A 72,089-nucleotide genomic window follows, 5' to 3' on the forward strand; every position below is an offset into this window, starting at 1 on the left:
AGACTCAGAATGATAACGACTTCGGAAGAATTGATAAGGGATTTTGAGAGAATGGAAATAGAAGTAAAGGTAACCGGAACCGGAACTGAAAAGCTTTTTGAGATCTCAATGCAGCCAGAGTTATTGGAAAAGATCCGATTGTGCCAAGAGAAAATAATGAATGAAGGCAGAAAGTCAATGACTGGAGAGGAGATCCATACTGAGAAAGATGATAAAGGGATAATGAGGTACTCCTACCGGATTTGGGTTCCGAACGTTCAAGAGCTTAAAGATGAGATTTTGGATGAAAGCCATAGTTCAAGGTATTCTATTCACCCGAGAAGTACCAAGATGTATAGGGATTTGAAGGAATATTACTGGTGGCCCAACATGAAGAGGGACGTAGCAGAATGGGTAAATAAATGTTTGGCTTGCCAAAGAGTAAAGGCAGAGCACCAGAGATCCAGTGGACTTTTACGACCCCTGGAGATTCCCGAGTGGAAATGGGAACAGATAGCGATGGATTTTGTTGTAGGCTTGCCAAGGACGAAAGCCAATCATGACGCCATATGGGTAATTATAGACCGACTGACAAAGTCAGCCCATTTCATTCCTATCAATGAAAGATACACAGTTGATAGACTGGTGGACATTTACCTTAAGGAAATAGTGACGCGACATGGAGTCCCAGCGTCCATTGTCTCAGACCGAGACCCCAGGTTCAACTCCAGATTTTGGAGGAGCTTTCAAGAATGTGCGGGGACCAAGTTAAATATGAGTATCGCGTACCATCCCCAGACGGATGGGCAGAGTGAAAGGACCATCCAGACACTAGAGGATATGTTGAGAGTCTGTGCAATAGACCTTAAAGGAAGTTGGGATGACCACTTGCCATTGATCGAGTTTTCTTATAACAATAGCTTTCATGCTAGCATCGGAATGCCGCCTTATGAGGCCCTGTACGGAAGAAGGTGTCGATCTCCCTTATACTGGGATGAAGTAGGAGAGCGGAAGATGCTCAGACCCGAAATGGTCCAAAGAACCAAAGACATAGTGGATCTTATCAGAGGACGGCTTGTAGCAGCCCAAGACAGACAGAAGAAATATGCAGACCTAGCCCGAAAGGACAAGGAATATGAAGTCGGGGACTTAGTACTGCTAAAGGTATCCCCTTGGAAGGGATTAATGAGGTTCGGAAAGAAAGGAAAACTAAGCCCAAGGTACATTGGACCTTTTGAGATATTAAGACGGATTGGAAAGTTAGCTTACGAGCTAGCCTTACCCCCTAACTTGCAATAAGTTCATAATGTGTTCCATGTGTTAATGCTAAGGAAGTATCATCGGGATGCCAGACACATAGTGGAGTACGAGATAGTGGATATGCAACCAGATCTGACTTACGTGGAGAAGCCAGTAAGGATTATAGATAAGAAGGAGCAGGTGCTTCGGAATAAAGTGATCAAGCTAGTCAGAGTACTATGGCAGAATCATAATGTAGAAGAATCAACTTGGGAACTAGAGAGCACAATGCTAGAAAAGTACCCCCATTTGTTTTCTATTTGATTCCGGGACGGAATCCTTTTAAGGAGGGGAGACTGTAATAACCCCCAAAATTTTCAACTTTTTGTAACCCTTATGAATAGTGTTTTAGCTGAATGAGAAAACTTTTCATGCCACACTATGTAGGGGTTCTATTATGGATATTCTGAGATTTTATTAGTACTCTACATGGTATATAAGTGTATGTAAAGATCGTCAGAATCCAATACCGAACACTTTGATTTTTCCCGGAAATCCACTAGATACGGAAAGAATTGAGTATAAGGTAACAGGATAAAAAGGATTTAAATTAAAGGATTATAAGAGAGGATCATAAAAGGAATATAATATATTGAGAAAGGTTAAGGGAACCTAAGTAATAAGATCCCGGGTATGATCCCTCAAACGATAAACGAAAACAAAAGTTAAGCGAACCGTATAACAGATCAGCGGTCATTAGGCAAATAATTAGGAAGTTAATCAAAGGGATTAGAGAGGATGATGTCACCCAACCAATGAGAAGAGGACAAGGAGGGGAAGATGACATCATAGCATGACATAAGCATGACATGGGAAGGAAGGAGATGTGGTTGAAGTAGAACCACACAAAATTAAGGCTAAAAAGGTAATTAACCAAAACAAAAACAAAATTACATCCACCAAGCCAAACAAATCATTTCATCAAAACAAAAGAAATCTATTTCTCTTCAATAAAAGCTTGCTCTCGGCTTTTTACAATTTCAAAGGAAAGAATTTTCAAAATCCAAGATCCAAGACTCCTAAATTGGTAAGATAATTCCTTAGTGTTCCTTATGCATAGATATGGCTATATCATGAGTTTAAGCATCCCATTCATTCTCTATCTTCTCCAATAAATCAATGAAGAAGATAATGAATAGTGATTTCAAGGTTTTTAACTTGATTTTTCTTGCTTTTCCTTTAAGATCCAAGCTTTCCTAAGACTCCTCAAGGCTTCCTAAGGCTTCCTAGCTACTCACACCACTTCAAGGAAGGTATATCATCTCCAAACCCTAGCTTTAATTTTTATATTAGGTTGATTTTGGTTGTTAGAGTAAAGAGTAGCTTGAAACTTGTTTGTTTAAGAGTTTGGGTTGGAATGGTGGAGATTGGAATGTTGAAATCTTATGATTTGATTAAAGAATGTAGTATAGTTTAAATTCAAGTTTTAGGATTAAGTAAATTGATTATAATGAGTTGATTTGGGGCTATTGTAAAGTAATATGGATGGAGTTTTGATTGGATTGTGAATTGGGGTTGAATTGTGGTTGTTTTGAATTGGTTTAAATTTGGGAAATCGCGTAAACATAGCCGTCGTAATGTCCGATTTACTTTAAACTGCTTTTGTTCATAACATTTGGACCCGAGAACTCCCTGCTAGATTATGACCATTTCCATGTTTATATATTTCATGTTACGAGCTTCGTTTTGATATGTAGTTCGTTTGATTCCGATGTACGGTTTAGGAGAAACGACCGTTTTAAGTAACGGCGTTTCGCGAACGAAACTTTTCCCCTCGCCTTACTTTGAAACATAGGTTAAAGACCAAAAAGGGTTAATTAGTGTAAGAAACAATTATGGTAAGAGTGTTAGGCAGTTGGTAAGACACTCGCGAAGGAATCGCCTTAAAACTCGTAATGGTTAAATTATTAAAAATGGTGGAGCCGAGGGTACTCGAGTGACTTAAGAGAATCAGTAAGCGCAAAACAAGCGTTAGAGTCTAAGTTAGTTAAAGTATAGATTTACAAGTGACTTTGGTTTAATTCCAACTTTCTTTATTGTTTATAGGTTACCAGACTCGTCCCGAGCCTTTTATCACCCCCAGTCGCTCAGGCAAATTTTCTACCCGTTATACTGTTGTTGTGATGTATACACTTGTATATGCATTATCTTGTAATAGATGCATGATGGTTATATTAGCAAATTCTTGCGATATATTGTAGCATGTGATATGGTACATATGCATGCCTGTTTCGTATTCTTGCCATATATATCTATTGGTTCAGTTGATAATACCTATGCTAGAGAATAGCGGTAATTTACATATACCCTTAGTATAGGGACCCAAAGGTGAAAGCATTTTCTAAAACCGGGAGTCGAGGATCCCGAGTAGATTTTATATATATATATTTTTTATATATATATATATGGTAATAGTTTTCAAAACTATTAATCGAATAAGGTTTATTCGATAACTTTATTTTATTAATGAATATTATCTTGAATATTCATTCGAGGACTTATGACTCCTTTATATTATTTATTGAATATTACTTGGATATTCATTTGAGGATGTATGACTCCTTTATTTTATTTAATGAATATTATTTATAATATTCATTCGAGGTATTATGACTTCGCTTATTATTTATTAATATTCTTTATTTATTAAAGAATAATGTTCGATAATCAAACTTACTTTTGATATTCAAATAAAGATATTACTTTCGTATAAGTATATCTTTGATTATTTACTATTCATTTCAAGTATAAGTTTTCCAACTTCTACCTCAATTATTCTTTATGGGAATATTATTTAAATAATAATATTCAGATATTTCTTTATATTGAGACTGATTTACTTTATTAAATCAGCATTATTCCAAACACTCTTTATAGTGTTTTCAAGTCTTTAAAATAATTTTCAAAAGTTAGAGCGGATCCCAAAACTCATTTTTATATTTAAGATCTTCCTTTTAAAAAGGGGATTTAAATACTCGCTCAAAACCGGAGGGATCCGGCTCTGTGGTGTATTTTATATTTGCAACAAGGTTGTTGTCTTGATAAAAGATTTTTGATTACTTACCCAACACTCGGGAAGTAAAATTCTTGGAACATGTTAATCCATTAACAGGCATCGCCTGGGAAATATCGGTTAGTTTTCCTTTCCAACTAGATACGACTTCTTGGTGGAGCCGTATCAACAAGTTTCTACTTGGGGAAAGTGGGGACGAGCTTTACGTTTCAGAGTCATGGATTTCATCTGAACTAGGAGTGGCGTAAGTGGTCGAGTAGCGCCGGCCCAGCCTTATTATATTGGCTCAAATGGCCTGGAAGTTCCGCTAAGGCGGTCCAATCCTTAGGAGTTCAGTGTTCGGTTGACAAGTAAATCCGACAGGTTCTCCTCTACATGTAGAAAATGGTGGGGTTGTACTACTACGACTGATCATCGTAAGTGGTCTTCCTGGCGTGGCAAACTCCCGTAATGAGTTCATCATCCATTTGGATAATTCTGCAACACTACCCGTAGCATTTCGATCGAAAGGCTACGAATGGGTGGTTGCCGAAGCATTGACAGGGTCAAACAGTTTTATTGGTGTATCCATTGAATGAAGTATCTCGTAACTTCATTTCTTTTCAAAATATTTCAAAGATCAAATATTTTCAAGTTTTATTGTGGTCTCATCTATGGGATGACCTCTTGAATCTTATTATACTTGGAACAGTAGTAGTTCTAGTAGATTCTAAAATGGTATAAGTGTAGCGAAGTAATTGGTAACTTCATCTTCTTTTAAAACTTATACCCAGTAAGTAATTACCTTACACATGATAAAAGATTCTAGTAAGTATCCATTTAGATACTTGTATTATTGTTATCACTATATATTATCTTGCGAGCTGTAAGGCTCACTCTTGCTTTATTTCTTCATCACACAACAACAGTTAGGAAAGATGGCCAGACTCCAGCAGACCCAGCGCAAGCGCGTGGGAAGCGTCCCGCGTCTTCCCGTTGATGTTGTAGCTGCTATAGCTGCAGAGGTAGATCTATTGATAGATCAGGCATTCTACTTTTGAGAATCAATTATCTATAATTATAACTTGTGGCAGATAATGGCAATTAACTGTAAATTTATCAAGTAATCATTTTGGGTTGTAATAACTTTTAATTATGGATTCAAGGACTTGTACTTATTTCAATTTCATCTCTGAGACTATAACGGGTTGTGGTGTGTGTTAGTGTGGGGTCACAGCATAAGGTTATTTATTATTAACTAAGTGAAGTGATATTGTGGAAAGAAAGACCGTGACGACCCGGATCCCTGACCCCGGATCTGGGGGTGTTACACCTGCATCAGGATTTCCAATTATCAAATCAGGTGTATGTGATTTTGTCCACTTCCTTGCAGATGGAAGGTTTTCTCTAGAACTGGATGCTCCCCCATGATCCATGCTGTCTTCAATTTCATTTTCTGATGCTCCCCCTGAAACTATACTCTATGAGTTGGATTCTTCAGAATTTAGATTTTCAGCACTAGCAGAACTTGGCTTATCAGAACTTGACGAATCAGAACTTGAAGAGCCGGATGTATGTTCTGATGTTTCTTGAGATGTGGTAAGATCTTAAGTATGCTCCCCCTGCATAGGTGCATCTTCCTTTGACGTAGTCACCACAGTTTCAATAACATCAGAGTTTAATCCATCAGAGTTTACAGTATCAGGACTTAGACTGTCAGGATTTTCAGTATCAGAATTTGAGTCTTCATTTTCAAATCTCAGCTGATCATGGTCAATGAAATCTTCAAGACCAGTAATCTTCTTGTCATCAAAAGAGACATTGATAGATTCCATGACCACTTTTGTTCTCAAATTATAGACTCTGAAGGCTTTTGTGGAAAGTGGATATCCAACAAAGATTCCTTCATCAGCTTTTAGATCAAACTTGGATAGCTGTTCAGGATGAGTCTTGAGAACAAAACACTTGCATCCAAATACATGAAAGTACTTCAGATTTGGCTTCTTTTTCTTCACCATCTCATATGGTATTTTTCCATGCTTGGTAATGAGTGTTGCATTTTGAGTAAAACAAGCAGTCTGCACAGCTTCAGCCCAGAAATAGGTTGGAAGCTTTGCTTCTCCAAGCATTGTACGTGCAGCTTCAATGAGAGTTCTATTCTTCCTTTCAACCACTCCATTTTGCTGTGGAGTTCCAGGAGCAGAAAATTCCTGCTTTATTCCATAGTTTTTGCAGAACTCTTCCATTATCAAATTCTTGAACTCAGTGCCATTATCACTCCTTAAGATTTTCACAGAATCTTTGACCAATTTATCTAGATGTTTGACATGATCAATCAACATAGATGTAGTTTCACTTTTTGTGTGCAAGAAATACACCCATGTGTATCTGGTGAACTCATCCACTATGACCAACGCATATTTCTTCTTTGCAATAAACATGACATTCACTGGACCAAATAGATCAACATGTAGTAGATGATAAGGCTCAAGAATTGATGATTCAGTCTTGCTCTTAAATGAAGATTTTCTTTGTTTGGCTTTCTGACAGGAATCACAAAGGCCATCAGGAGCAAATACTGAGTTTGGCAGTCCTCTCACAAGATCTTTCTTGACCAGTTCATTTATATTGTTGAAATTTAAATGAGAGAGTTTCTTGTGCCAATTCCAGCTTTCTTCAATTGATGCTCTACTCATCAGACAAATTGCAGAACCATCAGTACTTGTTGAAAGCTTAGCTTCATAAATGTTACCACGCCTGTATCCTTTCAGAACAACTTTGCCTTTAGATTTACTCATGATTTCACAGTGTTCTTCAAAGAAATCAACATGATAACCTCTGTCACAGATTTGACTTATACTCAGCAGATTGTGTTTAACTCCTGAGACCAAAGCTACTTCTTTAATTATGACATTCCCAAGATTGATATTGCCATATCCCAATATTTTTCCAATGTTGCCATCTCCATAAGAAACACTTGGGTCAGCCTTCTCCACAAAGTCTGATAGCAGGGCCTTATTTCCAGTCATATGTCCTGAACATCCACTGTTCAGAACTAGAATATTTTTCCTGTTGCCCTGCAATCACAAAGACCACTAATTATTATTTTTAAGGACCCAGACTTGCTTGGATCCTTTGGTCTTATTAAGTTTGTTAACATTTGCAGCGGATTTAGCATCAGAGTTTATGTTAACATTTTTCTTATCAGAACTTACACTATCAAACTTTGAATCAGAATTTACACTAGAAGGAACAATGGAAACTTTCTTCAAAGAAGGTTTTATTTGATAATAATCATAGTACAAACTATGATATTCCTTACAAGTATAAATGGAATGCCATAAACTACCATAATGAAAACAAGGATTTTGTGGTTTGTATCTAACAGACTGACTCTTAACTCCTGATTTTGAAGGTAAGAAGTTAATATTCTTATTCTTCCTGCAAAAAGAAGCCAGATGGTTAGAACTTCCACAGTTATGACATGTTTTCCTAGGAGCATCAGGAACAGGTTTATAATCATTGCTTTTATTCACACCTTCCTTTCCATTCCTATTTTTCCTAGGTGATTTTACCTTGTTTGCATTCTTAACATCTTTCAGCTTATGCTTAAGCTGCTTCTTTGTCATTAAGCCTATGTTTACTTCAGCTGTCTTTTCCTGTTTTAATTTGTCAGAAGTAAATTCCTCTTTAACTTCTGATTTCTCATTTTCAGACTTTACAGTTACAAACTTAACAGGTTTTAACTTTGGCTTTTGCTTAACAACAGGCTTAATTTCTTCAGTTCCTTTATCATTCTTATCCTCTCCATAACCTAAGCCCTCTTTCCAGTTTCCACTACTTAGCAAATTTTGAGTTGTTTTTCCAGAGTTAGTCCAAGTCCTGATAATCTCTCTTTCCTTTTCTAACTCAGTTTTTAGAGATTCATTCATTTTTAGCACTTCATCCCTAACATAAAAAGCATCATCTCTATCCTTCTGAGTTTGATGGAACATGACTAACTCTTTTTCTAAGAAATCATTTCTTTTCTTAAAAGCAAGATTTTCAGAAGTTAATCTTTCACATGTTAAAGTTTGATCTCTATAACTAACAAACATGGTTTTAAGATATCTTCTCAACTCATTAATATCATCAGTATGAAAAGCATAAGTAGTCCGAGATACCTTTGTTTCAGCAGCTTCAGAACTGCTCTCAACACTTTCTTTATCAGCATTTGCCATCAATGCATAGTTCTCCTCACTTTCAGAGTCTGAGGTGTCTGTCCAGCTTTTCTGCTTTGTGACTAGAGTCTTGCCTTTGTCACCCTTTACCTTCTTGCAATCAGGAGATATGGGGCCTTTCTCACCACAGTTATAGCATTTAACATTGGTATAATCTCCTCTGTCAGACTTTCCTCCTCTGCCTTCAGATCTTCTGAAATTCTTCTTATCAGAACTTATGCCTTTCCTGGAAAACTTCTTTCCCTTCCTGAACTTCCTGTATGCAATCTTTGTGATTCCATTCACCATAAGAGCACACAGCTTCATCATCTCCTCATCAGCATCAATCTCAGGCAAGCTTTCATAATCTGAGTCATCATCACTTTCAGAACTTGATGACTCAGTTTCAGACTTTATGAAAAGAGCTTTACCCTTGTCTTTCCTTGAGGAAGCTGCTTTAGGGGATTCTTCTTCAGCCTTAAGAGCAACTGTCCTTGACTTTCCTCCTTTCCTCTTGCTTCTTTGTTCCATCTCAAGTTCATGAGTCTTGAGCATTCCATAGATTTCATCAAGAGTTGTTTCATCAAGATTGTAGTTGTCTCTTATTGTCGTTGCCTTCAAATCCCGGCATTCAGGAAGAGCTAACAGGAATTTAAGGTTTGAATCTTCAAGTTCATACTCTTTATCAACCAATGACAAATCATTCAAAAGTTTGACAAATCTATCATATAAATCATTCAATGACTCATTAGTCTTTGAGTCAAAATGTTCATACTCTTGAGTGAGTATTGTCTTCATGTTCTTCTTAATTGTGTCAGTTCCCTGACACCTTATTTCCAGAGCATCCCATATCTCCTTAGCAGTCTTGCAGTTGATTACCCTGTTTGACATTACATTATCAATGGCACTATGCAGTAAGAGTCGTACCTTAGCATCCTTAGCAATTGATGCTATATCTTCAGCAGTATAATCACTCTTCTCCTTTGGTACGGTTTTTGCTGCTATACCTGCAACTGCAACAGCGAGCTTGGTTGGTTTGTGAGGCCCTTCCTTGATTCTATCAAGGTATTCTGGATCTGTTGCTTCCAGGAACATGGTCATCCTTACCTTCCATATGGGATATTCAGATGGTCTCAGTATGGGAACTCTGATAGTCTCATACCGACTTTGGATTTGTGTCTTTGGAGGTTCTTCAGTTTTTGTAGGCTTAGTTGGAGTTTATGTGTCAGACATGATTGTGTTTGGATCTTTAATTGTATGTGTGTTAACAGATTAGCTCTGATACCACTTGTTAGGTCACACACACTGTAGAGGGGGTGAATACAGTGTATAATACAATCAAATCGAACTTTAATATCTTAAGTAACAGAAAACAAACTTTATTGAAACAATAAACTCTGTTACAGTATGGAACTGTTACCTCTCAGTGATGAACAAATATCACGAGAGCTGCTAGGGTTACAATGAATAATCTTCTTGAATATGATAACACTTATAGTGTAAACCCTATGTCTGTGTTTATATACTACACAGTTACAAGATAATCGCTAATTGATAAGGAATATAATTCTGCTTCCTAAAATATATCAATCAGATATCTTTTCTTCCAAGTATTCCATTCTTCACGGAACTCCTTCTTCATGCATATCTCTTCTTATGTTTATCTCGATCTTCTTTCCTTTAATCAGCTACTGTCCTTATCTGAACGTCCTTCAGCACTTAAGTTCTGATATCTAACTTTTGATGATTATCTCCTGATAATATAAGTACTGATATCCTTAAGTCCTGACTTCCAGTATAAGTACTGATTAATGGTTAAGTACTGACTTGTCCTGTTAAGTAAGATCTGAAATCTAAACATAAATCATATTAGCCATGACATTATCAAATATATCTAACAAAGAGCTTGCTCTGATACCAATTGTTATTCCCAAGGAACTAACAATGAGATTTACAGAAGGGGGTTGAATGTAAATCTCAAAACTTTTTCAAGTTTTGAGCAGTTTCAAAGGCTAAGTGTTTTGATGAACAGTTGTGTGTGAATTGCTTTGAGCAGGTGCAGACAGATATATATTCAAAACACAAATGTAAAGAACACAAAGGCTTTAAAAACTTTTCTGGTGGATTTGTTGTACCACCAGAGATGTGTATTTCAGAAAATCTGTGATTCAAAAGAATTGATCACAGTTGCGTCCTAGTACAAACTAGATGATTTTTTCTCTATGTTTTTCTAAACAGCTCTGGAAAATTCACCATCTAATTAGTAGCTGTAACTTGGTTTATATATCATCAAGATTACAAGTAAAGACAAAAGTACAAATACAATTAAAAAGGTTCTTCACATGTTTCTTCTTCATTTCTCTATCCAATGCAATCTAGGATAAACTGTGAATCTTTGAATACTTCCTTGTTTGCACCAGAATGGAAATGCTGCATTTTCTTGATTCCTCCAAGAGGCTACCACATTCCAATTATCTCTGTCAACCCATGTGCCTCTGTCAGCTTATGAATTGTCACTGTCAACTGCTATTGAACTTAGCATCCGTTAAAGCTTTCATCCGTTGATGGCTTTATCCGTTGATGCTTTATCAGTTGAAGTTTTATCCGTTGATGCACTAGCAGTTAAAGTTTTATCCATTGATGCACTCATCCATTGATGGATGTTATCCGTTGAAGCTTTAGAGACATCCGTTGAAGTTTTATTTCTCATCTGTTGAAGGCCTTTAATTTATCAGTTGATACTACTTCATTTAACAAAATTACAAGGCATGAAATATTTACAATTAGCCCTCCTATTTGCATATCCACTAGTAGTCAACATGACTTATAATTTCCCACAACATTTAAGAATTATAACTTAAATACAGAAACTGAAATGTGCTACAATACTAAACTTATTTCTAAGTAAAGCTACTCCATCAACGGATAGCTAGAATGGTCTTATCCGTTGAGGCTACAAACACTAGATTTCTACTTAAGTATTTTGTTTAACTTATCATCAAACTAATACACATATTCCTGAAAAATATGCCTTGTCAGACACAAGATTGAATTCTACAGCCTTATAACCCAGAAAGGTAGTTATAATCTTAGTAGAGTTAGGCTTCATCTCGACAATATCACCCTTGTGATCTCTGTACTTGGGATAGTATGTGTTGTTAGACTTCATAGAATAAAGCTTCTCCTGTCTCTGAATTTGAGTCTTCAAATAATTTGTAGCACTTTCTGTTAATCTATTCTTCACTTGAAGTAGAAATAAAACATGTTCTAGTTCCTCAAAATACTTCAGTGGTATAGCATTTTCCCTTATGTGGTAAACCCTTCCATCTGTCATGAAATATAACAAGATGTGTTCTTTCAAGAAGGTATGATAAACCATCTGTACAGATTCAAGCTGATTCAATCTTTCAGGAGTTGCTCCAACACCTGGTTCACTTAAGGAAGTTGGATCATTGGTTGTGCTCTGCACTCTTCTTTTATCAGCACTACCCAGACCAGATTTATCTCTTGCTTCCTTTCCTGTAACCACTCTTGCTTCAAAACCACTTGTTACGGTCTTCAAAGGTTGAGTCTGTTTAACTTTAGTGAATCCTGGTAGGAGTAACCTTGAGGATTTAACGTGAACAATGTCAGAGGTTTCCTTTAACTTATCTTCTGATATCAAGCCAACTTGGGCTATGTCAGAGGTTGCTTGCTTCAATGTCATATCAAAACTTACTATATCTTGACTCTGGACAACTTGAGCCATGTCAGAGGTTGTTTGAAAAATCTTCTTTGAAACCAAAGTAAGATTAGCATCTTCAAAAGATATTTCTTCATCCATAGGAGGCACATAAACCTTTACAAGTTCACCAACTTTTTCTTTGCCCTTGGACCTTGGATCTATCTGCATTTGTGATTTGGCCTTGGTTGCCTCAAGATTTACCCTTTCTTTTATCATAATGCCTTTAGCCTTAGGAATTTTCTTTTCAACAATAGAAGCTTCAGATTTGGAGTTGACTTTTTCTAACTTAAGTCTAGCTTCTTCTTCCTTTAGACTCTCAAAGTCCATTCTTGGATTTTCTTTCAGAAATAACTGTCTTGAAATCTCCTCATCAAGTTCCAGATGTTCATCAGAACTTATCCTTTTACCAGTATCAGAAGTTATTCTTCTCCCAGTATCAGAACTTGTTCTTTGACTTGTAGTTCCAGTTCTACTTGATGAAAGACCTTTACCTTGACCTTGACCTCCACCCATTCCAGAGTTTCCCGGATCATATTTTCCATCATCCTTTCCCTTCAGTGTCTTAATAGGTTTGCATTTGGACTTAATTACTTTCTCCCCCTTTTTTGGCATCAGCAGGTAATAAAAGAGAGACAAGCAATTCCACTGAGGATTGGATCTCATTGAGTTAATTTTGATGAGAAGCTTGATTCTTCAAAATTTCATGAATCTGAGACTGTTGCTTCTCTTGGGTTTTCTCAATGTAGGCAATTCTGTCAAAGGTAGGTTGGAAAAACCTTTTCTTTTCAAGTTTCAGATTCATATCTTGTTGGATCAAGTTTTCTTGAATTTTATTCACATTGTCATAAGTTATTGAGTGTTGACCTTGAAGGTGCCTTGTACTCAATGCAGTAACTCTCAGTTGTGTCTTGAAATCATCATTGATCAGCATTTCATCAGCTTTTGCAAGATGCTCAGCAAGAATCTTTTCAGAAGGAACAAAGGTAACTGTGTTCCACTCCTTAGTCCACTCCTGTCCTCTGGGAGTTTCACTCCAAGATACTGGTGCTTCTCCTGTAACAAACTTCTTAACTATCTCAGCTTTATGAACAGTTTGTTGAGGTGCATGTCCTGATGGACCAGCTGCATCAGCATCTACATTTGTAGCAGCAGCTTCACCAGTAACTTCATCATTAGCAGCATCAGAACTTATAGAATCAGCATCAGCAGCTTCTTCTGATAAAAGAATAGTATGAGAGGCTATTGAGGCTTCAACATCATCCTCTAAGGGCTGATCTCCAACTAAGTTCTGATCAACAACCATATTCTGATGCTCACCTAAAATCTGATCTTCAGTATCTAGATGCAGAGAAGGTGTTGTAGGTAATTCTGGATTAAAATCAGCATCAAGAAATGGTGTTGGTGGTGGAGTGATTGGAACTGGTGGAGCTTCTAGATGCAAAACCTGAGGCACTTCCAAGTTATGGATGTCAATTTCATCACTTGGCCCCTGGTTATCAGCATGTACTGGAGATTGATGAGTTGTATGAAGGTCTGGATCAGCACTAGGAGAATTGTGAGCTTCAACAGGGTCTTGTGAGATCAGAGATTCCTGACCCCCTTCCTTAGCTGCTGCTTCCATTCCTTTACCAGAATCTTCAGGCCTTTTTGCCAATGATTTGAATCTTTTAGCTTTTGAGGAGTCTTTAGGAGCTGTATCATCAGAATTACGCTTTCTAAGCCTTTTTAGGGGCCTGGAACTCCCAATATCAACATCCTTCTGAGAAGAGACCTTCTCAGCTTCTATAACAACAGGTTCTGATACTGGAACCTGTTCCTCAGCATCGGATTCATCTCACAGAATGAATCTCCTTCTCTTCTGTTGTGTCTGAGGTACTTTCTTAGTCCTCTTAGGTTTGGAAGATGAAGGCTGCACTATAAGATCTGAAGGTTGAGGTTGAGAAGTTTGAGGTGGTTGAGTAGAGGTGGTAGGTGCTGATGGATGAGGTTCAGATGGTTGTACATCAGGATATAGTTCGGTGTATTTAACTGGATCGTAGTTTATTAAGGCTTGTTTGACAGATAAAGGAATTAGGAGGGGTCTTAACACAGCCTTCTTATTATCAGTAGATAATAAGTCATTAAAAGCTCTTTTAGCTAGTCTGAATGATGAAATTAATTCACTAGCAGATTGGGGCTTATTATCACAACAGAAACTATAGATAAGCTGACAGAATCTAGAAAAATAAACAGTAGTTCTATCTTCTGTCATTCTATCCCCAATAAAACCTAAGACAGCACTTGCATAGTCAAAATCAGTTTGATTTATGAGAGCATACCCGATTTGTTAGCTGAATATAGGAATTGCATCGAAATTGGAACATTTTTTTGCAAAAGCCTTGGTTATGCAGTCAAAGAAGAAACTCCATTCCCTCCTTATAAAAGATCTCGTCAACTGGCCCAGCTTTGCCAATATCTTCTCATATCCCAGACTGGCCATCATGTTTTGAAGAACTGGCTATTCGACAGTAGAATAAACACAGTTCTCAGGTAGCTGTACTGCTTGTCGAACCGTAGATAATCACAACATACTCATCCTCCCCTGATGAAAAAATAATACTCGGGGACCCTTGAGCACCACCATCATCATATACACCGTTTCTCCAGAACTCCAGTACTTGAGTACCAGAGACTGCTTCAGGTTCGGTTAGAGCATATCCAATATCAGAACTAGCAAGAAAGTCCTGAATGAAGTGAAGTTCAGATGGGGCTTCTGACTTGCTAAGAATAGCAGAGAAGTTATTAGGAACAAACGTAGCTCCATCAAAAATTATGTCCTTGGGTGCCATGAGAAATACGTGAGAGAGAAATTGCCTGTAGGGTGTTTGATAAAATGTCTGTATGAAAAATCATCAGTAGATGTGAGAGAGAATAAAAGTAAAAAGAGAGAGATAAAATATGAAGGTAAATAAAAGATTTTACAATCTTTTCTCTCTTTTACTTATACACAAAAAAAACCGTTGAGACACCTGTCAGACATGCAGCAGTAAAAGATAATTAATGGGCATGGGTATTCAGTAATCATTACTTATCACATGCAGTTTTGCAAGGAGAAAAACCGTTCCAATTACCAAGTAATCCCATTAATCAAGGACGTTCAGTTTTATGTTCAATTTTAAAATTGTCCGCACTAAATAAATTATTATTACTGCTTTACCAATATTCTGTAAAAATATGACCAATGAGAGAATGACCATAAATAAACCAAGTAAATAAATACTGCCACGTCAGAATCAGAACTTGATTTGTATCAGAGCTAAAAAGGTCATCAAAATATGGTTAGTATCAGGTTGTTAAAATGTCATCAGAATATGAAACGACTCAGAGACTAAATCTTGCAAAAAGATAAAATTTCATTAATATATTAAGCAAATACATTTCATGAAATTTAAATTACATGCATAAAATTACAAGATTGTCCTAGTCTAAAATGTCTAATATCAACAGCTTTAGTCCTAAGCTAAGAAGCCTAACGACTAACTCCTTCTGCTGCTGACGAAGAGCACTGCAAGATGGATAATCCGTTCTTGCTGATGGAGAGCTTCTCTCCTTTCTTCTTCCAATCTATCAAGATGGAGATGATACTCCATTGATAAAAACAAGAGTTCGGTGTGAACCTCTTGTGGAACCGAATCCCAGAGTTCATCAGGAATGGCAGTGACATGCCACTCCTGCTGCCAGTAAGCACAACTCAACTCAATAGTGAAAGTTTTATAATTCAAGAATATGTTAAAACGAACAATTTTTGGTGATATGAATAAAAAAAGAGTGAGTTTGTGAGAAGGTGAAGGATGTTTTGGCTGGAATGAATCATTGGTTTAAATAACCAATAGAATACCAGGAGACGGGAGGACTAGGAAACAATTCCAAGTAAAAATGATGACCCCTCGACTCCCTAGATTGATGAGTAATAAGGACAGCCATTGGAAGCTTAAAATAGGAGTTAATGCGCACACGAAACAAGTAAAAATTACTGTGCATATACGAGTACCACTAACCCAAATTATGTTGACTGTTTATATCTCACCCAAACATATTCTGATTTTAAATATGACTGTGTCAGATTTTAACCATAAATAAGTCAAGTAAAGAATCAGGATTTAATATCAGAATTTAGACTTATATCAGAACTTAACAGTCATCAGAACATGACTCCTTAACTCGAAAAGAGAATGATTATTTCTGTAATTCTTCACACAAATTCTGATTTCATTTCTTCAGAACTTAATCATCAGAACTTTCATCATAACTTGTCCTCAGAATTTATACAAGTGACACTTAACATGTTCATCTAAAATCACATTTATCACCATAGTAATTTTCATCATTCATATGGAGTGTATGTGTGTGCAGTAAGCTAAATATCAGATAAAGATTAAAGTCTGATTCACTTCAGTACATCTTAGAAATAAGGCATAACTAAGAACTTTGCTCAAAATCTGTCATGATTCTGAAGTCTACTTTAGAATGAGTTCATGCATGAGTCCACCTCAACTGTTTTGTGCTCATTTTATGCATCTTTTGAAATTCCATTTTACAGTGGCTTCTCAGTGTAAGTGAGTCATGACTGCTTATCACAATTTATGCTATTATCAGAGTATTTCTCCAGTAATCAAAGAGTGTGAAAAGTCACCAAGAAAATATTTATTTTTGCTTTTCGGATGCATCTTACTTAATACCAGCAATGCACTTGGGTCTTTCCTTCCACATTTTTACTCTAGATCTCAAAGGAGTACCTGATTTTTTATTCCCTTTTTCTTTTCCTTTTTCTTTTGATAAGTGAGGTTTATCGGCACTTAGTACATCCATCAGATTTACTAACATCAGAACTTAACAGATAAGAATCACTATTCTAGTTTTTGACTTAGTAATAAGATACACAAAGTAAACTTAATTAAGCTCAATATTAGAATTTGCTTGTGTTAAAAGATTTCCACATAAACAATTACTTAAAACATGGGACTTTAATATATTAAAGACTACTAGGTCAGCATCTAGCACAGTTATCTTCATTGGGTTGAAGTCACAGAAATATTCATATCACTATCAGAGTTTAGAATTTCACATCAGACAACAATCAGCACTTAAACAATTTCCAATTTAAGCACAGAATACACAAAGATAGTAATATCTATAAATACTGATCATAAAATCTGATGTATCAGAACATAAACTAAGCAGATTTAGAGAAAGAACCTGAAACCATTCCAAGTTCATTTACCAATCTTGTAAAAGTAGCTTCACACAGTGGTTTTGTGAAGATATCTGCTAGTTGTTGATCTGTTGGAACAAAGTTGAATTCCACTGTACCTTCATCCACATGTTCCCTTATGAAGTGGTACCTAATGTTGATGTGCTTTGTCATTGAGTGTTGAACTGCATTACCTGTCATAGCAATAGCACTTTGATTATCACAGTAAATAGGGATTTTAAACTATGTTAACCCATAATCCAGTAACTGATTCTTCATCCAAAGAATCTGTGCACAACAGCTTCCTGCAGCAATGTACTCTGCTTCTGCAGTTGATGTGGAAATTGACTTTTGTTTCTTGCTAAACCAAGAAACTAATCTGCCTCCAAGAAATTGGCAGCTTCCACTTGTGCTTTTCCTATCAATTTTGCATCCTGTAAAATCTACATCTGAGTAACCTATTAGCTTAAAGTCTGATTCTCTGGGATACCACAATCCCAGATCAGCTGTACCCTTAAGGTACTTGAAAATTCTTTTCACAACAGTTAAGTGAGGTTCTCTTAGATCTGCTTGAAATCTTGCACAAAGACAGGTAGCATACATAATATCAGGTCTACTAGCAGTTAGATAGAGTAGTGAGCCAATCATACCTCTGTAATTATTAATATCTACTGATGTACCAGTATCCTTATCCAATTTTGTTGCAGTGGCCATGGGAGTGGATGTACTTGAACAATCTTGCATTCCAAATTTCTTCAGCAAATTTCTGGTGTACTTGGATTGACAAATAAAAGTGCCTTCTTCATTCTGCTTGACTTGAAGGCCCAGAAAATAGCTAAGTTCCCCCATCATACTCATTTGATATCTTGACTGCATCAGTTTGGCAAACTTCTTGCAAAGTCTGTCATTTGTAGAACCAAAAATGATATCATCAACATATATCTGCACCAAAAGTAAGTCCTTTCCATGGTTGAGGTAGAACAGTGTTTTGTCAATAGTTCCTCTGTTAAATCCATTTTGCAGAAAAAACTGAGCTAAAGTCTCATACCATGCTCTTGGAGCTTGCTTAAGGCCATAAAGTGCTTTATCAAGCCTGTAGACATAATTTGGAAGTTTTGAATCTACAAAGCCTGGAGGTTGTTCAACATATACTTCCTCTTCCAATTCTCCATTGAGAAAAGCACTTTTCACATCCATTTGAAAGACAGTAAACTTTTTGTGAGCAGCATAAGCCAAAAATATCCTTATGGCTTCCAATCTAGCAACTGGTGCAAATGTTTCATCATAATCAATTCCCTCCTGTTGAGAATATCATTTTGCAACCAGCCTTGCTTTATTCCTTGTTATTATGCCATCACTGTCAGTTTTGTTTCTGAACACCCACTTTGTACCAACAACAGATCTGTTCTTTGGTCTTGGCACTAGGTTCCAGATTTTGTTTCTTTCAAATTCATTTAACTCTTCCTGTATTGCTTGTACCCAATCAGCATCTTGAAGAGCTTCTTCCACTTTCTTTGGTTCAGTTTGAGAAAGAAAAGAATTATATAGACATTCATTTGATGTAGTTGTTCTAGTTCTGACACCTGCATCAGGATTTCCCATAATTAAGTCAGGTGTATGTGATTTAGTCCACTTCCTTGCAGATGGAAGGTTTTCTCTAGAACTGGATGCTCCCCCATGATCCATGTTGTCTTCATCAACATTTTCTGATGCTCCCCTGAAATTATGCTCTCTGAGTTGGATCCTTCAGAAATTGAGTTTCCAGAATTATCAGAACTTGGCTCATCAGAACTTGATGAATCAGAACTTGAAGAGCCAGTTGTAGGTTCTGATACTTCTTGAGATGTGGCTGTATCTTCAGTATGCTCCCCCTGCACAGGTGCATCTTCCTTTGGCGTAGTCACCACAGTTTCAATAACATCAGAGTTTAAACCATCAGAGTTTGTAGTATCAGGATTTAGACTGTCAGGATTTACAGTATCAGAAATTAAATCTTCATTTTCAAATCTCAGCTGATCATGATCATTGAAATCTTCAAGTCCAGTATTCTTCTTATCATCAAAGGAGACATTGATAGATTCCATGACAACCCTTGTTCTTAAATTGTAGACTCTGAAGGCTTTTGTGGAAAGTGGATATCCAACAAAAATTCATTCATCAGCTTTTAAATCAAATTTGGATAGCTGTTAAGGATGAGTCTTAAGAATAAAACACTTGCATCCAAATACATGAAAATACTTCAGATTTGGCTTCTTTTTCTTCACCATCTCATATGGTGTCTTTCCATGCTTGTTAATGAGTGTTGCATTCTGAGTAAAACAAGCAGTTTGCACAGCTTCAGAATCTTCAACAAGAGTTCTATTCTTTCTTTCAACAACTCTATTTTGTTGTGGAGTTCCAGGAGCAGAAAATTCCTGCTTGATTCCATGGTCTTTGCAGAACTCTTCCATGATCAAATTATTGAACTCAGTGCCATTATCACTTCTTATGATCTTCACAGAATCTTTGACCAATTTATCCAGTTGCTTGACATGATCAATCAAGATAGATGCAGTTTCACTTTTTGTGTGCAAGAAATACACCCATGTGTATCTGGTGAACTCATCACTATGACCATAGCATATTTCTTCTTTGCAATAGACATGACATTCACTAGACCAAATAGATCAACATGTAGTAGATGATAAGACTTAAGAATTAATGATTCAGTCTTGCTCTTGAATGAAGATTTTCTTTGTTTAGCCTTCTGACATGAATCACAAAGGCCATCAGGAGCAAATACTGATTTTGGCAGTCCTCTCACAAGATCTTTCTTGACTAGTTCATTTATATTGTTGAAATTTAAATGAGAGAGTTTCTTGTGCCAATTCCAACTTTCTTCAATTGATGCTCTACTTAACAGACAGATTGCAGAACCATCAATACTTGTTGAAAGCTTGGCTTCATAAATGTTACCATGCCTGTATCCTTTCAGAACAACTTTGCATGTAGATTTGCTTACAACTTCACAGTGTTTTTCAAAGAAATCCACATGATAACCTCTGTCACATATTTGACTAACACTCAGCAGATTATGTTTAAGTCCTGAGACCAGAGCTACTTTTTCAATGATGACATTCCCCAGATTGATATTGCCATATCCCAAGGTTTTGTCCAATGTTGCCATCTCCATAAGAAACACTTGGGCCAGTTTTCTCCACAAAGTCTGATAGCAGGGCTTTATTTCCAGTCATATGTCCTGAACATCCACTGTCCAGAACTAGGATGTTTTTCCTGTTGCCCTGCAATCATAAAGACCATTAATGATTAGTTTTAAGGACCGAGAATTGCTTAGATCCTTTGGCCTTATTAAGTTTGTTAACATTTGCAGCGGATTTAGCATCAGAGTTTATGTTAACATTTTTCTTATCAGCATTTACACTATCAGACTTTGTATCAGAACTTACACTAGAAGGAACAATGCTAACTTTCTTTAAAGAAGGTTTATTTGATAATAATCATAGTACAAACTATGATATTCCTTACAAGTATAAATGAAATGCCATAAACTACCACAATGAAAACAAGGATTTTGTGGTCTATATCTAACAAACTGACTCTTAACTCCTGACTTTGAAGGTAAGGAGTTTATATTCTTATTTTTCCTGCAAAAAGAAGCCAGATGGTTAGAATTTCCATAGTTATAACATGTTTTTCTAGGAGCATTAGGAACAGGCTTGTAATCATTACTTTTATTCACACCTTCCTTTCCATTCCTATTTTTCCTAGGTGACTTTACCTTGTTTACATTCTTAACATCTTTCAGCTTATGCTTAAGCTGCTTCTTTGTCATTAAGCATACGTTAACTTCAGTTGGCTTTTCCTTTTTTAGTTTGCTAGAAGTTAATTCCTCTTTAACTTCTGATTTATCAGTATCAGACTTTACAGCTACAAACTTAACAGGTTTCAACTTTGGCTTTTGTTTAACAACTATAGGCTCAATTTCTACAGTTCCTTTATCATTCTTATCATCTCCATAACCTAAGCCCTTTTTCCAGTTTCCACTACTTAACAAATTCTGAGTTGTTCTGCCAGAGTTAGTCCAAGTTCTGATAATCTCTCTTTCCTTTTCTAACTCAGTTTTTAGAGATTCATTCATTTTAAGTACTTCATCCCTAACATAAAAAGCATCATCTCTATCTTTCTGAGTTTGATGGAACATGACTAACTCTTTTTCTAATAATCATTCCTCTTTTTACAAGCAAGATTTTCAGAAGTTAATCTTTCACATGTTAAAGTTTGATCTCTATAACTAATGAACATGGTTTTAAGATATCTTCTCAACTCATTAATATCATCAGTATGAAAGGCATAAGTAGTTTGAGGTACCTTTAACTCAGCAGCATCAAAACTGCTATCAGCATTTGCCATCAAGGCATAGTTTTCCTCACTTTCAGAATCTGAAGTGTCTGTCCAGCTTTTCTTCTTTGTGACAAGAGCCTTGCCTTTGTCACTCTTCACTTTCTTGCAATCAGGAGATATGTGGCCTTTCTCACCACAGTTGTAGCATTTGACATTTGTGTAATCTCCTCTGTCAGACTTCCCTCCTTTGCCTTCAGATTTTCTGAAACTCTTCTTATCAGAACTTGCACCTTTCCTGGAAAATTTCTTTCCCTTCCTGAATTTTTTGTATGCAATTCTTATGATTCTTTTCACCATAAGAGCACACAGCTTCATCATCTCTTCACCACCATCCATCTCAGGCAAACTTTCAGTTTCTGAGTCATCATCACTATCAGAACTTGATGACTCAGTATCAGACTTTGTGATGAGAGCTTTTCCCTTGCCTTTCCTTGAGGTAGCTGCTTTGGAAGATTCCTCCTCAGCCTTAAGAGCAACTATCCTTGACTTTCCTCCTTTCCTCTTGCTTTTTTTGTTCCATCTCAAGTTTATGAGTCTTGAGCATCCCATAAATTTCATCAAGAGTTGTTTCTTCAAGATTATAGTTGTCTCTTATAGTGGTGGCCTTCGAATCCCATCTTTCAGGAAGTGCTAACAGAAATTTAAGATTTGAATCCTCAAGATCATATTCCTTGTCGACTAGTGATAAATTATTTAAGAGTTTGACAAATCTGTCATATAAACCGGTTATTGACTCATCAGGCTTTGAGTCAAAATGTTCATACTCTTGAGTAAGTATAGTTTTCTTGTTCTTCTTAATTGATTCGGTTCCCTGGCATCTTGTTTCCAAAGCATCTCATATCTCATTTGCAGTCTTGCAGTTGATTACCCTGTTTGACATTACATTATCAATAGCACTATGCAGTAAGTGTCGTACCTTAGCATCCTTAGCAATTGAAGAGATATCTTCAGCAGTGTAATCATTCTTCTCCTTTGGTACAGACTTTGCTGGTTGACATGCAACTACAACAGCGAATTTGGTTGGCTTGTGTGGTCCTTCATTGATTCTGTCAAGATAATCTGGATCAGTAGCTTCCAGAAACATAGACATCCTCACCTTCCATATGAAATATTCAGATGGTTTCAGAATGGGAACTCTAATAGTCTCATATCGACTATGGATTTGAGTCTTTGGAGGTTCTTCGGTTTTGGTGGGCTTGGTTGGAGTTTCTTCCTCAGACATGATTGTTTTTAGATCTTAAACTGTTTGTGTGTTAACAGATCTGCTCTGATACCATTTGTTAGGTCACACACACTGTAGAAGGGGGTTGAATACAGTGTTTATCACAATCAAATTGAATTAAAGAACTCAAGTAACAGAAAATAGACTTTATTCAATATAATAAACTCTGTTACAATATGGAATTGTCCTCTCTCGGTGATGAACAAATATCGCGAGAGCTGCTAGGGTTACAATGAATATTATTCTCGATAATGATAACACTTATAGTGTAAACCCTATGTCTGTGTTTATATACTACACAGTTACAAGATAATCGCTAATTGATATGGAATATAATTCTGCTTCCTAAAATATATCAATCAGATATCTTTTCTTCCAAGTATTATATTCTTCATAGAATTCCTTCTTCATGCATATCTCTTCTTGCGTTTGTCTTGATCTTCTTTCCTTTCAATCAGTTGCCTTCCTTATTTGAAAATCACATTTAAGTCCTAATATAATCTCCTGATAAATATCTCCTGATAACTTAAGTTCTGACCACTTAAGTTCTGACTTCAGTATAAGTATTGATTTATAGTTAAGTACTGATTTGTCCTGTTTAGGTAAAATCTGAAACTAAACACAAATCATATTAGACATGACATTATCAAATACATCTAACAATAAGATATCTTGAACCGCTAACTAGGGATATTTTTAGTGCTCGCTATGTTGATTGTCATTTTGATGAGTCAATATTTCCGGCATTAGAGGGAGATAAATTATTGCATAAGATAAACCCTGACTTGACATGGAATACATCAGGATTAAATGCTTTAGATCCGCGAACTAATCAATGCGAATCTGAAGTTTAAATAATTATTCATATGTAAAATATTTCTAATCAAATGCCATATATTTTTAGTGATTCTAGACATATTGTTAAATCACATATACTTGCCATTAATACCCCAGTAAGGGTTGAAATACCTAGTCATAATCAGTTCCCGAAGAATTGACTAGTAATTCAAAACCACGCCATAAGCGTGGTAGACTAGTTGGTGCAAAAGATGTTGTACCACGAAAACGGAAAACGATTGGACATGCCTCTGAAGTGGTAAGTATGCCATACAATATCCCAGAAGTGGTATCCCCTCCTGAAGAGGTTAAAACCCCTGAAGTGGCAGTGACAAAACCACCATAACAGGATATTACCCCTGAAGTGGCACATGCTTTCGTAAAAGCAAAGGTACCTGAAAGTTATGAGATCTCATTGAGTTATGTACATAACGGAAAATTATTGCATCGTGGGAGTATTGAAATTGATGATGTATATACTTTTTCCGTGGCATGTGATATTATTATGAACTTCGATCCAGAACCACAAAATATGAAAGAATGTCGACAAAGAGATGATTGGCCAAAATGGAAAAGTGCAATCCAGGAAGAATTACAATCATTGTGGAAGAGAAATGTATTTGGACCTGCAGTCCGAACATCAGCTGGTGTGGTCCCCGTTGGGAACAGATGGGTATTTGTATGAAAACGAAATGAGAGAAATGAAATTGTAAGATATAAAGCCCGACTCGTAGCCCAGGGATTCTCTCAAATGCCTGGATTTGATTGTCAGGAAATTTACTCTCCTGTGATGGATGGAATTACTTTTCATTTTCTTATGGGTATGGCTTGTATGGAAAAATTGAAAATACATTTGATGGACGTTGTGACATCCTACCTATATGGATCACTTGATAGTGATATCTATATGAAAATTCCTGAAAGATTAAAATTGGATGAGACTAAGACCCGTCATTTATTTACAGTTAAATTACAACGATCAATATATGGACTGAAATAATCTGGTCGTATGTAATACAACAGGCTTAGTGAATACCTATTGAATGATGGGTATGTTAATGACAAAGTATGTCCATGTGTGTTTATTAAAAGATCTCAAACTGGTTTTGTTATTATTGTTGCATATGTGGATGATTTGAATATTGTAGGTACTTCTAAAGATCTTACTAATGCTGCTAATTATTTGAAAAATGAGTTTGAGATGAAAGATCTTAGAAAGAAAAAGTTCTGTTTATGTTTACAGGTGGAACACTTATCTTCAGGAATATTTGTTCATCAATCAACCTACACGGAAAAAGTTCTTGATAGATTTTACATGGACAAATCTCATCCTCTGACTACACCAATGGTGGTTCGGTCACTTGAAGTTAAAAATGATCCATTTTGTCCCAGAAAAGAAGATGAAGATCCACTTGGACCAGAAGTTCCATATCTCAGTGCAATTGGCGCTCTTATGTACCTCGCAAACAACACACGACCTGATATTGCTTTTTATGTGAATCTATTAGTAAGATTCAGTTCAGATGCAACTAAAAGGCATTGGGATGGAATCAAGCATATATTGAGATATCTTCGCGGGACAATTGATCTTGGATTATTCTTTCCAAATAATTCGAAATCACAGCTGGTTAGATATGCAGATGTTGGATACTTGATATCCTCATAGTGGACGATCACAGACAGGTTACTTATTCACATATTGCGGTACTGCTATCTCTTGGAAATCTACAAAACAGACCATGGCTGTAACTTCATCAAATCACGCAGAATTACTAGCAATCCATGAAGCAAGTAGGGAATGTGTCTGGCTACGATCCATAATCCAACATATTCGGCATTCATGTGGATTATCAAATGTCACAGACGGCCCTGCTATTTTGTTTGAAGATAATTCGGCTTGCAACAGTTAAAGGAAGGATATATCAAGGGAGATCGAACAAAACACATCTTACCAAAATTCTTCTACACTCACGAATTACAAGAGAATGGAGATATTGAGGTACAACAAGTTCGATCATGTGATAATGTGGCGGATATAGTTACAAAGTCACTACCGACATCAACATTTGAAAAGTTACGAAATAACATCGGAATGCGAAGATTAAAGAACATATTACATGAAGATGTCAATATGGGAGATATTTTATTCAGGGGGAGACTGTACTCTTTTTCCTTCGTCAAGGTTTTTATCCCACCGGGTTTTTTCTTGCAAGGTTTTAACGAGTCAACCAATCTTTGAGAGACTCACATTTGACAATCAAGGGGGAGTGTTATAATAATGATTGTCAAATTTTACTAAGGAAGACTCGCAATACTTACTAAGGAAGACTCGTGATACTTATCAAGAAAGACTTAATTTAATATTAGAAATTTGTCACGAAAATTAAGATTTTGTTAACCTAACTAAGAAAACTTACCTATTAAGTTTTCTTAGTATAACTGATAAAACACTATTATAAATAGAATCTTTATCTAATTATTTGTACTTGAACAATCACAGAATAAATAATAATACTTTTACGATATTTCTCTTTCCTTCTCCATTTCTTACTCTACAGTTTATAGTTTATTTATAACACTAACCACTTTGTCCCATACTCTGCTGTGATCAAGTGTTTGTATTTTGTAGGCCGTTCAACAGTTGTTGATCTGTTGTGCTTGTGTTTAATTATAAAAAAAAATTATTGCTCATATTTTTAGACAGGATTGTTGTGGAGTTCTGCAACTGTGAAATATAATACTTATTTTATTTTATGTTTAAAAAGACTTCATATTTCAGCGATGTTAACAGTAGACACATTCAAGTTTTACTCGACAACAATAAGTTAAAAATAATTAACTTATTCTTTGTTATGCTTTCTTTTAATTTTAATATATTTTTATAAATATTACTATTATTGTTAAATAATAACACTTTATGCAAAAAATAGAGAAGAAAAGGTGTCGACGTTTCCCGGTATATACAAACATTCCAGATGATGAATTTAGACCTAGTTCCCGATTTACACTCCGCCTCTTATTTTTTTTCCGTCCTAAAATTAGACAACCGAACAAAAATACAAACATCTCACTCACGTGTCATCCTCTTGTTGTAGTGACCCCTCGTTTCGTTATTTCTCCCTGTTTCCGGTTCTGCCCGGCTCTATTGAATATGATACTGTTTTTTTTTTAAAATAAGTATTTTGTAATGGAAAATGAATATGTGATTTATAAGTAATAAATAAATTAGTATTTATAAGTTATATAAGTGTTAGGATAACTTTATTTACAAACTCGATTTTTTTACTTAAATAAATAAAAATAGATATTTTTTAAATATAATTATCTTAATCCGTAAATTTTAGATTAGATTAATATTTTAAAACATATATTTTAAAGTTAAAGTTAATTAAAAAAACAAAAAAATAAGATAAGTTGGGGAAAAAATACGTCATTATTAACATCCAACTTATCAACTTAAAATTTTTAAATTAGCCTAATAAATTAAGTCGACAAATATTCATCGATACATATCAAGAGTATTTATTAATTATAAATTAATAAGTCCCCTTATAAGAGAATGGACCCAATCAACAATATTTTTATTTTGAGTGAGTTGAACAAAAATTAAACTCATAATCCGTCAATTCACATCATCCATCCTAACAGGTCAACGATATTTTTATTTTGAATGAGATGTGCGAAAATCAAATTCAAAATTTATTAGTTAACGACATTCCCATGCTTCTCGCTGCGAACGGCTCCTACTGTAAAAGTGGTAGTCTCCTTGGATTTCAAAACATGTTACCCCAAACCCAAGGATGTTTGAGTTCATGGTTAATAAGTCTGGTTAATAAAAACTGTAATCTCAATTTTATGTATTAGTATTTGAATAATAATTTAACGATTCAGAGTGAGAATTTTATTTTTTATTAAATATATTAAATCATTTTTCACTTAACATTACTTTTTTATTAACCACAATTCTCTTAATTCTCATTCATATTTCTCTGATTTCAATTGACAATCCAAACGCCTAAATATATGGCTCCCGGTTGCACGTACTAAATTTTGAAGGATCATAATAAGTATATCGGTTTTTCTAATATGTATACAAAAACACACAATAAACACTAACTCCCATGAATTTGATGTAGTTTGATTAGTTCTCTAATTATAAATATCGATGGAGTGAATTTGGTGTATTTTGCGTCTAAATTTTAAAGGGTAACACCGTCCATGTACATGCGCCTTGTCCACAAACCAACACACTTAAATACACACGTCTCTCCCGAGTCCTGACAAAAAATTACACACGTCTCTCTTACAAACGTATGTTTAACATCTACACACACCTCCACTCTTAACAGATCATTTCACACACTAATCACACACAGACAGTTCTGCAAAAATGAGTGGAGTATCATCACAACTCAACCAATTCAAATCCCTCTGCATCACCTCTCAATTCACCTCTAAGCTCGCTCTCTTCCGCCCTAACTCCCTCAATTTCTCCCCCAAACACGCCCTTAATAATTCCACAATTTTGGCGCCAAAATCAGTTAGAATTCGCGCCGAGAGCGAGTCATCGTCATCAGCGGCGCCTGGTACAGCCACGGAGGAGCCTCCCAAGGAGCCGACGGAGATAGAGGTGTTGAAGAAGAAGTTAGTGGAGTCATTTTATGGAACCAATAGAGGATTGAGTGCTACGAGTGAGACGAGAGCTGAGATCGTTGAGCTGATTACGCAGCTCGAGGCGAAGAATCCTACTCCTGCGCCTACGGAGGCGTTGAGTCTTCTTGATGGCAAATGGATTCTCTCGTAAGTTTTTGTTTTATGTGCAAGGAAAATTGTAATTAGAAGTGTTTTTTTGGTAGTGATAATGATATATGTGTGTAGAAGTTATTGAATTGTTGTTTAGCTCGATAATCTTGATAAATTGATAAAATTTTATAATTTCGATAAATTGATAGAATTATGTACTTTTTTTAAAAAAAAATTGGGGAGAAAGTACGGATAGAAATAAAAGTAGATCATGTGTTTGATTTAGCTGAGTAGCAACGGGTGGAGAGATTTGATTTTAAATCTGGATTTTGTAATGAACTGGCTACTTGTTCCGCAAAAATGTCTCAGTTAGACCACTCGTTCCTACAGGAGCTCGTTTAAACCATGTTTGTCACTATATGACACTATTTGATGAATTGAGTGATTTTAAATGAGCTCGCTTACGAACGGGTGGGACTGTAGTGGAATCAGTGGTTAGTTTGATATGAAACAATCAGTGGTTAGTTTGATATGAAACCCTTTCAGTGCACACGTTGATGGTGTATGTAATTGTGACATTTGATTTCTGTAGCTTTGTTACTTGAGCAGGAGAAAAGCACCTAGATGGTTGAACATATTAGCTTATTGTCACCTTGTATGTTATATTAAGCATGATTATGTTTTGGATTATATCTAACTGAGCATATATGTTAATGCAGTAACACATGCAAATACTTTATGACCTGTCATTTACGATTACGTGTTGCTATGAGCTTCTGATAGGTGGATCAAGGTAATTATACTAATGAAATGATACTAATTTTACTGGACTGCAGGTACACATCATTTTCGGGTTTGTTTCCTTTGTTGTCAAGAGGATCATTGCCGTTGGTGAAGGTGGAGGAGATATCACAGACAATTGACGCTTACAGTTTTACCGTCCAGAACAGTGTTCAGTTTGCAGGACCATACTCTACCTCTTCCTTTACTACAAATGCGAAGTTTGAAGTCAGAAGTCCCAAACGTGTTCAGGTTTGTTTTCTATTTGCCTTTACTTAATATGTTACTATCTATTTTCGGAGATATTCATTTTAGGGGTTCAGGAAGTATGCGCGGTATACATGTCTTTGACCAAATCATATAAGAGGTGTTACATATGTTTGTATTTATGAGCTATTACAAAACCAGAGTAAGAATTATCCGAATTTTTGTCTGTTTGGTTAGACAGATAATATTAAGATTGCAAACACTGAGTATCATTACCTTGTCATCTATAATACTATTATGTGCTACCTTTTGCTTTTCAGTTTTATTATATATATTTGTTTTTTAAACAGATAAAGTTTGAAGAAGGTATCATTGGAACTCCTCAGTTGACAGACTCGATTGTGTTACCAGAAAATGTGGAACTCTTTGGACAGAATGTAGACCTATCACCCTTCAAAGGCTTGTTCACTTCTGTACAAGACACTGCTTCCTCTGTTGCAAAGACCATTTCAAGCCAACCACCAATCAAGTTTAATATCCCTGCCAGAAATGCAGAATCGTGGCTTTTGACCACATACCTTGATGAAGAGATTCGAATCTCAAGGGGAGATGGAGGAAGCGTGTTTGTTCTGATTAAGGAAGGTTGTCCACTGTTGTTACCATGAAAACTCCATATGTATTCGGCAGAATGGTGATCTTTAACTTTGGTTTGTAGAAAAATAACATTATAAAGAACTGGTTGTTTTGTTATATGTATTTATTGTGTGATATAGAATTTGAGTCCGACAATTTATTATAGGTATATACTATGTATAGCCTTGTGGCAGATACTCGAAGTGGAAGATGATATATACATATTTTATGCAGCGTGAATAATGGAAACCTCAATTGTGTCCGCGTACACTGCTATGAAAATGTCCTTGTGAGACAGAGTTTTTTATCGCTTTTGTCTTCTACCTCGCTTGAACAAACAGATATTATGTTACAACTATGCAAGGAGAGAATTTGTTAAGTTTGTCAGAAATGTCTTTTAGAGTAGGAAAGAAGCCATATGTTCCGATTTGCTGAAAGCTTGTGATATGTTCTGAATTGTGGTAAAAGCTTGATATGTGTTTAATATCGTCCCCAGAGATGGGAAATGTTTGCAAACTTTTGGGAAGGATGTAGCTTGGTGTCCCAGAATTGGCCCAAACTTGTCAGTGAGTGTAAGATTGTTTACAAACAGGATTCATTAATATAGAGCCATGCACTAAAAAGGGTTAACAGAATGTTATTTCCCTAAGCTGCATGAAATTGCATTGGAACTGACTTTCCTGCAGAAATTCAGAGTAACATTTGAGATGTTCACTACTTGCAAGACAGGATATTACATTTTCAGGACTCATGAGTAATATTTACAATTTAAGAACATGCAAGTGCAGATCTCATGGAATACCTCAAGTATAATTCCTCTATATTCTTCTCTGTTCATTGAAACGTAATAATTCAGCAGTCGTTTCAAATCTTTTGGCTCAGAAATCCTATTCGTCGTAATCATCTCAACTACTGATTCTCTAAAATCTTCTCTAGGATCATTAGATGACTTCTCGGTTGCCACCATTACGACAAACTTAGTCCCTGCACTTCTAGATTTCCTTCTCTCATCACGCCTTGCTTCCCTCCTTTCTTTAATCATGTGATCCAACTTCTCTTGAACCATGGTGTGCTACGCTTGACATGGTCGAGGATATATCCAAATTCGGGCTTTCGTCAGATGAAGAGACACTAAGCCTAGAGCTGCAGCAGACGAAGGCCTTCATACACCCCTTTGGTTTATGGTTTTGTTTCTTTGGTTCTCCAGAGCCCTGCATTCTTAAATATATATGGAGAATAATTTGAGCAAACAAATAATGTATTTGAAGTTGCAAGTTTGCTGGTGTAATCATGATTCTCCCTGAGGACTAGACAATTTGCAATAATTATGAAAAAAATGATTGGAGGGCTACCTAAAATTAGCTCTTTTCTAATGAATAAGTTATAAGTTTATACTAATGTTCAATGGATTTCCCTTGTGCCCTTTTAATAATAATGTATGAATTTAATTTTTAAAAAAAATAACAGAAAAGGATAGGAAAAGAACAAGTTGAGCTGGTAGCTCTTGGTGGATGCTAAAACCATTCCTCTTTAGTCAAGACCAAATGGGAACCATAACATTATCAATGCAAGTTTTTTCTTAGTCTTACAAGTAAAATACAAAACACTTGCATACCCTTTATTGAATTTCTATTAACAAATATGATTCACATGGTTTCATCATTTCAGCTATAATTAAGAACTCCATCTAAACTACCCTTTGCTAATGTTTGTTTCATTAATGACAAATACTTAATACTATATGCGGTGGCGAAATCAGGATCACAAAACAATGGGGGCTCACTGAGTTATCGCTAATTATTAGAGGTCAGGTAGGTTTTAAAAAAAATTCTACTGAATTTTAACTAAAAATCATGCATTATAAATAATTTCTTACTAAAATTTTCAGCTCAGCCGAGCTTAGTTTCCCTTGGTTCCCCCTCGGTTCCGACTCCCGCTCCTGACCGTGCACTTGCTACATTGTCTGGTGGTTGTTACATATAGCACTTTTATGCAGCAATTGAAGTAACAAAATGACTGACATCAACCAATGATGAACCCAAAAACTTTAATCACATAGAGAAATTTGAATTAAGAAAGCAGGATTTGTTAGCGATTCATTAAGAGTATAACAAGTTGTTTCTGCTGCATTAGTGTTTTTACTAAGCATATCCCCCTTGCAGAATTCCAAAGATGACACACAGCTGGAAAGGAATAGGAATCTCTTCAAGGGTTCAGTGTACATGTAATGCATGGACACATAGTGAAGTACTGATAAGAGAACAAGAAGCAATAAGTAGGTGCATTGACATGTTACCCATTCATTTAAAAACACAACTTTACATTTGGTATTTAAGTTTGAAGATCTTGCTTTAGTTATTTGATTAATATATAATTACAAAACATGATTCTTATTCTTCTTGATAGCATTGTTATGTGTTCTCTATATGGTATCACCTTGTCAAGTACTAAATAGGATAGGATTACACATCTGGCTATCATGCTCAGTTACTTTTCCGTTGTGACACTGTCAAATTAATCACTACTAATGTAACTTTGGGAAATTATTCAAGTCATATTAGTTAGGGGTAATAAAACAATTAATTTCTGAGGCCATAGTTGAAGCCATGAAATTATAGATCCGAGTTTAAGTGAAGACTATATACATATGAGGATGAGGCTATAAAATTAATTGAAAATCACTTGAATTATCTTATCGCGCTCAGCTCAAATTACCAATTTATTATTATCAAGAATGTTTGGTCGTTGTTTGACCGGAATGAGCAATCTTTTAGGTGTTATACATCTTGTAAACATGGTAACTTCATTTTCTTGCTCCACATCACATTTCCCTGCTTTCACCAACTCAGCTGTCTATGGTAGCACGGCCTTTTCCTTAACCTACCAATCTTGTGCTGAGACAAGTTAGGTCTTATCATATACGTATTAAATTAAAAGATTAAAAAGAAATCCAAATTTAATTTTATGATTATTAAATCATCCAATATTCGAATAAATTTGGTAAATTTTTATTATTTTCCAAATAAAATCTCACCCTAATTCTACCGGTTCATCTCGACCCTTCATCTCTAATCAACGGCTCAGCTAACATACACTATAAAATTCCACTTTAACCCTCTCTCACCACCTTGACGGACACTCCAACGATAACATTATATATACGTTCAATTTACATTTAACAGCTGCGTTAAAATCGATTTTTGCGTTAAAAACTTCTAGAACCTTCTTTTTTTCTTGAATGGCGCCTTCTCCAATGCAAGTTAACGGCGATATCTCCGTCGTTAAAACTCCGGTAACGGGACGTTTAGCGACAGTGTATAGTGACGTGCAGAACAGTCGTTTAGATCACTCTCTTCCTCTTCCTAAAGTTATTAAGGATTCTTTCCATGTTGTTGACGGTCCTGCTAGTTCCGCAGCTGGAAATCCAGGTCTCCCATCTTTTTAATATTTGTGTTCTCGCGTTAAAACTGTTCTCTTCGACTATTTTTAACACACACTTTTGGGTTTTGGTGTATATTTAAATTTGATATTAATGTATATATTTTGTGCTCGTTTGTTGATCATGATTCCTATATTCATTTAAAATTTAGTTTAAATATATGTGTGTGTTAATTAATTTAGTTTAAATGTATGTGTGTGTTAAGTTAACGGCTATGGCTCCTAAAGCTATTAGGAGGATGCGTTAATAGGATCTTATATTATATCTTAAAAGCGTGAGATCTGATTAATAATGTAAATATTTGGACTAGAGCATTTGCAATGATGGAAAAAAAGACTAAATTTTGTTTTTATTGAATGTGGTTATTAGGCTATATTTGGTTTTAATTTGGTCTTGAATCTTAAAAATAGAGTGGACATGTAGTTACTAAGTGCTAAATTTGTAAATTGTGATCCATAGATTGTTGAAATTTAGTCAGAATTGGTTTTGCAGACGAGATTGCAAAGTTGTTTCCGTGCCTTAATGGACAGCCATCAGCACTGTTTGTACCGGGAGATGGAAGTAAAGTAGCGTCTGACCAGAAGTTGAAAATTGGTGTGGTGTTATCAGGAGGCCAAGCTCCAGGAGGACATAATGTTATCTCTGGTATTTTTGGTATGGATTATTGCTTTCATATCATTAATAAAAATATGTCGTACTACATTATTTTTTAGAACACCAACAGAGCACCATTCGATTCCTATCAAGAATCTATAATACGGATATTAGAATCAGGTGTTGACAAATTATTGAACCATATTTTTACTTCTCTACTCATTACTGATTCCAAGTCTTGTAAAAGTCAACAATTCTAAAGATTTACTGATGGAACTCGTAAGCAAACTGCCGAATTCCATTGTTTTCCATCCTGGTGACATTAATACCTGGAGATTTTAGTTCATATTGATAAACTTGAAAAGGGGGGCAGGATTCTGATGAGTAGAATACTTTTTATGCAAATTTTATCTATTTGCTTGAAATTAATACATTTTTGTACATGTAATTAGATTATTTGCAGGAGCACTGCAAAGGTAGCACATTGTATGGCTTCAAAGGTGGACCTGCTGGGATCATGAAGTGTAAATACGTAACATTAACCTCAGAGTACATTTACCCATACAGAAATCAGGTGCAAAAAAATTTTATTCATTAAAAACAATACTATAATTTACTGAGCCTGTCTTCTGATTTTCAATAATTCTATTATCATCTTTCGGTCCCAGATATAACTTAGATTCTTAGAATCCAGTTCCAGTTAAATATTGAGTCACTTGCAACCAGTATGTATGAATCTTGTGTACGAAAAAAAAATTACTTTTCATTTGTATGTTTACCCATTAGAATAAGTATGCTCTACAAATGTTCATATATACCTCTTTGTTGACTGTACTTTACTGTTAGCTTGTGGAATCCCTTTAATTTAAATGTGTTTAACTTATAAATATGGCTTGATGAAGTCAAATTTAACAAGTCTAATTTCCTTTTGTCAGGGAGGATTTGATATGATTTGCAGTGGTAGAGACAAGATTGAGACTCAAGAACAGGTTTTACTCTAAGCGTGCTTCATAATTGTGCCCTAATACCCTTTTCCTAATAACATAGATCATACTCTACAAGACTACAAGTATTAAATTATATAAGTTCATTATCTCGCAATTGATGGTCAGCAACTGAGATGGCATGTATTTGATCCCAGTTTAAGCAAGCTCAAGAAACAGCATTGAAGTTGGATCTTGATGGGATTGTTGTGATTGGTGGGGATGACTCAAACACCAATGCTTGCCTCCTTGCTGAAAACTTTAGGTGATATTACTATATATATATTAGAAATGTTACTGTTCATTCTCTGTTGTGCCTTGATTTTGAACCATGTGTACTTCGGTTGAACATACTTATAAATTGCTAGTACTTTGATTGCATAATTCAGGAGTAATAATTTGAAAACCCGAGTGATCGGATGCCCAAAGACGATTGATGGTGACTTGAAATGCAAAGAGGTCCCCACAAGTTTTGGATTTGATACTGCATGCAAGGTTTCACCTCAAGACTTTCATATGTTCATACTTATACTCCGTATCTACTGAATACACGGAATACTGATAATTTTTCATTTCTTTGTTTAGACATTGATTATTTCATTTTTTTTTGTTCGACATTAATTATAGTATGTAAGAGAGTCTGTCGTTCAGGTGCCTTCAGACTAATAATGTCTATTATAAACCATACAGGGATCTTGCTAATGAAATTATAATTGCAGTTCTGTTAGTAAGTATATATGAAACCACAGCCATGAATTTAATTCAAACTTTTCACTGTATATACTAATAGGGGTATACTTGTACATAAGTTTTCCTGCATGAAATACTTAATCTATTTTACCCATCACACGAGCATAATATTTGTATAGAATGTGTATGTTATTCTTTTTCAATAGGCTAATCAGTTTTCCAATTAAGCTAAATCAGCAACTTAAGTATTACATAGCTAAAAGTTCATTTATCTTACTATATATTTGGATGAAGTATGGCATCCTACAAACATATAATCTGGATAGTATGTCAAATTGTCGATTATCCATGGCTATGTTGATCGTTGTGCAAATCTCAAATGCATTCCGTGCATTCTTTATGTGCTTTATGTTGATCATTTTCCATCCTTAAACTTTTTCGTTCTATTATGGAAATACTATTCAGCAGTATGCATATATTTGTGCAGATCTATGCTGAAATGATTGGAAATGTCATGACTGATGCTCGTTCTACTGGAAAATATTACCATTGTAATGCTCTCCCATTTTTCTGTTTCGGATGTCCTTATTTCTATATATTAAGTCCTCTAACTTTTTTATCTGTTTGATGGGTTTAAGTATAACTATAATTGTATCTGCTACTGATTCACAGTTGTAAGACTGATGGGCCGTGCTGCTTCACACATTACCTTGGAGTGTGCTTTACAAACTCATCCAAATATTACTCTTATTGGAGAAGAGGTAAGACAAAACAAAAAAAGGTTGTATTGCATCATTGAGCACTTGCAAAATATTATGGATTATTGAATGAGATGCACTTATCTTCTATGTCTAATTGTCTAAATGAACTTGCTAAAATTTCGCTGCAGGTTGCCAGCAAAAAGGAGACTCTTAAAAATGTTACAAACTACATTGCTGATGTGATCTGCAAGCGTGGAGAACTTGGATATAGTTATGGTGTAATCCTTATTCCCGAAGGGCTTATTGATTTTATCCCTGAGGTAACCCGGCCTCTAGTTTATGGCAGCTTCTTTGTGCTAATGCCCTTTTAGAGTATACTTCAATGTTTGTGATGCTATCGAGTAATTTGTGCTCACAAAAGCATTCTTTATAAGTTCAGTACAAGTACACTGTACAGAAGTTACATTCCTCCTGCTTTTGCTGTCATTATTTACAGGTGCAGCAGCTCATTGCAGAACTGAATGAAGTTTTGGCCCATGAAACTGTTGACGAAGGCGGTCTTTGGAAACTGAAGCTTACAACTCAATCTCTGAAACTTTTTGAATTACTACCTACTGCAATTCAGGAGCAATTGATGCTTGAAAGAGATCCGCATGGAAATGTCCAGGTAATCAGCTTTTTGTTCCTTCAATGTAAGAGTTCATCATTTTGAGCTGTGCAGTTGTAACGGTTGTATGCACTTGTTTTTTATTTTAGGTTGCCAAAATCGAAACAGAGAAAATGCTTATTGAAATGGTTGAAGCTGAGTTGGAGCAGAGGAAGAAAGCGGGAAAATATAAGGCTCATTTTCAAGGGCAATCCCACTTTTTTGGGTACAAACTGTCATCATATAAAAGAATTATTATTATTATTATTATTATTATAATGAGATGATCCAGTCTCTAATATTTCTGCTAATGAGCTCATATCTTTTTTGTGTTTTTTGCATCCCCTATGATCTGTCACCATAATTAGTGTGTAATGCGTTTTCTAATTACGTGTTCTTCTTAGCTATGAAGGTAGGTGTGGTTTGCCTTCTATGTTTGATGCTACATACTGCTATGCACTGGGTTATGGTGCAGGAGCTCTACTTCACAGTGGAAAGACAGGATTGATTTCTTCGGTGTGTGCTTCCTGCCATTTATACTTCTTCCAAATACAGTTTCTAATAAGTAGTATTCAGTGATTATGAGATTAAATTCTTTTTCTAGCTACCACAAGTGGATAATTCATTTGACTGGTTCTGATATTTTTATAGGTTGGGAATTTGGCTGCGCCTGTCGAGGAATGGACTGTTGGTGGTACTGCATTGACCTCTTTAATGGATGTTGAAAGGAGACATGGTAAAGTAAAGATACCATAAATCACATTCTTATATAACCCTGTGATGCTTAGTAGGGTTGGTGAGACAGAAACTTGCAACTCCATGAAATTTGCTAGAATTCGGAGGAATATATATTTTCAACAATCGTACATAAGATTTGTTATATTTCTCGTCGATTTAAATGGTCGTAGGTAGTTTATAGTCATCCTCTTGGCTCTAGTCATTATGCTATGCTAAATGGTAACACCTGGATTTGAGTACAATTGAAAATCCCTTTTAAACAGAGTTTCCTAAAAGAAAAGACTTATAATCAACATGATTTCTGACCTTCTCTTTCAATATCGATATCTCAAAGTTTTAGTACTTGACAAAGTAGATGATCCTTATATATTTTTCCATTTTCCAGTTAATGGATTCCTTTCTATGTTTTATTTTTCTTTTCTGAAAATTATTCATGTGATGCAGGGAAGTTGAAGCCTGTCATTAAAAAGGCAATGGTGGAGCTTGAAGGTAGGAAATTTCTGCACAGCTTTGTATACATAATTTGCATTTAGAAAGAAACAAATTTTCAGTTGGTGTGTACCTCCTACGTGCTTATTTCCAACAAACTGCGATCTATTTGTAATGTCTCTTCAGCTGCACCATTCAAAAGTTTTGCATCCATGCGTGAAGAGTGGGCTCTTACAAATCAATACATCAGTCCAGGTACACCTTTATTATATCATTAATTTTCAAAGTACTATTTTCCAGAATAATAGCCCCTATACCCTTTTCTTTTCTTTTTTAAATTTGATGAACTTTTACCGGGAATAGATTAAATTCATAATCTGAATTTTAGTCGATTCTGTGCTTACGCTGACTGACTGTTATCTTTTGATCCAAATTTTCTATAGAAATTAATATAACACGACTCATACTCGCCTTAGTTTAATGATTCCTACAGACTTTGTTTACTAAATCTTAAGCAGTAGAAACCTTAATTCAGATTTTGGTCTCCAATTTACAGGTCCAATACAATTTGCTGGGCCAGAATCTGACAAAATTAATCACACCTTATTGTTGGAGCTTGGAGTTCATGCATAGTTCCTTGGTCCAAGCATAGCTACTGCCTTAACATCATCATTGACAAACTCGAGGTTGTAGCATTTTGCTTATATAATCATTCAGGCTTTAAAACTTTTGTTTTCGTAAGAGATTGTCTGATCTGTGGAATGAGATCGATAACAAGAAAGCTGATGTTACATTTGGAGTCCTCTTAAATAATTATGTTTTTTCCTGCTTCTGTTGTTTGATGCCTCCCTAATATTTGGCTACTAATGTTAAATTGTTAGATTTAAATACGAATAAGTGAATAAGTGCCTGTTTGGCAAATCTTATAAGGTAGACAGCTTATTGACGAGTCCCAATTTATAAATTTAATTTACAACTGAGTAACGACGTACTTTTTCTCAACTTATTTTTGATTTTTCATTTTTTTATTAATTTTAGTTAAAAAATTAATTTTTTAAAATGTTAATCTAACTTAAAATCTAAAAATTAAAATAATTATATTTAAAAATTATATATTTTAGTTTATTTAAATTAAAAAAAATCTGACTTATCCAAACACGTGGATAACGTATAAACATTTATCAACTTATAACTTATCAATCACGATTTAAGCCATAAGTTACTTATTCTCAAACCGTTTCATTCATTTCTACTATGTGCCAATTAGAGTCGCACTCTGCCAACAAGTGATTCCTAGTATTCTAAAAATCGGCCAACTAACCGATTAATCGGAGTTCGGACGGATCCTGTTTCGATTAAGCGTTAATCGGGTCAAAGTACGGTTTTTTGAAAAATCGGTCAAAAATCGGCCGAATTGGTCAAAGTTTGAAATTAATAAAAAAAATATATTTTTTTTAAAAAAGTTTTTTAAAAATAATCATTAACATTTAACATTTAATAATTAATATTAAAAATAATATAGTAACATATTGACTCTTTTACACACAGAATCGTATATTCTTATATCCCTAAATCCGCTATACAAATATCTTATGAATTATTCTCAAATCCCAATACTCAACTTGCATGCTCGATAGATTCACAATTTTGAGGTATTCTAAATTTATTCAATAATTATCACTTAAATATCAAGTAGGTAGTAATTTAAAATCTTAAGATTTGAGTTTGTACGTAGTAATTTCTAATTATCAAGTAATATTAGTGAGTAGTCAGTAGTAATTAATTAATATAAAATACTTAAATATCAATTATGGACTCGTGATAGGAGTTTTTTTTATAAATCTTATTATTAAAACATCAATACTGAATTAATGATATGTGGTTTTATTTTTGTAAATTTTATAAAAGGTTAATGAATTTAAATAGAATTATTTTTTATTATTTATTAAATAATTTTTTTACGATTAATGCTCCGATTAATCAATCCGATTAATCACCGATTATCCGATTAATCACTGAAAGGTCCCTCCACCAAATAATTCTGATTCCCGCTGTTTAGAACACCGGTGATACCGGTGATTCCAGTTAAAGGCATTCTTCCTGAAAGGGTATATAAAGCTTAAATATATATGAACTGGATTCAGGAAATGTTTTGCCCCGGCACATTGCTCCTTGATACTTTTGAGGGGAAAATAAATTGATAGGTCCCTGAACTATTCGTGTTTTATGCGATAGGTCCCTAAACAAAATATTCCGCAAATCGGGTCCCTGAACGTTTCCAATTGTTTGCATCAAGTCCTTCCGTTAAGTAGAATCTGACAGACGTCAGAATCTGTCAGTTCGTGCATACGTGGCATTCTAGGTGTTAACATGTCATCAGCTTAGTTGTAAATACTCACAGAGAGCTAAAAACGAAAATTAAAAGAGAACAAATCAGAAAAGAGCCGTTACCCAACTATTTCCTTATCCCTATATATGTACACACAACTATCTCTATATGTTGGATTAGGGTTCATAACATAAATTGGGGGGAAAAATTTGACAAGTCGACTAAGATGAAATAAAGCGGAAGTAGCAGCGCAATGAAGTCGAGGGTGGTTTCGAAAGCACCATTCGTTTGCAAATGCGGATTTGAATGTCCGCTTTGGACGTCTCAAAAACCAAATAGTCGAGGGCGGAGGTTTTTCGGGTGTCCACTTTACAAGGATAAAGATAAGTATTGTGGTTTTTTCCAGTGGTATGATGAAGATCATTCAGTTCTGGAAACACAAAGTGAGAACTTTGTAAATATGAAGGTAGCTATGTTGGAAGCCAAAATTGGAGAAATTGAAGCTGTTAAGAAAATGGAGGTAGGAGAAGTGAAAGCCCAGTTAAAAATGAAGAATTTATATATTGAAAAGCTTGAATTTCAGTTGGCATTGATGAAATTTTTCATTTTTTTTATTTTATGTGGATTTGTATTTACTCTAACCAAATGAGTGTGTAATGATATGCTTAACTGAACTTTTGAGTTCATGCTTATGAATGGATTTGTAATACCTTTTGTAATGATAAGCTTAACTGAAAATTTTCATTATGCACCAAATTGAATCAAAACTGAAATAAAAGAATTGAAACAGGAAATAAACATGAAAGTGATGCTTGCATTACTTGTCCAAAACAGATCATTCATACATGTCCCAAACAGAACTAAACAGATGTTTTCCTCACACTTAGATTGAAAGCACCTAGATTACACAAACATAATTAGCTCATGGCTGACTGGAACTCTGCATATTTCTTGACCTCCTGTTGAAAGTCTTCAAGGATGGAACTGGTGTTTGTGAACTTGGCACTGGAGTAGTTGGAGGTGGTGGCTTAGGACCTTGAACTGGTGCCTTTCTAACTGGTGCCTTTGTAACTGGTGTTGGATTTGAACTTGAAACTTTAAGAGTAGAGCCACCAACAGTTTGGAAGTATGTATTCCCATCTCTAGCACTTGTGTATACACCAACACCAACTGGTTGTACCTTTGGGGGTGGTTCTACAACCTGCACATTTTTTGCCTTTGCTGGCCTTCCCCTCTTCCTCTTTGGTTGTTGTTCACCTTGAGCTGATGCCTGGCCTTCATTTGTAGATTTTTTTTGACTTGTTGCTCTTTTAGCCCTCTGCAAGACATGAATAAGTTAACTTCAAAGCTGAACTTATAAGTTAACATAAAAAAAAATACCAAACTTACATTAGCTGCTGCTTGTGCCTTTGCTGCATCACTCTGTGCTTTCTTCGCTTCGGCTATTGTTGTCTGTATCTCAGAAATCTCCTCAGCAGTTGCTTTACAAGTTATTTTATTATGACCAGTACTCAAACACTGACTACAGTGCATCAACACTCCTTTTTTCCCAATTTTTGGCATGCTCCCTCCTCACCTTGTTCTCTCCTTCTATGTTTTTTTGGCCTCCCAGACATCCTTCTTGCTTTTGGTGGCTTTATGTCTAGGATTCCAGTTTTGGGCCAAAAAAGTGCACCATTCATAGGTTTTAGAAGATGTGAATATGCTTGAATATATTTGGATTTTTGATAACTGACATCAAGCTTATCTTCTGATTTTTGGTTCATACTTTGCAGTGCTTGACATGCATGAGTGCGAGGAATGCCACTCAATTCCCACCTTCTGCAAGTGCATGTGCCTTGAACCATATTCACCACCCATTGACCCCCATCAATGTCTCTTACTTCAAACTCATCACCACCAACCCATGTTGATTTACAAAATCTAGTCCCTTCAATGTTATAATTTAGCTTTTTGACTATCCTAGGACATAAATCAGTTTCAACACCTAGCATCCAGTCTCTCTTTCTATAAATCATCTCCATCACCAGCAACCTAATATCATCTAATAACTCTAAAATAGGCTTATACCTTGCCTCCACAATCCAACTATTGAAGCACTCTGATAAGTTATTATCTACCATATCACACTTTGTAATTGTATCAAAACAAGTTCTACTCCAATATCTGGGCTCTGTCTTCAACAAATCATAGTGTGCAAGAAGAGATATACCTTTAATTTCATCAATGTGCATGTTGAACTCTTCAATAGTATGTGACTTGACAGCCATCCAGAATAAATTTTTCAGAGTTGTTCCAGGGTGATATTTTTTCCAATTTGCATATATGTGCCTTGCACAACACCTATGTTCTGCCATTGGGAGGATGTTGTCTATGGCATGCTTCCATCCCTGCAAATAATTGTCATTACAGTGTCAATATACAGTACTTCATAAGATAATAAAAAAAGTAAGTAAGCCAAGTGATTGTAATATACCTTCTGCTGATCAGTCATTAAAGTATAGCCTGCTCCATTTTGCAGCTCTAGATCATCTCTCAGTAGTTTGATAAACCATTCCCATGTTTCTGTGCATTCAACATCAACCACATCCCATGCAATGGGAAACATTCCATTATTACCATCCCTGCCAATTGCAGCTAAAATTTCCCCCTTGACAAAGCTTTTGAGAAAGCATCCATCTAGTCCTATGATCTTTCTGCAACCATCTTTAAACCCATCTTTTAATGAATGGAACAAATGTATATTCTTTTAAAAACTGAAATTTCATTCACTCAGTCTACACCTATTTTAACTGTTGTACCAGGATTTGATGTCATAAGCTCAGCACCATAGTCATATAATCTCATGTATTGTTTAGCATTCTCTCCCTCTACCTCAGACAATGCCTTTTTCTTGGCTTTCCAACACAAATTTTTGCTAGTTACTAAGCCATGCATCTCATGCACATGTTGCTGAATTTCTCTGAGTTTCCACTTTGGATTTGCTCTAACATTATTTCCAATCTTTCTGACTAACCAATCTGCTCTCACCAGTTTATGCTTGTACACAAGGATGCAACTATGTTCTTTCTTGTAAGATTTAACTTGAAAAGCACCTGTCTTATCAATTTTACTTGCAAACAAATACCATGGACAATTTTCCCTGCACTTTGCTTGTAACCTTTGACAGTCATTCTTTTTAAACCATATTTCCCTCTTCTGTTCAACCATGTAATCAAGTACTGCATTCCTTAAAGTCTTGACATCTGTAAATATCAATCCAACTTCAAATTCTATATTCTTCATAGGAGTTCTGACATTGAATGAAGGGTACACTCCCTTACACTTATGGACTTTTTTCTTTTTGACCACAGATTCAACCTCATTGTCACTAGAGTCACTACTTTCTTTCCCCCCTATCTTATATGAGTCAGAATCTTACTCACTCTCCCATCCTTTGCTCTCATCTGTCATTAATTCCTTCTTCTTATCTTTTACAGTTGTTTGATTTGTAAGAGTGCTTAAAGGAATTGTTAGATCATTCAAAGTACTTTGAGTAGGATTGATCTTATGAGCATATACTTTCTTCTTTCTCTGCATTACTTCATTCCATTCCTCATCACAGTCACTAAGATTCACATTATAATCATCATCTTCACTATCTTCCTCTGCATCACTCTCATCCACACTCTCTTCACTCCCACCATCACTCTCACTTTCTTTATTCTCCTCATCTTTTTCACTCTCTCCACCAATGTCCTCTAATTTCTCATCTTTTTCAGTCTCTCCACCAATGTCCTCTAATTTCTCATTTTTTTTACTCAAATCTACCTCCTCATTATCACAGGCATGGTCAACATACACATCTACTCTACCAGACTTAAGAGCATAAGCTTTCAATTATTCTATACTAGTATCATTCCATAGCAATTTACAGTTAACATCATTAAACAAAGAACCCGTTTTGTGACAGTAAATACCAAACCCTTTATAACCAAGATCAATTCCAACAAACTTTTGAAATATGGAAACAGATAAGGCATTCAACTTCTGATTAAACACAAACTCAACCTTACCTCCTTTGTAGTACTTGAGACCACTCTTATGAACGAATTCACCTCCATGATAAATGTATAGCGTAACTTCGGCCTCCATATCTGTAAATGTAAAGATGAGAATGAATGTTAGCATCAACGATATTTGTAGATACCCAATATAATTCACTTCCTGTAAACCCTTATTACATTTGATAGAACCCTAACCCCCTTTGTGATTGGAAAATAATTAAAGTATCGACTGAAAATGGAGATAGATACGTTTTAAAAGTCATGTGCTAGTCATGTGATGTATTTTTAAACTTTAATTTCAGTTTAATTACATTTTTTTTATAATTTCCGTACAACTAAGCTGATGACATGTTAACACCTGGAATGCCACGTATGCACGAACTGACAGATTCTGACAGATTCTGACGTCTGTCAGATTCTACTTAACGGAAGGAATTGATGCAAACAATTGGAAAAGTTCAGGGACCCGATTTGCGAAATCTTTTGTTCAGGAACCTATCGCATAAAACACGAATAGTTTAGGGACCTGTCAATTTATTTTCCCTACTTTTGAGAGGAGTTAATTTTCATCTTTAATGATTTCCGGTGTCCACTGTGAATGTATAAAGGTATGTTATTCGGAAAGAAGTAGATGGGGATGTTTCTGTAAAGATTCCTCGTATCTAAAAATGACAAAAGACATCATATAAAATGCATTACATCAAAATGCAAAGAACAAAGTGAAAATTTTACTACTTCATTTACAAGGAATACTATTTTTTAAGGTTCAAATACAGACGACAGGTCTAAGAGCTGAGATTAAATTAGTGACTGAAACATTCCCCAACCTCAGATAACAAGACAGAATCTTAGTAGTAAGAAAATGAAATCCAGAAACTAAACTTCTCCAATTAAACTTACAATCCTACCTCCCAACACCTCAGAGTAAATAAGAATAAAAGAATAGTAAGGAGCCCTCAAGAAAGTCTCCCAACAAATAAAAATATCAGACTTTAAACAACACAAAGAGGAAACTTATAAGCATGCGTGCTAGAAACATATCATGCTGGCAACATATCGATTTAGATGTTGAAGTTGAGCTTTCTGGTCTCTGTATAGTTGATAGGAAGAACTAATAAAAGAATCAAGTAAGAAAACACTACTACTTTTCACAGCAACCACTGTATCTTGATGTATATTATTCATCTTGAACCCTTTTTGGGTCTAAACCAGCCCCCCTGTCTAATTTCATGGCTTCCGGAACGTCCACATCTTCTCTCACTTCATGATCCGCCAAAACTTGGCTGCTAGAGAAAGAGTTTTCCCCATTGATGGAACGCAACCAGGCTTCCTGAACTTGTAGAACGTACTCCAAGTGCCACAAGACTTCACCCATAGCAGGTCGGCTCTTTCCCTCGTCTGCCAAACATTTTTCTGCAATTTCAGCATATTTTGTCAACGATTCTGGTGAGTATGCCCCTTGGAGGTGCGGATCAATTATGGTTTCAAGAGATCTCTGTCGTTGCCATCGCATTGCCCATTCGGCAAGATTGATCTGATCCCTTGGCAAACTTGGGTTTATGACAGCACGTGCACAAATGACTTCAAATAACACCACCCCAAATGAATAAATATCAGACTTCTCAGTCAGTTGCTGCCGCCTGAAGTATTCTGGATCGAGATATCCAAAACTTCCTTTAACTGCAGTACTAACATGTGTGTGTTCCAGAGAAGGACCAGTTTTGGATAGCCCAAAGTCAGCCATTTTCGCCACAAAATTCTCGTCTAACAATATGTTGGTTGTCTTAACATCTCTATGAATGATGCCGCGGTCTGCTCCTGTATGGAGGTAATGCAATCCACGAGCTGCACCAATGCAAACTTCTATTCGCTGCTTCCAACTTAATGGTGGGAGATTACTTCCAAATAGATGACTTCTTAAGGTCCCGTTTGCCATATACTCGTATACTAAGATCATCTCATCCTGTTCATCGCAAAAACCAATCATGGAGACCAGATGCTTATGTCTAAGCTTTGATAGCATCTCAATCTCAGTTTCGAATTCCGTCAGACCTTGTTGAGATTGTGGGTTGGCTCGCTTTATTGCTGCACGAGTTCCATCTTCTATCTCCCCTTTGTACACCTTACCAAATCCTCCCACACCAATTACTAAACTGTCTTCAAAATTGTTAGTTGCTGCTTTAAGCTCAGCTAATGTAAAGCGTCTACCAGTTCTATTGGGGGCCATCGACCCGTAAAGACTCTGGTGTAAGGATCCTTTTGCATTAGCTGTGCTATTTAGAAGAAATAGTGGTCGCCATCCAGGGGGATGCTTCTTAGCGTCAGTTTCTTTATTTCTCTTACGACAAAAACATGTAATAAGTGCAATTGATGCGGCAAGAATGACAATAGAAGATATTCCAGCTCCAATGCTCACCCATAGAATCATATTTCTTGAAGTTTTGCTGCCTCCTGGATTTTCAACTTTGCCAACATGGGCAAGATTCCCGTTTCTACTCAACTTAAAAACCTCCAGTCCATTCAAGAGCGCATCAGTTCCAGCAGTACCTGTTGTCGTGTCAGGACCGAGTTGTATCCAGAGGGTGTTTACCACTGATGGCACAACATCAAAAAAGTCTTGATGATACGTCTTGTTCATTCCTCCTGCTTGCTCAAAAATGTCAAAGTTGTCTGCTGCAGTTTTATTATTAATGTAGATCCTGAAAATTCTTTCATTTGCCTTGTCAAAAGTTAATTCACAGAAATGGAGACGAATGATGTAATCAAAATCAGGATCCACTTCAAATTTCCAGGACATGTTGAATCTATTCTCCATCACTTGGGTGTTGGACGTAGTTCTTGCACTTCTATAGACTACAAGTGGAGCTATTGAAGTCTCATTTGCAGAACCATAAGTAATGTTTCCGCGACTGTGGATTTCTGATCCTGCATTTGCAGTTAACATGTAGCTTGAATCTGCTTCCCAAACTCTACTGAGAATCAAATCCTCATCAGCTTTAATTGGTGAGCCACCAACATTGAGTCGATACATTGTCTCGATTCCCCGTTTGCTTAGACTCAAATTACTCGTCTCCCCGTTGCTACCCACTTTGTGTATTGAATCAACAAACAGCCTGTCTTCAACATTTACTATCTCAATTGCATTGACAAATCCAAAAGATCCCTTGGTTGGAATAAAATCAACCACAAGAACATCACTACTGACAGTGAAAAAGAATTCTTTCACCAGATACGGGGAACTCGAATTCCCTCCCAATTCCATTATATACAGATTCTTGTGCAAAATTTCATCAGGAACATTAAATCTGGATAACAATGTTATCCCATTTGCCTCAACAGAAAAAGAAGAGTCATTCACATTGTGATTCTTTAAGGCAAATGGATAAAAGTGGAGCCTTAGAAAATAGCTTCCCTGTGCTCCTCGAAATGTGTAATTCAAGCTATCCACAAACAGCCTCGCAGTCTTATAAAGTGGTGCATAAGCTTGATCTCCATCAAATGTAGTAGCTGAGGCCTCAATGCCAGAAGAACTAAGGGAAACATTTCCCCCGGTGCCCGAATCACCAGCCCATCTCCTACCACCCACATTAATGGTAGAATTTGTACCACAATTTACAAGAATAGAATTTTTCTGACCTTCTCCACTTCTCACATACAGAGAAACTACAATCAAAAAATTTAAGCACAACAGTCTTATGCCATCAATCTTCATCACTCCCCACTTTGATAGTCCTGTTTCTCTTTATACTCTCAACTTACAAGATTGTTTAGCTAAACATTAAAGTACTAACTACTTCTTAAGTACACAATCAAAGATAAATCTTGAAAACCTATTATTCAACAAAATTTCAACCTTTTCCCAATCATCCAGAAAACAATAATAATAAAAAAAAATCACTGCTAATCCACAAGCATTACAACAAAAATACCCACTTCAGACTATATGATATATGTGAATTTACCTTCATTAATGATGATTCAAGAACCACATGGAACCCTCCAAGAAACAATCTTGAAACAGCAAACACCCAAAAAAGGCAAAGACAGCCAGATCTGAATCAACACAAAGAACAAGAAAAAGGGAACAAAAATGGCAAAGAATATATGACTGAATATTAGTACAAGACACAAGTTTCTGGACTAAATAAATATTTCTTAAAATTACCATAGAGGGTGGTCCAGGAGCTGTTTTATTTTCTGAAAATGATACAAACTGAGAACATGGGGATTCAAAGAGACATGGACCAATATGAAAAAAATACTAATACTTATCCTTACATAACAGGCCACAGGGTGTAATGTGTAATGTAAACATTCATGTCATTCTGTACTGTTTGGTTTCATTTGAAAGGGATCAAGTACCAAGTACAAACATGTATGGATAAAATAATAATATATCTGTACTTTATTACTACTACTTTGCATTTGTTGTAACTGCCGTAACAGACAATACTTTAATAATTGTTCAGACTTCAGACCATATTTTTCAGGATGTAAAAGTGTTGACAGCAGCAGAAGATGCAACTCCATTATTTTCTGAGGTGGCTCACATGCATTTGTCTCTTTTTAGATATCTTAAAATTTTAATCTCTGCTTTTCTTTGTCCATGAGGCATGATCTCTTCTGGTCCCTTTTTTCTATTTCTTTATATTGCTTTCTAAATGTTGTTGGACCGGCACAGAGAATTAACTAACTTTTTTGATAAAAATGATTTGATATTTGTCCGTGGACTTGGCAAAAATAGGTCCATCCGAAAAATCAAATCGAAATTTATAAAATTAAGATCTGAATCATACAATCTGATAATTATCCGAAACCCGATTTAAACCGATCCGAAAATTACCTGGATCAAAAATTAACCGAAAATGATCTGAAATACAAGATCCGATTATAACTTATAACCAATTAAAACCAAATAATATATTACCTGAACCGAATATTACCTGAAATAAGCAAAAATTATACTTTAAACAATTTTATGTTTATAATAACATACTTATTTAATCATATTTTTTTTGTAAAAGTACATTATATTATATTAAAAATACTAAATTGAATTAAAAAGGTATATGTTTTAAATCTCAAAAATTAAAAAAATAAATAAGTTATGATCCGAAAATATTTGAATCGAATTTAATCCGAACAGAATTTTGTCTGATCTTAATCCGAATTTTATCCGATTTTAATCCGGTTTAGACCCGAACCGAATCACATCTGATCTGATCTGAATGGTCTTCAAATATATTATAATCCCAAAGTAGATCCGATCCAAAATTGATCTGATCCGAAACCAAACTGGTTATCCGAATTGTCAGACCTATTTGTCTATACAATAGAACCCCTGTAAAGTGATTTAACCTCTCTAAATTAAAAAAAATATCATTAAAATTTAATAACCCCTCTACCGTGATAATTAATATTTTTTGAAAAAATTTTAGTGTTAAATATCGGTCCCAATTTTCGCATAGAGTGATAATTACAATTAAATACATGTTATGCCCAAAAATTGATATAAATAATATTCAGATTAAAATTTGATAAAAATAGTCAAAATTGAGGAAGAAACGCCTAAAATTGAGGAACATATAAGATTATCCCTCCATAGAAGAGAAGAAGGCGCGCCCTATGTGATAAGGAAACGTCTTATTGTGAAAGTGGTTGATGGAAAATTGTAGTCGTCCATGTATGGGAAGGCGCGCCCTTAAAAGGAAGAGAAGGCGCGCCCTGTTACTATGGAAATGGTAGGGGATTCCTAGATTGGGTCTTTCCGTAAGGCAAACCTTAGGGCGCGCCCTGAGTTGATAAAATGTTTTAGGGTGAACCACAGTTATACCTGCGTCCGCGGACTAGAGAAACAGCTGGTAGCGGGGGGTTATCCTGGGCCAGGGAGATGCCTTATCCATGAAGTCTCGAAGCCGCGGACGAGCCATGGGCCTTTGTGGTTGGGCCTCATCGGCGGACATTCCAAAAGCTAGTAGAAGACGGTTTCCAGTAGGTTTCCTACTGGGCCTCGGGACAAGAAATCTAAGCCTGTTAGGTTTCTTGTTCCCCAAGAACTACGTTGGCTTGATCCCCTATAAATAGGAGTACGTAGGCAAATCGTAAGAGGTCAAAAGCGAGAGCCTGAAGGAGCCACCATCAACCCTAAGCAATCTCAACCACCAATAATAACCACCACCAAACACTGTACATTTTTTCCGACGAATACTGTTCATCGGATCCACCGATTACTGTTCACGTTTCCGATGAAGAACCGACGTCATAGATCTTGACTCCGGCTACGAACCTCAAAATTTTTTGTTACCAAATTCCTCCGTCAATAAATTGGTGCTAGAAGGAGGGGCTAATCAAGATCTGCAGCTAGGAGGAAGGATGTCTCAATATCGTGATGGAAGTTTTATGATGGAAGCTCTGAGGAAGAATCCGATCACGGCTATAAACATGAACCTTATGTTCCGCCGATGACTGATCGTCCCACTCCGGACGTTGGGGGACAGCCGCCCGTGCTCATCAGCAACGCTGACTTGCTGGAACAACTACATCGTATGAGCGATGCTTTGAACGGCTTCGATTCAAGGTTGAGCACCGTGGAGCGGCGCAAGACCAGAAGGGGCCTTCGTCGCAGCCGTGCTACTCATGCACTTGGAAAAGCACCTATGACTGATAAAGATGCCTCAGCCGGCCACGACCACACTGGAGGAGGGTGTGTGCCGATAACCCCGCGACGCCTGAACTATTCCAATGATACGTCCCCAATCATCGAGTTGGTGGAAGAAGATACTGATGGTCGAGAAATCCTGCGGACGGATAACTGGGGAGCTGCCCATCCACGCCGGTCTGGACGTAGTCTTGAGGAACGCCGACAGGCGGAGCCCATGTCGGAGAATCAGCAAGAGGCTTCGCAGCTTTAAGGGATCGCTTGGGAATCCGCTTAGGCGATGATGATTTAAAAATGTTTTTACTTGAATGGCAAAAAGAAGTTGATCGTGGAGACGCGACGCCTCATGATACAACGCGTGTGCCCCTGAATTACCAGGGAAATCAGGAGCGGCACCGCGATCATGAGAGAGCTCCTCCCCGCAGATCGTTGGACCGATATGGTCGAGGATATGAAAGCGACCGTTGGAGAAGACCCCAATGGAGGGGAAGAGGCGGAGACCGAGGTAGGTACTTAGACGGGTATCATCGCGACAATTACCGTGGCCACATTGATGCCCGTTGGTATAATCGAGCAGACAGCGATAACTATGCTGAATATGATGATCATAGAGATGGGGAAAATTATAATTGTGGGACGGCTCGAGGCCGCGGTCGGGGTCAAAGAGAAAATCCAGGAGGAGATCAAGGTCGGAACCCCGAAGTAATTGTGATACCAGAAGATGCCCAGAACACGAACCAGCAGTAAGCCCCTCCAGGTGGGAACCAAATAGAGGTACCTCCACCGCAACCCTAAGGTCCGCAGCCTCAGATGCAAACTATCCCAGGCGTGGGGACCTTCAATGTGGGAGATCTAAAAAGGCTACTTAACCATCTGGAAGGCAGAGTGACGGCCACAGCCGAAATCCCTTCCCCGTTATCGGCGGCTGTAAGAGAGGCGCAGTTGTCGGTCGGAAATCGCAACACTACTAGTGATCTCCGTTTCTACGGAAGCTCAGACCCCGTGGAATTTCTGGGCCGATTCAATATAGAGATTGATGTATATTAAGTCCCAGACTTGGCTCGATGTCGGCTCCTGGAAGCGACTTTTAGAGAAAGTTCCCAATAATGGTTTCAAAAGCTTGGGTCGGGAGTAATCACTTCCTGGGACCAAATGAAGACTCTTTTCTTGACCAAGTTCCAAGAGGCTGTAAGATATGCTCCCTCTGTCACAATCCTCGCCAACGTTAAACAAATGGAGGATGAAAGCTTGATGTCATACTTTAAGAGATTCAATGCAGAATTTACCAGCGTAAGGGGGGGCTTCAGACGAAGCCTTAAAGAGCTTTTTGATTGCAGGACTAAGGGTTGGTTCAGACTTCTGGAAACACTTGCAAGGGAAAGATCCAGCTACTCTAGCGAACGTCTTTGCCTTGGCAGAGTCGTTCAAAGCCATAGAGCAATCTCTGGTGGAAGTACAACCAGTTGCGCAAGCAAGTCAGAGAAACAAAGCAAGGAAGAGAGAGAGATCTCCAACCCCGAGGTACAGAAGAGTAGTCGAAGCCCGAACCGGGTAAATACCACAACCACGAGGAGGGAATGGAGTCCTCCCTCGAACTATGATTATAGAACAAGCCGGTACACGCCCTTGGCCACGTCAATTGAGCACATCTTTGAGGTAAACAAAAATAGAGGGTTGTTTAGAAAACCCGAGGCTCTATCATCCTGACAAATCAGAGACAAGAAAAAATATTGCGAATACCACGAGTCATCCGGGTATAACACACATGAATGTCGCCAACTAAAAGATGAGATCGAAGCACTTATCAAAGAAGGAAACTTGGTGAATGGGTAGTTAAGGAAGTAAGAAAATACAAGAATGACAGAGCAAAGGAAGAAGAAAGGCGAGCCCCGTGGGGGTCGAACAATGAAACTCTGGAGGAAAATAAATTCGTTAGAGACGGAAGCATACGAACAATCTATGGGGGAGATCCCGGGATGGAATGCAGCAACCGAGCCTTGGCGAGATATGCTAAGGAAGCCCGGTTCAGACCTCTTACGGACATTCATAGAGTGGAAACTCGACCGCCCAAAGTATTTAAGGGCGAGTCCATGGATATTACCTTCAGAGAAGTAGATGCCCGATGGGTGCATCACCCCCATAATAATGCACTGGTTATTTCCATCCAGATTGGAACCAAAAACATCCACAGGGCCTTCGTGGATAATGGAAGCTCGACAAACATCCTCTACTACAACACATTTAAGAAGACGGGGCTACCTGATCGGGATATGTCATGGGAAGATTTATGGGTCTATGGCTTCTCTGGCGCAGGAGTTAGGGTTATGGGATCAATTTGGTTGCCATGTACTTTGGGGGAAAGCCCGTTGTCTGTAACAAAGATGCTCGAGTTCAAGGTCCTGAATCAGGAGTCGTCCCATAACGTGCTATTGGGACGACCTTTTCTTCGGGAGATGAGGGTTTTTACTTCAATCCACCACCTTACCATCAAGTTTCCAACACCAAATGGTGTGGGGAGCATAAAGGGCTCTCAATATGACTCTCGGGAGTGCTACAGGAAAGCTATGAGAGGCATTAGAAAGGACTCCCACACCGAAGGTGCATCAGATGATGATCGAGAAAAGAGCATCGAGCAACCGATCGAGGAAATCCGAGTCCATTATTATGTCGCGCAAGAGGACGAGCGCCCCTCTGAACTGCCTCCAACAATGATGTTCTTGGAAGACACAATCAGAATTAAAATGTTGGAAGAAGAGAAATCCTCAAATACCATAGTCCAAGCAGATTTCAATGGGGAACGGCTAGAAGGAAGATTTGACGTCTTGCAAAGTCTCGGACATGATGAGCATAAGGTAGATGCCCCTCTCCCTGAGGGCGCGCCTTTTTCCCTTGAAAAGTATAAAGGAAGTTGATGCCCCTGCGATGCAGGGCGCGCCTTTTGAAGAAGTCGATGCTCCTCCAAAAGGGGATGCGCCTTCTCTACAAAACCACGAAAATCGTGATGCGCCTGACCTAGATTCAGGGATACCAATGCCAACGAAGAAGATGGGGCCAGCAGAAGATACAATTGAAATCCCTGTCGACGAAAAAGATCCAAGTAAGGTTTTGAGAATTGGATCTCAGTTGGTACCATGGTTAAAAGAGGGTCTTTCGATATTTCTCTTAGCAAACCTTGATGTATTTGCTTGGAACCATTCTGACATGGTGGGAATCGACCCAGAGGTGATGTGCCACCATTTGAATATCGATCCCAAGCATAAAGGGGTTCGAAAAAAGTGCAGGCCGTAAGTGGAGATAGGGCTATAGCCTTAGCGGAATAAGTGGATAAGCTCTTGGATGTCAGACTAATTCGGGAGTCCTTTTACCCGGAATGGTTGGCCAATCCAGTTTTAGTGAAAAAGCCCAACGGAAAATGGAGAACGTGTGTGGATTTCACCGATCTGAATAAAGCGTGCCCGAAGGATAGCTTTCCTTTACCAAGAATTGACCAGCTGGTCGACGCCACGGCGAGGCATGCCTTGCTTAGCTTCATAGATGCGTACTCCGAATATAATCAAATTTCCATGTATGGGCCTGACTAGGAACACACCTCTTTTATTATTGATAGGGGGCTATATTGCTACATTGGAATGTCATTTGGTCTGCTCAACGCCAGTGCCACTTATCAAAGATTGGTAAATAAAATGTTTAAGAGGAAGATTGGAAAAACGATGGAGGTATACATGGATGATATGCTCGTAAAGTCTAAGAAGGCGGAAGATCACATCGCCGACTGAGCTGAGATGTTCCATATTCTGAGAAAGTATAAAATGAAGTTAAACCCACAGAAGTGCATATTCGGTATGGAATCGGGGAAATTCTTGGGATTTATGGTTAACCACCGAGGAATTGAGGCCAACCCGGCAAAAATCAAGGCTCTGTTAGACATGAAATCTCCCACCAGCGTCAAGCAAGTGCAAAGCCTGACAGGAAGGATTGCAGCCCTAAATCGATTTGTCTCAAAGTCATCAGATAGGTGCAAAGTATTCTTCAAGGCAATCAAAGGAATGGGGAAGGATTTTGTGTGGACCCCAGATTGTGAAGAGGCTTTTTTTGAAAATCAAAGAGCAGTTGGGAAATCCTCCAATGTTGGCCAAGCCGGATGACGGAGAGATATTGATTCTTTACTTGGCAGTATCTGAGTACTCTGTCAGCGCGGTGTTGGTGAAGGAGGAAGCAAGCCACCAATGGCCTGTGTACTATGTGAGCAAAAGGTTGTTGGATGCGGAAACCAGATATACCAATATAGAGAAATTGGTGTACACCCTTATCCTTGCGGCACAAAAGTTAAGACCCTATTTCCAGGCTCACCGAATAGAGGTCCGCACCACTTATCCACTCCGGCATATTCTGCACAAACCTGAATCGTCGGGAAGGATGTTGAAGTGGGCAATAGAGCTAGGACAATTCGATTTGGAGTATTGTCCTCGCACGACAATTAAAGGACAGGCGTGGGCTGATTTCATACTTGAGTTTGATTCTGAGGTAGACGACAAGGCCATAGTGCTAGCAGAACCTTCCTCGCAAGGAGATTCTCTTGCTGATAAAAGGGAGAAACTCCCACACCCTTGGTGGATCTTACATGTCGATGGGGCCATGAATAATATTGGAACAGGCGCTGGGATTGTTTTAGTCACCCCGGAAGGGCATCATTTGATGAGTACCATCCATTTCAAGTTTTATGTCACCAATAATGATGCTGAGTATGAAGCTCTGATCAATGGTCTGAAAATAGCTTTGGAAGTGGGGGTGGTGAATTTAATAACTCAGAGTGACTCTGAGTTAGTTGTAAATCAAGTCAACGGAGGTTTCCAAGCCCGGGGACCCCGAACAGAGTTATATATGCTATTAGAGAAGTTTGGAAATGCCAGACTAGAGGGTGTTCCAAGGGAGGAAAATAGTAAGGTAGATGATTTGGCAAAGATGGGTCACAAATGGATATCATCCATCTTGGAAAAATTCCTTTGGGAGTCCAAGAGATACCAAGTGTTCCAGAGGTAGAAGTATTCCAGACACAGGAAAACCAGCTAGAGGGGTGGATGACCCCCATTCACAACTATATTCGAACATGAGCTTTGCCAAAGGACAAGTTACAGGCTCGGCGTCTTCGATATCAAGCTGCGAAGTATGTCGAATACGATGGGGTGTTATACAAGAGGGGATTTAACCAGCCACTGTTACGCTGCATGGATATAGAAGAGGGAAATTATATTCTGAGAGAGGTGTACGAAGGGATTTGTGGCAATCACTCGGGGGGTGGTTCGTTGGCATTGAAAGTCCTCAGACAAGGATATTACTGGCCGACTATGAAAGAAGATGCCTTCAAGTTTTTCCGGGCTTGCGATCATTGCCAGTGATTCACCAACTATTCCAACGCCCCGACATCTTCTATTACCTCATTAACAAGTCCCTGGCCTTTCGCCATGTGGGGAATTGATCTCATTGGAGAGTTGCCCAAAGCAAAGGGGGTGTGAAATACGCCGTGGTGGCCGTAGATTACTTTACCAAATGGGCGGAAGCTATGCCACTGATCACGATCACAACAAAGAAGATAAGGGACTTTATTTTCAATTCTATAGTATGCCAGTTCGGTATCCTATACAAACTCATCTCGGACAATGGGAAGCAGTTTGATAGTAAAGAGCTAAGGAAACTTTATGAAGACTTGAACATCAAAAAGGATTTTACCGCAGTTTATCACCCGCAAAGCAATGGTCAGACAGAAACTATAAAAAATCATAAAACATACTTTGAAGGCAAAGTTGGAAGAAAAGAAAGGAGACTGGCCAGAGGAGATGCCCATGGTCCTCTAGTCTTACAACACAACTCCCAGATCGACTACGGGAGAAACCCCATTTCTGCTGACTTATGGGTATGAGGCCATGGTTCCCGTCGAGGTAGGAGCCGGATCCCTCCGGAGAGACTTGTTTGTTGAGGAAGATGCAGAAGTTAACCACAGGCTCCACTTGGATTTGTTAGATGAAGCCCGAACAAACTCTCAATTAAAGCTTGCTGCATATCAGCAGAGAATCGCAAGGTAATTTTAATAAGAAGGTAAAATCTGTGCCATTCAAGGTTGGGGATCTGGTGTTGTGAAAGGTTATGCCTAATACCAAAATAGCTCAGCATGGGGTGCTTGGAGCTAATTGGGAGGGGCCGTACAAGGTCAAGGCTATACTCTGGAAGGGAACCTATCGCTTGGAAGACCTGGATGGCAAACTTATTCCACGAGCTTAGAAGGCGGAGCATTTACGGAAGTATTATCAGTAGGGTGTGGCTTTGTCCCCCTCCCTTCCATGATTAATTCTTATATAATAGACTAGTAGCAAATAAATTCCTCCTAACCTAGGGGGTAGTATATATGACTAAAAACCTTGGAACTAGCAGAAGGAAAAAAATTTCAAATAATTTCCCCACAGAGCATAGTAGCCATGAGACTGGTGTAATTTGTACACTAGAGCGCATTATCAATAAAAGAAAAAAGTTGCTTCAAATTGCTTTATTTGCTTGGCTTGTAAAATTTTTCATTAAGAGAGAGTTTGAGACGCGCCTTATGATAAGGCGCGCCCAATTGAGGAATGGGTAGTTCATAATCAGGATGCCACGGTACGCACCTAAAAAAATGGCGCGCCCAAAAAATGTGACACTTAGCAAATTGATAGCGCATGAATGAAAATGTATGGCTAATTAGATAAATCAAGGAAAAGTCCTTCATATCAAGGCATGCCATTGGTTTGATACTTAAATAAATTATTGCAAAAGAATCACTGATAAGAAAGGAGTACTTGGCACTTGCATGTTAAAAAGAGACAGGGCGCGCCCTGATTTCAAAATGCTCCGTTAAAAGAATTTTATAGATCCTAATGATATAGGAACAATCTTAAATTTTACAAAAGATAAGTACCCATGAACATACTAAATAATGTTCTCTAAATGATAAAGGGCGCGCCCATAACATTTTGACTTATGCTCTAAATATGATAAAGGCGCGCTATTATGGAAAGGCGTACCTCATGTTTCCGTACGATGCAAGTGTGCGATGGTTTAAAAGAGAATATATAAAATTAGGGCATGCCCTATATGGTTGATGCACCTTAACAGATTTTTATATGCACACTAGAAAAGATGAAATTATGTAAACCCATACGATATGTTATAATGCAAAAAATTAAAGAGTAGTAAGATATAAGTCGTACAACTTTGCACAACATCAAAAGAGGGCTGGCTCCTCAGAAGTATTTGAAGCTTAAGCACGAATACAGTTTAAACATGAAAATAAATCAGGACGCGCCCTGAGATTCATCTGTTGGGGAAAGGTTTGAAGAGGAACAGTAGGATCAGCTTCAGGCGCGTCCTTAAAGGCTTCCTCTTTTGGCGCGCCCTCAGAATCTTCCTCTAACCCAAGCTCGATTCTCCTCGCCTTGATCTCTGCAGCATGCTCCCTCTTAAACTCCACCATCTCAGCAACAGTTTCTTCCCCAAATTTCTCAAAAGTATAATCAGGGTCGTTGGCCACAAAACCAATCTGGTAGAAGTGGTAACCGTTGACAAAGGCTTCATCAGTAATTTCCCTCTTCTCATCAGGCCACCCCATCTTCTGCTGCTCCTCAAGATACTCAATCCTCAAGTTGGCTCCTCCAAGCTCAGTGTGGAGAGAGGTAGCCTTTTTATTGGCAATCTCCAGCTGGGAAGTCAGATTAGCCACCTCATACTTGAGAAAGGAGATCTCAGAGTCTTTGGCTTTGATACCATTGGCATGAAGAAAATCTTTATCCTTAGGGGTGTTCTTCAAGATGTTATTGTCACCCTGCAGCCTCTCAAGGCGCGCCTTCTCTTCAAGAAGTTTGTCCACCACTTGGGTGGAGTGAATGAACAGTTGGCAAGATGCCTTAATGGAAGCACGGGTGGCCTCTTCCAAGTTCATGGCTTGCCATTGTTCCACTTATTCGTCTGTAACATGAAGGGAACCCGTGGGGCCAAGGGAATTCAAAGCAGCAGATGAGCCTGAAGGCGCGTCCTCTGTTCTGGGCCTTTTGGGGGACATGAGTAGGAGTAGGGATGAATGCCTGCATTGTAGGAGCATCTCTCTTTGGTTTGGGCTTAGGTTTGTCGCCAGGGCGTGCTCCGAATGACTTGGGAATCCTTGGAGGAGCCATTTCTACATAAAACATGGAACATATTAGTTAAACTTGACAATCAGGCATGCTGAACAAACCAGTAAATGAAGGCAATTGATAAAGATAGAAATGATAAAGATGTGTAACTTGCGAAGCCTCGAGTAAAAAGGCGCGCCCTAAGTAACAGAAAGTTTTTCAAACAAAATTAACAGGAGTTTCTAGTATGCCAATACAAAAGCTAACAGGAAGGTTTATCAGGAAGCTAGGACGCGCCAATTATGGAAGGCGCGCCTTTAGACTTTGAAATGATTGAACCTGAAGGGGCTTGGCCTTAAAAGGAGCTGTCTTCTGCCTCATCTTCTTCTTCTTCAGCTTCTTCTTCACTATCTAGGTCAATGACACGATAAACAGGGACACCTTTCCTAAATTTTACGAATCTACACTTCGTTCCTACTTGGTCAGACAGGATTCCGACTCGCATCAAATTGGTCATAGTAACCAAAGTCTTTAAGTTCCACCCTTCAGCAGCCACTCTGAGAAGGGCTTTAGCTCACCTTTTAGGCTCGCCCTTAAGTGGTTTGGCCACTGGTCTGTCTGAAAAGAATGAGGTTGTAAAAAAAGAAGAGAGGAAAATAGAAATAATACAGGGAAAAGGGAATGAGAGGGCGCACCCTTACTTGGAGATATGTTGAATCTTATTCTCAACCTGGGAACATCATACAAGTAAAAGAAGTTTTACTTCCAGCCTTTTTATGGCTGAGCTTGCCAGAGGAGAAACCTTTCTTATTATGTTGCTTGTCTGCAATCAAGTAGTAGTATCTGTGGTCAGATTTTCTTAAGTTAAAAAAATAGCTGACTTCAGCCATTGAAGGCTGAGGAAATCCCAGATCCGTATAGAGAATGAACAGGGCCAAAATAAATTTGTAGCTATTGGGAGAAAGTTGGAGTGGAGCCACATCATAAAATTCTATCACTTCCCTAAGGTAGGGATGTAAGGGCGCGCCTATACCCAAAGAAACCAACTTAGGGCTGGTTACCATCCTAGGGATCCTGAAGTTTCTCCCATAGTTGAAAATATGGGGGCGCATCATGCTCAAAGGGCACGCCCATATGCCTTCCATGTCATAAAATTCCATGAGCCATTCTAGCTGCTCATCGGAACAAGCTGAGGACAGGCCCACGCAGAAAAGCTTCCCATGCTCCTTCCTAAAACATTTCTTCACAGCTTCACTGCATGGCTCGAATTCATTCCAGTCTAATTCACTGTCAGAAACTTCTCAGTGCTGGAAGGGGTTTGGAGAAGGCTCAGGAGAGGTGGAAAACTAAAGAGTGTCTTCATCAAAGAAATTCATTTCATCACGGAGAGGCGACAAATCTTCTTCTGGCGTGCCCTCAGAAATAGGAGTTGTAGGCATGCCCTGTGGTTGTTGTGGAGATAGGCTTGGAGAAACAGCCCTGTAGGAGACTTTGGATGGCCCTGCACCCATGTTGATACCAATTTCGACACCCGTGTATCTGTCAGCATTCAAGCTCTCTAACCAGTCGTCATCATCTAGTTCTGTACTAATAGGGGCTGTGGATCTCTCTTTTTGGATTAGCTTTTGTTTCCCATGTCTACGAGACAAAGGGACATCATCCATGGAAGAACTGTTTGAAGAATCAGCCATCAGGGTACCCTTTTTGGAATCTTGAACAAGGCGCGCCACCTGATTCAGAAACTCGGGAGTATGGTGGGTGTTTGGAGGTTGAGGGTCGGAGTAAGTGCTTGGAGGCGAGTAGATTCCCAAATTGGTAAGGAATTCCTTGAATGGGTGAAAAAGAGAGGACACGCCCTCGTCTTCCAGCTGTTAAGAAAACCAAAAAACATTGAGGGAGCGCCCAATTCGAGAGAAAGAAGGAAGAAAACATGGAGGGGAACGGATAAAAATGGAGGACTTGAGAAGACATTCATTGTGTTAATGGCGACCTATGTTAAGGCGCACCCTATACTAATAAGGCGCGCCCTGTTAAACAACAGACCTATGGAATCTAGCATTAAGACTAAAGGATGGAAAAATTAAAAGATTGGAAGCCGGGATAGGTGTGCCTTAAGGCGTGCTATAGTAAGAATTACTGGTGAAAAAATATGAAGGCGCGCCCTACAGTTCAATATAAGGGCGCGCCATGGTTGAGTTTTACAGAGTATACGTATTTAAACCTAATTGAAGGCAAACGGTTGAGATTCCTAGAAACATAAAATTGGAGTTTGGACCAAGTGATTTTGGATCTAAAACAGCAAAAATTCGAAATTACACATATACATACACAGATATATATATCATTTTATGCACATCATCAAGAACAGTTAAGGAAGGTGAAAGGATAATGTGGCATGCAGTGTGATTTACTTGACGGAATTCATAAATGTGAGAAGTTTTACATACCTTTTAGATTGGAGAAGAAGTTGACTGGAAAAGATTTGGAGAATGATAACGGAGAAGGCCAATTCTGAGCAAAATGGTACCACCGGAGTTGAAGCTTTTGGAGAAGAAAGAGAAAATAAAAAAGAGAGGAGAGAGTAAAAGTAAAAGGAAAATGACTGATGGTGACCTGTATTTATAGGTAAAAAAGGACAACTGTCAAATCAGTCACGTCAATCACGATTTCCGAAGATCAGGGAAAAAAGTTTCGAACCGTTTAAAATTCTAAGAGGCGCCCTCTTGAAGGCGCGCCTCATGTGATCATTACATTAACTTAATATTCTAAGTTGAAAAATTTGGAACTTTCAAAAAAAAATGCCTTGTTGAGGGCGCGCCTAGTAAAAAAATATATATTGGAAAGTTTATTTATACATATTTTGATAAGGATGAGAAAAATTCCAATCCCATTTTGAATGAAATATGGAATTTGGGGGGTGATTGTTATGCCCAAAAATTGGTATAAACAATATTCAGATTAAAATTGATAAAAATAGTCAAAATTGGGGAAGAAACGCCTAAAATTGAGGAACAAATAAGATTATCCATCCATAAAAGAGAAGAAGGCGCGCCCTATGTGATAAGGAAGCGTCTTATGTGAAAGTGGTTGATGGAAAATTGTAGCCGCCCATGTATGGGAAGGCGCGCCCTTAAAAGGAAGAGAAGGCGCGCCCTGTTACTGTGGAAATGGTAGGGCATTCCTAGATTGGGTCCTTCCGTAAGGCAAACCTTAGGGCGCGCCCTGAGTTGATAAAATGTTTTAGGAAGACTTTGACATGATTGCTTGGGCAGACTATTTGGAAGATTCAAGGAAGATGGAGAATTATTATTACTAACATATTTGATGCATGTACTCTATTGAAGAACTCCTTCCTGTAGCACAACTACAGGAAATGCAGTGTCCGCAGTCAGAGACCTCCAAGGGTATGCCTGATGATTGAAGACCTCCTCCTATAGTCATTGAGTGTCCTCATTGGGGATGTGGGATAATTTCTGGTGTGTGCTTTGGGAGCTCTGTCTCTGTAGTCAACGGGTGTCCTCGTTAGGAGACTTTGGAGTATCCTGCACTTTGCACCCAAAAGCTTAGGATCACTTGTCCTGTAATCTGGTAGGGGCTCCTTATCGGGGGACAAGAATGCATGCAACATTTGGGGTGAACCACGGTTATACCTGCGTCCGCGGACTAGAGAAACAGCTGGTAGCGGGGGGTTATCCTTGGTCAGGGAGATGCCTTATCCATGAAGTCTCGAGGACGAGCCTTGGGCCTTTGTGGTTGGGCCTCATCGGCGGACATTCCAAAAGCTAGTAGAAGACGGTTTCCAGTAGGTTTCCTACTGGGCCTCGGGACAAGAAATCCAAGCCTGTTAGGTTTCTTGTTCCCCAAGAACTACGTTGGCTTGATCCCCTATAAATAGGGGTATGTAGGCAAATTTTAAGGAGTCGACAGCGAGAGCCTGAAGGAGCCACCATCAACCCTAAGCAATCTCAGCCACCAATAATAACCACCACTAAACAATGTTCATCTTTTCCGACGAATACTGTTCATCGGATCCACCGATTACTGTTCACGTTTCCAACGAAAAATCGTCGTCATAGATCTTGACTCCGGCTACGAACCTCAAAATTTGTTGTTACCAAATTCCTCCGTCAACAATACATATATTTCATGTCCCATATTAATCAGAAAAATATTTCATGATACTAGTTTGCTTTATATTTGATTGTCCAATAACTTTTACATTATCTAATATCTTCCGAATGTATTCACTTCATCTTTGTGGTCGCCCTCTTGTTACAATAAAAAATCTCTACTAATCGTAACATTTGAATATATAAATGTATTGAATAGCACTTTTTTTATAATTCTAGTTAGTTGAATGTAGACATATAAGAGCTACAAGATATATTAGTAATTAAAATTAAAATTAAATTATTTTTACACTAAAAAATACAAACCTCTTTTACGTGATAACCTCTCTAAAGTGATAATTTTTTCGGGTTCCGAGAGTATCACTTTAAAGAGGTTCTACTGTACCATATAATTTTTAATATATTTTAAAGTGAACGGCAATCGAATCAGAAATAAGGCTTGAGGTAATAATTTGATAATCGCAATCTACCTAACAATATGAAATTTACTTTGATTAATTTTTTTTGCTCAAATTTCGGTTTTGCTCCTTCTCAAATCAATAAAGTTTCAATAAGAGGTGCATAAAATACCTAAATTTAAGAATTATGAGATGAATTTGCTTTTCTCAAATTTCTTGTACTTGTTTATGCTAATAAAATTTAAATTTCTCATGCATAAAATTCCCAAACTTAAAATTATGAGATGAAATCGCATTTTTCAAACCTTTATTTTTGGTGTAAAGTTGTGAGGGGTGAGTAAGCCTTTTCAAAAATTATTTTAGTATGTTAATATTATCCTCTTTTATTTGAAAATTTAATTATTGTTTACAATCTAAAAACACTATTCTAAAAATCCCCGACAATTAATCCCCGATTAATCTCTTGAAAGCTATCCAAACGATTCGATTTTGGAAATTCGATTAATCCTTATGAATTTTTCGTTATTGGAGTATATATAATTATTTATTCAAATTAAAATATTAAATTAATTTAAATATGAATAATTATAGAAATTATGATATAATAAATAATATTTTTTAATAAAAACTAATATAATCATAATAATATATTAAATATAATTTAATATTATATTACATCCAATTTTTATTCTGATTAATCATTTCAACTAATTCCGGATTTTTAATTAATTCTAAATCTTAGCTCACCAATCTAATTTTACAACACTGTCTAAACAGCGTTTCTTTGACTCACAGCATTCGAACCTGCAGGCCAACCAAATTCTCCATGATACTTAACATTAAATTAACCAGCACATCCATATCCTGTTTAAGTGGCATTGCTATCCATGTTTACGAATAATGAAGGTTGGAGTAAACTATTTGCATTGTAAAACTTTTGTTGGATCCACAAGACATGATAAAATATAAAACAAAAATAAATGAATTTTTTTTTAATATGATTGTGGTTACTGGCCACAGTCGGTAGTTGTGTTTTCACTGTTTTGTAATTAATCACATAGATGATTTATTTACATGATTTACTATGTTTATAAACGAAAGTTATTAAAAATCTTGTCAACCGTAGTTTAACTAAGATACTTGAGAGCTAAAGTTTTTATTATCTATAAGTGCTGAAATAAAATTACTAAGTTGCAAATATTTCCTAAAAAAATTCATTGATTTCATATAATTAAAAAGACTCAATTACAAAATTAACTGTTTTTTCTAGAAAGAAAATCGAACTTTAAAGATTAAAACTATAGGCATGTGTAATTGTAATTTTAAAAAAAAATTAATAAGCATGCTCTGTTAGTAATACATTAGTATTAATATGTTAATTATAGCTGAAGCTTTATTATATGCCGGTAGATAAGAAAACAAGCCTTGTGGATGGTGTCTGGAAATAAGTAGCAATGGAAATATGTCAGTTTTTAAGTATTTAAAAATTCAATCTCCTCGGTTAAATTATGAATCCGGACCGGCCCACGACAATCTGAACTAAAAAAAATTGAAACCGCTAAAATCATTTTTAATGGTTCGATTAACCGAATTGTTCACGTATAAATAATTTGGTTATCATTTCCAATAAATTAAAACCATTTAAACCATATCGGATCGTTTTTTGGGCTCTTTGAGGGTTTGAAATTAGTAAGGATGGTAAAAATATAACTTTGATGATACAATAGTTTTTTACAGGACAACATGAAATCAATATCATGAATAAAGAGAGTGCTTCAATGTTTTCAGCTACTTTTGGGATTAAGGATTAATTTTCAGAAAAGCAGTTTATACTCTTATCATATCCCAGGTTTGGAGATGGAGTCTTTTACAAACAAGTTAGATCGTAAAGAAGGTTGCCGGCTGCGGGGGTGGGAGTGGTGCAATGTAAGAGGATGGGAAAAGGATGGAATAGAGCTGTGACTAGAGGTGGCCAGACGGCCGGTTTGGCTCGGCACACACGTGAACCGTCTCGCCTAAAACTCGCTTGACTCGGCTCGTTGCGTGCCGGTTAATTATTCGGCACTAACCGCCTGTAGAGACGAACCGAACACGAATCAGGATTGTTAAAACCGCAAACGGATCGGCACGACACGCGAACCGGCCCGTGTAATTCGTAAATGAATAAGAGTCTGGCTTAATCATTATTCGGCCCGTGAACCGCCTGGCCCGTGTTAATCTCAACACTCTCCCCTCTTCTTCGAGCAATAAATAATTAATAAACTCCCTCCCTCCTATCTCTCCATAAAAACACAAATGGCTCAGCAAATGATGAACATGTTGTTTGTAGTCCTGGCTGTAGTTGTAGCAGTGGCTTCAGCTCAAGAAATGGCTCCAGCTCCTTCACCTGATGTTGGCTCTGGATTTTCTCTCCCTGTTTCTACTGCTTTCGACGACACTTAACTTCTCTTCTCTCTCGTTGCTCTCTTCCGTCACTGAGAAGAGATGATGTTGGTTTTATTGGCTGTTTGTGTTTGTTGATATTACTTTAAATTTTTATTTATTTTGTAGTTTATAGACGGTGGGTGCAGTCCTGTGTGTGTATCTGAGGTTTACTTTGCTACTAACTAATCAACTAACTAAATTAAATCATCACTCCTTAAATATCAGCAAGACAGCTGTGAATACAATCTGCGATTAATACATATAATCAAACAGATGTGTGCGTGAGTAAACGAAATCAAACGGAGGAAGAAAAGATATAAACAGAAGAGAGATCCTCGAGTCCAGTTGAAACTGTCTCCTTAAAACTATTTCGCCTCTCACCGTATGTGCGAGTCGATAGCCTCTAGGATAAAACGAGGTAGCGGCGGCGTTACGGATAACGAGCACCTTCAGCGAGCTTGAACGGGTACGAAACTATCACCGAGAGAGAGAGAGAGAGAGAGTTTTGTATTTAAAGGCGAATATGTTTTTGGTGTGTCTAACCCTAACGCCTTAGAGGTGTTTATATAGGTGTAGATAGACTTGTGCGCTACTCTTTTCCATAATTAAATATCATTAATTATGGAATCGGTGTAATACTTGCAAGCTACTCTATTCCATAAATAATCTGAAACAGAATCAGATTAAATATATCAAGACATACACCATATCAATTAATCTGAAACAAAATCAAATTAATTTATGTCATAATATTTGAGCCAAATTCTAATGGAAAATAATAATTTCCATTATTAAGAGAATATCATCATATCTCACACATCTTTTAGTCATAATGCTAAAAAATATGACTTACCAATATGGGACTTATACCCATATTTTCCAACAATCCCCCACATGGGTGAGATTGGTGATCTTAGTAGCACACACCAGACAGACATACAGACACGGAGTTTGACTTGGTGATAGTTTCTTCGATCAGATATAGCATACGATAGGTAGATAATGCTCCTTGAACCTTCGCTCGAGTAAGCATACCGACTTTACTGGTAGACAGTAGACGTGCTTGTCCTTGAACTGTTCGACCGTTTATGTAAACGATGATATACTTATCACTATATCATTTCTGACTCGTTCAGCTCTCATGAGTATGTCCATTTTGGCCATGGAATATCGTCCTGGTTCTGCAGAAGTTTCTAAAGAATTGTGCCTCGCAATTCTCCTTTGAAGCGGCCCCACTTCTCTCCCACATAGGTGATCTTTATCTTATAGAGTAACCCGCGTTTACTCAACTGAATTCCATGCGTTCACTCCTGAGCTCCATGTATTCATCAAAGATCATTAAAAGCTCAAAGCTTAACCTCGTACCTTACAGGTCTCACTGTTTCCTCATCATAGGAACAGGCCAGGGGTTACCCCCACAGTGATTTGGTCATCATGATTTAGTTGTCCCATTGAACCAAGTTCTTGGGATCTCCAGTCAGCAATGGTTGGGTGTCCACCATGATGCCGTTAAGCAATAGGCTTAAGGCCCATCCCTCTCGATTTCTCAACCACTTCTCTTGATAACCCTTTGGTTAGTGGATCCGCGATATTATCTTTTGACGGTATATAGTCAACAGTGATAATTCCGGTTGAGATCAATTGTCTAATGGAACTGTGTCGTCGTCGTATATGACGAGACTTTCCATTATACATCGTGCTCTGTGCTCTGCCAATAGCGGATTGACTATCACAGTGAATCCCTATTGCAGTTACAGGCTTTGGCCATCTTGGAATATCCTCCAGAAACTGACGTAGATATTCAGCCTCTTCGGCGCATTTATCTAGTGCCACAAACTCAGCTTCCATCGTGGAATGAGTTATCACCGTTTGTTTTGAGGATTTTCATGATATTGCCGCTCCAGCTAATGTAAACACATAGCCACTCGTAGACTTAAGTGTTTTCTTGCTAGATATCCAATTTGCATCAGTATATCCTTCTAATACTGCTGGGTATCTGCCATAGTGCAGTCCATAGTCTCGAGTTCCCCTCAAGTACCTTAGTACCCTTATGATCGCTTTCCAGTGATCAGCTCCCGGATTACTCGTAAACCTACTCAACTTGCTAATTGAGTATGCAATGTCTGGTCTTGTACAACTCATGAGGTACATCAGACTACCAATTATCCTCGAGTATTCCAATTGGGAAACAGCTACACCTTTGTTCTTGGATAGGTGCAAAGTCATATCCACAGGTGTCCTAACTTTCTCAAAGTCATCCTTAAGAAACTTCTCAAGGATCTTGTCAACATATTGTGGTTGACTTAATGCGAGACCCTCTGATGTTCTAGAAATTTGAATTCCCAAAATTATATTTGCTAGTCCCATGTCTTTCATGTCGAATCTTGATTTCAACATGTCCTTGGTAGATTTGATCACTTTATCATTGCTTCCGGCAATAAGTAGATCATCTACATATAGCGTCATCATGACATAGCCATTGTCATTCTCCTTGACATAGTTGTTCTCGTTATCCTTGTAATAGGCACAGCTATCACATTCATTGATTTTGAAGCCATTGGCCAGCACGACCTCATCAAATTTTTCATGCCATTTCATAGGCGCTTGTTTCAAACCTTACAATGATTTCACCAATCTACAAACTTTCCTTTCTTGTCCTGGGACAACAAACCCTTCGGGTTGTTCCATATAGATTTCCTCATCTATGTCCCCATTTAGGAAGGCTGTTTTCACATCCATTTGATGTACAGTTAGATTACGCATTGCAGCAATAGCAAACATCATCCTTATGGACGTTATTCTCGTTACAGAAGAATATGTATCAAAGTAATCAAGGCCTTTTTGTTGCTTGTATCCTTTAATTACAAGTCTGGCCTTATACTTATCAATAGTGCCATCAGTTTTCAACTTCTTCTTGAAAACCCACTTGCTACCTAATGGTTTGCAACCAGTTGGCAAGTCCACTAATTCCCAAGTATGATTTTGCATAATTGAATCAACTTCATTCTTGATGGCCTCTTTCCACATAGGCCCATCAGGTGAGGTAACCGCCTCCTTATAAGTTTTTGGGTCACCTTCTTCGAGCAAATAGGTCATAAAATCAGACCCATAGGATTTCTCCGTTCGTTGTCTTTTGCTCCTTCTCACTACCCCCACATTTTCGTCTTCACTTTCGTCACTCTCATTATCGTCATCTACAGACTCATGAGATCGTTTAGACTTCGTAGGTTGTTGGTTTCCTGGATTACAGGGAAACATCGTCTCAAAGAATGAGGTATTCCTTGATTCCATAATGGTATTCTTTTGAATATCAGGAATCTTGGATTCATGAACAAGAAACCGATATGCAGTGCTGTGTGGAGGATATCCGATGAAGATACAATCCACAATCTTAGGACCTATCTTCACCTTCTTCGGTGTAGGGATCAGTACCTTTGCAAGGCACCCCCACACTTTCAGGTGTTGGTAACTTGGTTTCTTTTTCTTCCACATTTCATAAGGACTTACATCCTTATTCTTGCGCATCGTAATATTTAAAATATTATTTGCGCTTAGGATGGCTTCTCCCCACATCGATTGTGGAAGCCCAGAGCTTAACAACATCGCATTCATCATTTCTTTCAGAGTGCGATTTTTCCTTTCAGCCACACCATTTGACTGAGGGGAGTATGGTGCAGTGACCTCATGGATTATACCATGTTGTGAACAGAATTCTCCAAATGGTTCAACATATTCACCTCCATGATCACTTCATATCGCTTTGATTTTCGCAGTCTGTTGTGTCTCAACTTCTTCCTTATAGATTTTAAATTTATCTATAGCTTCGTCTTTGCTTTTCAACAAATATACATAGCAGTATTTTGTACAATCATCAATGAATGTAATAAAATACTTGTTTCCTCCTCTTGTTGGAGCGAATTTTAAATCACATATGTCGCTATGTATTAGGTCTAGCACTTTGGTGTTCCTTTCCACATTTAAATGATGATCTCGTTAATTTTGCCTCAACACAAGTCTCACACTTATGTTTTGAATCGATAGTAAGTTTAGGTATGTATTATTTTGCACTTAAACGTCGTAAAGTGTCATAATTTACATGTCCTAATCTAGCATGCCATAAATTAGGAGACTCAAGCAAGTAAGCAGAAGAATTCTTCATTTCATTATCGTCCTTAACGGACATTACAGTGAGCTTAAAAAGCCCATCGGTTAAATAACCCTTGCCTACAAACATACCACTCTTAGACAAAATTACTTTATCTGACTCTATTAAAATGCGAAAGACATGCTTACTCAACAGAGAACCAGACACAAGGTTCTTGCGAATATCAGGCACATAAAGTGCATTCTTCAAAGTCAGATTCTTCCCAGAGGTCATCTTCAGGATCACCGTGCCTTCACCCTCAATGGTAGAAGTTGCTGAATTCCCCATGTAGAGCTTCTCACCAGCATCAGAAGCTTTGAGGCTAGAGAAAATCGCCTTGTCTGATCAAACATGCCTAGTAGCACCAGTATCAATCCACCATTCACGTGGATTAGAACCGACCAGGTTCACTTCAGAGACCGTAGCACAGAGGTCTATATCACCCATATCCTTGGAGATATTCTCTACCATGTTTGCTTCTTTCTTCTTGTTGGGCTTCTTGGGCTTCTTGCAGTCAGAAGACCTATGACCAACTTTATCACAGTTGTAGCACTTCCCCTGAAATTTCGACTTCGAAATCCCTCCTTTGGGTGCCAGCTTTGCCCCTTTACTAGAATTAGTCTTCTTGGGCTTGGAGCTTTGAGCATGCTCCACCATGTTTGCCTTCTCAGTGGAAATATTAACTTTCTTCTCGGACCCTCTGTTGTCTTCTTCAATATGAAGTCTAACAATAAGATCCTCCATAGACATCTCCTTTCGCTTGTGCTTAAGGTAGTTCTTGAAATCTTTCCATCCAGGTGGAAGCTTTTCAATAACAGCAACAACTTGGAAAGACTCACTTATGACCATTCCCTCAGTATGAATGTCATGAATGATCACCTGCAGTTCCTGCACCTGACTGACCACAGTCTTAGAGTCTGCCATCTTATAATCAAGAAAACGGCCAACAATCCACTTCTTTGCCCCAGCGTCCTCGGTTTTATACTTATGGTCAAGTGACTCCCATAAGACCTTAGCTGTTGGCTTCGCGCTGTATACGTTATACAACGAGTTAGACAAACAATTTAACACATAGTTCCGACAGATGTAGTCGAAGTGCTTCCAAGCATCAGCAGCATACACAGTCTACATGTTACTCTCAGCAGTGAGCAACGGTGGTTCTTCCTTAAGGAAGCGATCCATATGCAACGTGGTCAGATAAAAGTGCATCTTTTGTTGCCAACGTTTGAAGTTCGTTCCGTTGAACTTCTCAGGTTTTTCAGCATGTGCAGCAGGCATAGTTGGCATAACAGGTGCAGCAGGCACCATATGATCGGAGGAGTGAATCCTGCCGATATCTGTCCAAGAGGAACACTAAACTGT

At 37.5% G+C, this 72,089-nt stretch overlaps 5 protein-coding genes across 6 annotated transcripts; 3 read left to right on the forward strand and 2 right to left on the reverse strand.

Moving 5' to 3' along the window:
• Positions 1 to 28,167: 28,167 nt before the first annotated feature.
• On the forward strand, positions 28,168 to 30,555 carry LOC141677159 (light-induced protein, chloroplastic-like). Its single transcript, XM_074482925.1, has 3 exons — positions 28,168 to 28,683; positions 29,463 to 29,658; positions 29,964 to 30,555. Exons 1-3 carry the CDS (start codon positions 28,274 to 28,276, stop codon positions 30,276 to 30,278), a joined length of 921 nt encoding a protein of 306 aa, XP_074339026.1. The 5' UTR covers positions 28,168 to 28,273; the 3' UTR covers positions 30,279 to 30,555.
• Positions 30,556 to 33,407: 2,852 nt separating this feature from the next.
• On the forward strand, positions 33,408 to 39,298 carry LOC141679067 (pyrophosphate--fructose 6-phosphate 1-phosphotransferase subunit beta-like). The gene is made up of 16 exons (XM_074485547.1): positions 33,408 to 33,674; positions 34,178 to 34,339; positions 34,732 to 34,853; positions 35,215 to 35,268; positions 35,421 to 35,527; positions 35,652 to 35,757; positions 36,440 to 36,503; positions 36,625 to 36,713; positions 36,842 to 36,973; positions 37,150 to 37,320; positions 37,410 to 37,525; positions 37,704 to 37,815; positions 37,951 to 38,035; positions 38,482 to 38,526; positions 38,653 to 38,721; positions 39,023 to 39,298. Exons 1-16 carry the CDS (start codon positions 33,485 to 33,487, stop codon positions 39,097 to 39,099), a joined length of 1,701 nt encoding a protein of 566 aa, XP_074341648.1. The 5' UTR covers positions 33,408 to 33,484; the 3' UTR covers positions 39,100 to 39,298.
• A 2,379-nt stretch (positions 39,299 to 41,677) lies between these two features.
• LOC141677854 (uncharacterized) lies at positions 41,678 to 49,390 on the reverse strand. 2 transcript variants are annotated; one of them, XM_074483932.1, is made up of 3 exons: positions 48,804 to 49,390; positions 44,851 to 44,931; positions 41,678 to 42,113 (listed from the first exon to the last, which is right to left on the reverse strand). In XM_074483932.1, exons 1-3 carry the CDS (start codon positions 48,807 to 48,809, stop codon positions 41,718 to 41,720), a joined length of 483 nt encoding a protein of 160 aa, XP_074340033.1. In that variant the 5' UTR covers positions 48,810 to 49,390; the 3' UTR covers positions 41,678 to 41,717. The 2 variants fall into 2 exon arrangements, with proteins under 2 accessions (XP_074340033.1, XP_074340032.1); XM_074483931.1 differs by lacking the exons at positions 44,851 to 44,931; positions 48,804 to 49,390 and adding an exon at positions 42,185 to 44,550.
• LOC141677853 (putative receptor-like protein kinase At1g30570) lies at positions 45,705 to 48,809 on the reverse strand. Its single transcript, XM_074483930.1, has one exon. It carries the CDS (start codon positions 48,551 to 48,553, stop codon positions 46,019 to 46,021), a length of 2,535 nt encoding a protein of 844 aa, XP_074340031.1. The 5' UTR covers positions 48,554 to 48,809; the 3' UTR covers positions 45,705 to 46,018.
• A 4,085-nt stretch (positions 49,391 to 53,475) lies between the features above and the next one.
• On the forward strand, positions 53,476 to 56,895 carry LOC141679534 (uncharacterized). Its single transcript, XM_074486012.1, has 4 exons — positions 53,476 to 54,351; positions 54,428 to 54,721; positions 55,511 to 56,443; positions 56,623 to 56,895. Exons 1-4 carry the CDS (start codon positions 53,476 to 53,478, stop codon positions 56,893 to 56,895), a joined length of 2,376 nt encoding a protein of 791 aa, XP_074342113.1.
• Positions 56,896 to 72,089: the final 15,194 nt, after the last annotated feature.

The sequence above is a fragment of the Apium graveolens genome, chromosome 8 (genome assembly GCF_009905375.1).
Source record: "Apium graveolens cultivar Ventura chromosome 8, ASM990537v1, whole genome shotgun sequence".
NCBI classification, from domain to species: domain Eukaryota; kingdom Viridiplantae; phylum Streptophyta; class Magnoliopsida; order Apiales; family Apiaceae; genus Apium; species Apium graveolens.

Bases quoted from the DNA above. Each gene is read 5' to 3' on its own strand.
- LOC141677159 (XM_074482925.1), top strand. From the start codon at position 28,274: ATGAGTGGAGTATCATCACAACTCAACCAATTCAAATCCCTCTGCATC. The intron at 28,684-29,462 runs GTAAGTTTTTGT...ACTGGACTGCAG, and splicing joins GATGGCAAATGGATTCTCTC to GTACACATCATTTTCGGGTT. The intron at 29,659-29,963 runs GTTTGTTTTCTA...TTTTTTAAACAG, and splicing joins GAAGTCCCAAACGTGTTCAG to ATAAAGTTTGAAGAAGGTAT.
- LOC141679067 (XM_074485547.1), top strand. From the start codon at position 33,485: ATGGCGCCTTCTCCAATGCAAGTTAACGGCGATATCTCCGTCGTTAAA. The intron at 33,675-34,177 runs GTCTCCCATCTT...TTGGTTTTGCAG, and splicing joins TTCCGCAGCTGGAAATCCAG to ACGAGATTGCAAAGTTGTTT. The intron at 37,321-37,409 runs GTAATCAGCTTT...TTTTTATTTTAG, and splicing joins ATCCGCATGGAAATGTCCAG to GTTGCCAAAATCGAAACAGA.
- LOC141677854 (XM_074483931.1), bottom strand. From the start codon at position 42,358: ATGCCAAAAATTGGGAAAAAAGGAGTGTTGATGCACTGTAGTCAGTGT. The intron at 42,114-42,184 runs GTAAGTTTGGTA...CATGTCTTGCAG, and splicing joins AGGCACAAGCAGCAGCTAAT to AGGGCTAAAAGAGCAACAAG.
- LOC141677853 (XM_074483930.1), bottom strand. From the start codon at position 48,553: ATGAAGATTGATGGCATAAGACTGTTGTGCTTAAATTTTTTGATTGTA.
- LOC141679534 (XM_074486012.1), top strand. From the start codon at position 53,476: ATGGAATGCAGCAACCGAGCCTTGGCGAGATATGCTAAGGAAGCCCGG. The intron at 54,352-54,427 runs GTAGATGCCCCT...CCTGCGATGCAG, and splicing joins TCGGACATGATGAGCATAAG to GGCGCGCCTTTTGAAGAAGT. The intron at 56,444-56,622 runs GTAGATGATTTG...GCTTTGCCAAAG, and splicing joins CAAGGGAGGAAAATAGTAAG to GACAAGTTACAGGCTCGGCG.